This window comes from Cebidichthys violaceus, unplaced genomic scaffold (genome assembly GCF_023349555.1).
Source record: "Cebidichthys violaceus isolate CVI_PGR_0920_01 unplaced genomic scaffold, fCebVio1.0.p SCAF_19, whole genome shotgun sequence".
NCBI classification, from domain to species: domain Eukaryota; kingdom Metazoa; phylum Chordata; class Actinopteri; order Perciformes; family Stichaeidae; genus Cebidichthys; species Cebidichthys violaceus.
In genome coordinates this window covers 4308258-4369205 of record NW_027176361.1, presented here as the reverse complement: position 1 = coordinate 4369205, position 60948 = coordinate 4308258, and the positions used below count along the sequence as shown (strand labels likewise).

Genomic DNA, 60948 nt, shown 5'->3' with positions numbered 1-60948 from the left:
AAATAGGCATGAAGAAAATGTGCTTATTTACATCTCATTGATTTGTCATTAAAATGTTCATCCTGTATCAGTAAGCAAAATGTTAATATCTGGCATATTAATATAAAACACGCCGTGTTATTAAAGTAAACATTTATTTGACCTCCATGCATGTCAGCTTTTGATCAAATTAATCAGTAGTCAAGTACATTTACACATGGATAAGGGTTTTACCAGAAAGATAATATACATTTAATATCGCATGCTGCTTGTAACATGTAAAATACTCTCTGTAGCTCGCCTAATATGTTCAAATGCGTACATTTAATTGCGAAACATGTGTGCAGTAAACTGGTCTGACTGTTTGCAGTAAGACGAGAAGCACCTGCCAGTAGCTGGTGCCAAACACCAGACTATTGGCCAGATGGCGCTGTGCAGCTCAACCAATGAAATGCCGTAAATCCAAATTTATAACAGACCACTTCGATGGAAACACATTTTGAAGCAGCTGCAATGTGAATTTGTCTGTGAGATTCGAGCATCGTCAGGAAAGCAGCCAAGCACGATATAAAAACGGTTTTATATCTTCTGCCACTCCTCCTCTTCGTATTCATTTGGTTCCATGTTAATAGACAAACAGTCATCAATAAAAGGTTTAATGTCTGATTATACATTAATATTAACGCTGAGCTCGTACTATACCTCCTGGTAAGGGATGCTGCAGGTCTATGCAGCTGCACAAAAGCCTTAGTGACCGAGTCTCACTGCAGTTTCCAGGAAGACAAGCTCAGACCGGCCAAGTGCACGCTAGTAAACACATGGCAGAGAGCCCGAGTAAACCAGTGACTTCTGAAGAAAGTAGCACATTTAAACAGGGTCAACTAATAAATGATGCTGTATCTTTATAGATTATATATAGGGTGCAATAGCAGTGATGCATATACATATTTGTGCATCGATAATTATAATACAATAATAGAATATATGATTTTGAAATGGGCCATTTTGCATGATGAGTACTTTTACCGTTTGTACTATTTTCATGCTAATACTTGTGTAGGCTTTTACTTGAAACGGAGTATTTCACAGTAGTATTGCAACTTTTACTACAATAAAAACACCAGAGTTTACTGCCACCTAGGGAAGATATATGCATATAAATGTACTTCACACATTGTTTATTGTACTATAATTATGACCAAATATTGGTCATAATAATCTACCGCTGTAAGAGAAGAGAAGCTCATGTTGAGATATTGAGATATATTTTTACAATAGATATTGTATTTTTTGTTGTTGTAGTACAACAAATACTACGGGCATTGTGGCACAGTAAATGTGCCCCTATTAAAGACTCGACTTTAATTGTTGTGAAGGATATTAACACACTGGCATGTGCCCTACTGCACTGTTTACAGCTTCTCACCAGCCACACCGTCAGCCTCGTGTTTTCGGAGAGGGCAAGCAGTGCAACTGACGTCACCATCTGAGAGCACGTTGAATTGTGCATGTCGAGGCTTTGCCGCAGCCGTAAGTACAAAGCAAATGCGCAGCAGAAATAGCACCCGTGTGGATTTGTGCACGGGGAAAGACAAGATGATGCAAATTTATTTTCTACTTGGCTTTAGCTCAGAATAATTGTAGACTGGTTTCAAATACAGTTGGCTCGCCGATTACCGTTGGAACCGAATTATTTTAGAATTTGTACACCTACGATTTGAAAGAATCAACGGAACTTTCTACTGTGGATATAACTTTCAGGGAATTATATGAGAAAGATGGAAATAGGAGAAAAAATAAAGAAAACCAAACTATATTAAAGATCTAACATTAAAAAACATCTCAACTCAATATGAGCTTCTTCTGGAGCTTCCAGCATCTCACAGTCGATCAGAGTTAGACAAACTATATATATAAAGGACAAAGTATTGAATAGTGATTATAATTTGGTAAAAACAACACAACTTCAGGTATTCCCTCTTGAGCTTTTTTGCCTTCTTTGTTCACTTAGAAAACAACTACTAAGTGACACTTGAGTTAAATTGATTTTATTTTTTCATCAAACATCATGTTCAAGAATTAAATTTCATAACAGTGAAAAAACAAACACTACTATTATTATTTATAATGATGATTATTATTATTATCATTATCAGCAGAAACAGCAGCTTGTTCAACTAATAATTTAAAAATGAGAAGTAACTATTTAAAAGTAGTCATCAGGGTTGATTTATAATAATTATACCTCAGTGTATGACAAAATAACACCACTGAAACTGTAACGTATGCCGAATAAGGACTACAGCAAAATACGTTTATTTACCGACTTTGTTAACTCCCAACACAAAATCTAATTGCGATGGCATTACCCTTATTACGGTTCACCAAGTAGGCCACATCAAGTGTGGGCACGGTCTACGCCCTCTCATGTATGTTTAGAAGGGACCTCAGGACCATACACACGGCAACGTGATTTCCAGAGCCCCGTGCCGCTAGCCCTGCCTCTCAGCCAATCAGAACGCGTCGGGGCGGGCTAAAGGCGGGGCCATTTACTCCCGCTGTCCAATCACGGCGGTTGATTCCACTTGCCAGACCAAGCAATGGCACGTGTGCCCCTGCGTGTAAACTAGTGTTGGGGGGGAGAGCGAAAAAAATTCTAGAGCAAATGCAGATGATCGCCAAGCAAAGGCAGTCGTCGCTACCGGGATTTGTACTTCGTTTGGACTTTCAAGAACCTCACGGTGGAATATCGAAGCAGTTGTTGTCGTTTTTAAAGCACATCTAAGGTAAGCTAGTTGTCTTTTGCTGTAGCTTTGTAGCTAGCATGCTAGCTGTCACTTCGGGCTGTTAGTGCCCAAACGGCTGAAATCCCTTAATTTGACTGCTTCATATTTTAAGCTATTATGACTTATTACAATTCACAGTGAAACCAACAGCTTTGAGTTTGTGTAGTTAAATCTAACGTAGTTAATGCTCTCGTTTAACCCTTTCGGTGCCGCTTCGTGTAGTATCAGGGCTGCTAAATGTTCCACTGTGCATGCTCATGATGACATGAGACAAACGTGTTAGAGGCTTAAAACGTGTAGTTATAGACCTGCCATGAAAAACAGACCACTTGCACATTCAATCCTTCATATTCTTGCAGGTATCACACCCTATTTTAGTGCCCGAGTGCACATAAAACATCCCAAAAGTTGACAAAAGCATGTGCCAGATAGGGTTGTAAACAGAAGATTTGAAAAAAACAGGACGTACCCTTCCTTCACCTAATGTTTGACTCGATCATAGGTCACACAGAAGGTTGTGGGTGGGCACCATAAAGACCCTTTCATCAAATCAAACGTAGCAGTTTTGCCACAAGTGAGCCTCATTAATTGTGCATGGATGACTGAAGAGGTGAGATGGCAAGCAGTGGCAGAGGTGGTGCAATCCGCATTAAAACTAGATGATCACACACACACACACACACACACACACACACACACACACACACACACACACACATGTGGGGGACAAGTAAACAGCGTATAGCTTCCACCACTATGATACTCTTAATATGAGAAGGAATCGCCAGCAGTACCTAGTTTGGACTCGAATCTTCAATGGCCACAATAATTCTCTGTTCCACTGTGAACTGAACTAAATACTTTGGTATCAGAGGGAGTGTGTGTGTGTGTCCCACTGGTGGCCCTTGAACATGACAGGGGTGGTATTCTGCCTGTTGTTGTTGTTGTTGTTGTTGTTGTTAATGTCTAATTTTCAATCCCAGGTGTGGTGGTGACTGTTAAACTTAAGTTTTAAACACACATGTTTACAGCTGATTGCTCTCCAAAGTTATTGCTGGAAGGCTATATTATTTGTTTAACTTGTGACAAAGCTGGATCATGTTGTTCACACCAGATATGTAGTTTAGGGACTTACAACTGGATCTTTTATGTGTTTTGTTTAATCCAAAACAATGAACAATTGCCATGAATGACCGAATGAGCTTACTTGTTTGATACAGTGACACAAAGAACGTTGGCATATATATTGCATGAAAGGCCTGGTCTGAGGGACACAACCTCCTCCCACTGCAGAGATTGCACCATGTTGTACTCAGGCTTGTTTTTCTGAGGCATACAATAAGCCTCTCCTTCAACTAGAGAGTACCTTTTTAGAGTAATGGCATTTGTAATATAAGAGGAGGCGTAAAATATATTATTTTTTCTTTTATCATGGTAGACATGATATACCTTAAGTTAAACAAGAGTAAAGGAAATCCAATATATATTTATATTTGTTTATAATAAAGTAATGACTTTGTGTATTGTCACGTAGTCGTACTACTTTAAGAAGTCATGTGGGCATTTATTTTGTTCTCCCCACACATGCGAAGCGCGTGCCTCGCCTTCTCATAAATGTGCCTTATGTACAGTGTCCAATCACTGATCGTGAATCAGCTCCACCTTGCATATTCAGGAGACGGCTCGGGGCGGCCTCTGCAGGGTGCTGCTCTCTCATTGGTCCAGCGAGCCGACCAATCGGCGGCCGGCAGGGCTCGCTGAAAGCACCGCTGCGGACACGTGCCATGTGCACACAGAGGAAAAACAAAGCGAACAGAGAGCTATGGGGCAATACAGTGAGCAATTATGACTCGGAAGCCCGGAAGGAAATAAAACTATACTATTTATCTCTTAAGGTGACTGATTATTATCGATATGTGATAATGGTGGAGCGGGAAAGGGGCGGGTTCTCTCAGACAAGCGGAGAAGTTCGCACATGTTCAAACACGGAGCTACGCCACGCCTTCCTGCAGCCTCCATCTGTACGATGCAGCAGAAAGTTAATGCCCTTGTGTTAATAATGGGAAATATATTTGTAAGAACGTTTCTGTAGATCTGGCATATAAAGGGTACAATATGTAATGCGAGGGGCTTATTATCAAATCCAGTAACATTGACTGCAACTAGACAACTTGTGTTTGTTTTCATTGTCAATTAACAATTAATAAATCAATTGTTTGATCCATAGTGAAACATGACAATTTTTCCACAGACATAGATATATAGCTTGTTATAACCCCCAAATATTCCAATTACAATGGCTGAAGACCAAGAAACTAACAAAACTTACGATCACATTTGGTGCAGACTGTCAATCTGCTCGGTGATTAATTGACCGATCGTTAACAGTTTCAGATTATAAAACCAGCATGCATGCATTCGCCATTTATTATATCATAACTGACTAAGCCCTTGTTGTGGTTGTTAGTCATGTTATTCAAATACCCTGGCACATCAGGTTGACACTTGTTCCTCATCACCATCATAGTGAGCAGATTGTCAATCACTGGCAATACAGTGACTGTTTTGCTGACCAGCTCAAGTGAATGAGTGTTTTTTTTTTTTTTTTTAGTCAGCCCCAAAACATTGTTTTTTCTTCCTGTAAGGGTTAATGTGATGTTGACAGTTTACTCATTCTTAATTTATACCACGGTGCTAGTTCCCACCAACTGTGTGCTTTCCTCTGATGAAGTTATCACAACTTGAAGCCAACGTGTTTCTTACTTTTATTAGTGACTAAACCGGCAGTTATTTTCTATATTAATCTCTTCATGTTTTAATCTATAAAATGTCAGAAGTCCAAGTCCATAAAACCAAAGATATTCAACTTTTGAATAGGGAAAATTTGACATTTGTGCTTTAAAAGAATGACATGTGCTTGTTTGTGCATATGTTCAGAGAGATCGCAAGCTTGTGGGTAAAAACAGCGAGTTACAGTTATGCTGCATACACCAAAATAGACACAATCTTGCATAAACGGCGGTCTTACTGAGTGCATTTCCTGTAAATAATGTGAGTATAGTGCATTGTTACCTCACCGTCGTGGGTTCAAACCTGACCGAGCTATTTCAGGCATGACAGTGGGGAGTCTGCATGGCCGCCTTTTGTCTGCATGAGTTTCCTCCCACGGCCCGAACACATGTTAGCTGATCTGGAAGCACTACGTTTTGGGTCGGTGGGAATTTGCGCATTGACGTGTGTGAAATTAAAAAGGATTGACCAATGGGGGCTGGCCTCCGTCTTCTTCCGTTTGCGTCTGCAGGTCTTAAAGGATTATGGGGCGTGTACCTTGCCCAAGGAGTAATTAGCGGTGGACTTTTACTTGCGTAGGTGCTGGCCTAATACTTTTTAGGGATTGACGAGCAATCCCTAATTTGGAACAACCGTCTGATGGAGAGCTTTGTTAAATCCTCCTGCCGTTCCAATTGTTTTGACTGGACTAAAGCTAAGGCGACTAAAAAACGTCCCATGTAATTTTCGGCATTAGTGCATGTTCACTTGTTCTATGTTATTATGCATGCATACGCACTTGTTGCATGCCAATCGGAGTAGGAGATTATTGTCATTCCGTGCTCAAGATGGAGTGATAATTTAATCCAGATAAAGTGGGTAAAAGGCTAACAGCTGGGCGCTACTAAAACAACCACAACCACAAACATGACTGACAAACATTCAGTCCGCACCACAAGGCCAGCAGCGCATTACATGGCCATGTTTGACACTTCCTTAGAGGCCAACACGATAAACCGATGATAAGAGTTCCTTTTTGTGTCTTTCCATAGCCGTGTAGTCCTTAAGAGATACTTAACAGGCGAATGTTTTGTAATCATGTGAGCTAATATTGTTCTTTCTTTTTCTGTCGTTGCAGGTGGCCTTTAGCACCTAGAGCATCACGTCTCTGAAGAGGCGAGAAAACCAGACAGAGTGTTACAGATACAGAGAGAGCTGTTTTTCTCACAATCTCTCATCCCATCTGTTGGAGCACTTGTGCCAAGGCTGTTTCATAAGCCGAAAATCATCTCTTGTCTTTGAGCGAGGCCTTTAGGAAGGCAATTTTTTACTTGCAATATAAAAAAAAAAAATCCGCACCTTAGAAGACCCTGACAGAAGGGCTCACAGCCCAAAACGTTCAGATTTGACCACTTTTCCTTTGCTGAAAAAGCAATGAATTTCTCTCCTCGTTCTTTTAACTACCAGCCAATAACCATGATTCACCTGTGTATACATAGTAGTCCCACTTAAATTCAAGTTTTTCCTGTTTTCACCTTGGCTGACACCTTTTTAATAAAGCTGTCCCAGCCTCATCCTACTCTAGTATGAGTTATGACGACTCTAAATCAATGCCCAGCAGCAGCAGCAGTGCTCGGGGGCGAGTGGCGAGGGCCGATGATAAAGACAGTGACCAGGAAGCGGACTCAAACTCTCTGAAAACCAGCAGCGGTCCGCCCGGCGCCAATGTCGCCACTCACGAGCAGGAAAGTGGGAACGGAGGCGGCTCCGTTGGCGGCTCGTCTCCCAGCGTGGGGTCGGGGTCCAGAGGCCGAAGGGGGCCCAACTCCGACGACATGGACGGGCTCTCCAGCGGGAACGACTCTGGGGAGAGGGAGAGCGAGGGCGGGATGGAGAGAGACCGCGGGTCACGCGGGCGCCAGTCCGTGCGCAGCTCCCACAGCTCGTCAAACGGCAAGGACTCTGGCATGATGCTGGAAACCACAGAGAGCAACAAGAGGTGAGAGAAGAAGAAGTTGAGAGGCACACGCTGTCCTATGCTATGCTAACAGTACACCCGAGTGTAAAATGGCCATTCACCGTTCAAACTGTCCCTTCTTTCCCCAGCTCCAACTCCCAGAGTCTCTCGCCTCCCAGCAGCTCCCTGGCCTACAGCCTGCTGTCGACCAGCTCGGAGCACGACCCCCCCTCCACCTCTGGCTGCAGCAGCAACCAGTCGGCGAGGGTCCAGACCCAGAAAGACCTGATGAAGGCCATCAAGGAGCTGAAGCTCCGCCTGCCAACAGAGCGCAAGGCCAAGGGCCACACCAGCACTCTGAACGCACTCAAATACGCTCTTCAGTGTGTGAAACAAGTCAGAGGTGAGGGAGATGTTTTTGTTTCTATCTTCTTAAAAGTTGTCTCTTTACCTGTACACACTCCCTGACCGGTTTATGTTTCCCGCTTCCAGCCAACAAGGAGTACTATCATCAGTGGAGCGTAGAGGAGTGTCATGACTGCAGCCTGGACTTGTCTGCCTTCACAATTGAGGAGCTCGACAACATCACTTCAGAATACACCCTCAAAAACACTGTAGGTTTATACAGTTATGTAGTAACTAATTAGTTTTGCTAATGAAAACCATGAGGATCAAGCTCTTCTACAGTACTTAATCCAAACCGTCATCCTCATCGTTTTCTTTCTGCTTTCAGGACACTTTCTCCATGGGCGTGTCATTCTTGTCGGGAAAGGTCGTGTACGTGTCGCCCCAAGGCTCGTCCCTGCTGCGCTGTAAGCCGGAGCGTCTCCAAGGGACCATGTTTTCGGAGCTTTTGGCCCCGCAGGACGTCAGCACTTTCTACAGCGGCACGGCGCCCTGCCGCCTGCCAAACTGGGCCTCCTGCATCGGGTCTGGTGAGTCGAGGCGAAGTGAAATTGGGAAAGGGTTAGAAAAAAAGGGGGAGATTTCAAGACAGTGTTTCATAGGCGGTGAAATTTCGAGAGCATGCGATTTCTGACTCTTCGTCCAACCCTCCTTCCTCTCAGCTTCTCCTCCAGCCGACTGCACTCAGGAGAAATCCATGTTCTGTCGCATCAGCGCCGACCAGGCGCAGGGCGGCGAGATGCGCTACTACCCCTTCCGCCTCACGCCCTACCAGCTCACCATCAGAGACTCGGATGACGCCGAGCCACAGCCCTGCTGCTTGCTCATCGCGGAGAGGGTCCACTCTGGATACGAAGGTATTTGTCCTTTTTACTACTTATCTGTATTTATGTGAGCGAAGGGACACACACACACACACACACACGACACGAAGCTTCCTGGGCCGAAACACAACAGAGTAGTATTTGGTAATACGAAGCTCCTCTGCGTGGTTATTATTGTGGCTACGCAGCAGTGGTAGTGTAATGTCACAGTAACCCAGGCATCACAACCACAGCAGGTTTCTGATAATCGAGCTTCAGCTTAACCGGGTCAAAAAATAATCAAATTTGAGATCAAGATCAGAATGTTCAGAACGTCAACATGCTATGTTCCAACAGAGGAACTCGGCACATGATGATAATCTCTTTGTATATTGTAAAAACACACACACACATACACACACACACACACACACACACAAGACTTTCCTTGAAATGATCTGTGTGGGGGAGGAGAAGAAAATGAAAGAGTTTGCTTTGGAATACCGTGTTCCTCTGAATATGAACTACATCGTAGACGTCCTCGTGATAGGACAGGTTTAAGAATAGCAAATAAACCTTTTGTCACATGTACTTCGCTTGTCTGTCCTCAAAACATGCTTTTCATCTGTTGTGTGTGTGTCTTCTGTGCCCCTCAGCTCCTCGTATCCCTGCAGACAAGAGGATCTTCACCACCAGTCACACTCCCAGCTGCCTCTTCCAGGAAGTTGACGAGAGGTCAGTTTTTTTTTTAACTCTCTCTGGCCTTTATCCGTTTGCTGCTCTAGGACAGTAAAAAAAAAAAAAACATGCTATTCCTGTCTCACATGTATATGTAAATGTGTACATTGTGTTTGCAGGGCAGTGCCGTTGTTGGGCTACCTGCCTCAGGACTTGGTGGGAACCCCTACCCTCCTCATCATCCACCCTGAAGACAGGCCCCTAATGGTGGCTATACATGAGAAGAGTGAGTATATCTACTGGCAAATGGGCTTTTACTGTGTCGATTTCTACAGGAATCATTTGTTCTGTATTATATTTTGTTCCGTCTCATTTTCTCATACACGTCTGCACCGTTCTCTCTCTTCAGTCTTTCAGTTTGCCGGGCAGCCGTTCGACCACACCCCCTTGAGGATGTGCGCCCGCAATGGGGAATATCTGACCATCGACACCAGCTGGTCTTCCTTTGTCAATCCCTGGAGCCGGAAGGTGGCATTCATCGTAGGACGCCACAAAGTCAGAACGTAAGATTACTTATCTGCTCACAGAAACGCAATGAGAGGACATGTAGTGCTCATGTACAGTTTGAGTTCTTTGTCCCGTGCTGAGTGGTGCTCTAACGCTATCCCCCCCGTCCCCGTCTCCAGGAGCCCTCTGAATGAAGACGTGTTCACGACAGCGCAGTGCTGCGAGACTCGGGCCACCACGCCCGACGTCGTCCAGCTGAGCGAGAAGATCCACCGGCTCCTGGTGCAGCCGGTGCACTGCGGCAGCTCTCAGGGCTACAGCTCGCTCGGGTCCAGCGGCTCGCGAGGCTCTCGCCGTTCGCACCAACAGCACCTCGGGGCCTCGGGCGCCTCGTCCAGCGACAGCATCGGCCCCGCCATGAACAAAGTCGCCGCCGCGGTCGTTTTACACAAACCTGTGAGTCTGAGAAACCACCCAACCTGAAGATAAACATAGCAGCTGCGATCCACCTAAATACAATATATCACAATGTTGTTATTCACAGCCATGTTTAACGAGTTCGATGCTGTCATTTTTCCAGATGACTTTCCAGCAGATCTGTAAAGATGTCCACATGGTCAAGACTAGTGGACAGCAGGTTTTCATCGAGTCCCGTAACCGCCCAGCGCCCAGGAAAAACACAAGCACAGGTAAAATAAAAGGACGGTTAGATGATATAGTATAAAAGAAGTAAAATTCATCTCTGGTAAGAAAGAGTTGTTTTCTTAACTAGTAATATAAAAAAAAACGGGCATCGAAATAATTAGTTAACTTCCTGTTCCTCTCTTTTCTTCACCCAGGCACAACAAGCATCAAAGCAATCAACAGTGACCCAATCAGAAGTTTGATAGCCGACATGGCAAAACCACCCAAAGCTTTGGTCCCGGCTCCGCTTATCCCGAAGGAGCCGCCTACCGGCTACTCCTACCAGCAGATCAACTGTCTGGACAGCATCATAAGGTGTGCGCGCAAGCCCAAAGCTAGCCTTCCTTCACATTTTGGTGGTTATTCCGTCACTAATCCATCAATTTCGCTGACTCTACGCAGGTACTTGGACAGCTGTAACATTCCTAACACGGTCAAAAGGAAGTGTGGCTCCTACACTGCCTCCTCCACGTCTGACGAGGACAAACAGCAGGAGGCCAGCAACAACACAGGTTCGTTTTGATCATTAACTGCAGCTGGTTTGGTTCTTTTTTTTGTAGGTAATTCGTTTTTCTCGGAAGTTAGCCTTACAAATATCTCTAATCCACTTATTTAAGTTTCCTTTTTTTTGGTCAGTGTGTATTTACCAACAAAAATACTGATAGAAAAATCTTATTCTTGTTGTTGAATATGGATTTTTTTTTATTTTATTTACTATGCAGCATCCTTGATTTGTGTCATGACCACTTAATAGATTGCCAATACGCATGCTTTGTTCATGTATCTGTGTGTGTTTTGTCTGGACGGTGCGCAATCATTGACAGAACCTTGTTGGGCTTGTTTTCTCTGCAGGTGGTTCAGTTAACCTTGTAAGTGAACCACCTCCTCTGCCTCCCCTGACCATGGCCACAAAGGCAGAGAGTGTAGCCTCAGTCACGTCGCAGTGTAGCTTCAGCAGCACCATCGTGCATGTGGGAGACAAGAAGCCTCCTGAGTCAGGTGGGAATCCTCAACACTCACACTCTCTGAACCCTGACGTTTGTCACTCGAAATGACGAGACACGAGGTCCTTGCATGTCTTACGTTTGATTTGAAAGCCTTTTAATATTCTTGAGGTTTGTTTTTTATTTTTATTTGGAGCCGTATGTTTTTATGTTGACCAGTAACAACTCTGATACAGCTTTCTTATTTTATTTCCCTTTTCTTGCTTGTTTTGCAAATAAACTGACCAAAAAGTGTTTTTATTACTTTTAAAGTCTTAAAAATTATTTTCGCAGAACCCTGCAGCCGCATGATAAAGCTGCAGGTAATCTGATTTATGCCTTCTTTCTTTCTCATCTTGGTTCATCCCGGAAATCTCCTCTTCTGGATTTCTGCGTGTCGCCTCTTTTTTTCTGTTTTCTTTTCTCGCTTTACCCCAAAATGTTCTCCAGTGTCCGCTGTCTTTCTTTTGTCCTTTTTAGCCTATGTAACCTTTGTGTTAAATACAAAAATGTAAAGTAACAGCTAACATCAGCCATCATAAGCTGGTCCTAATAGACCAAGAGAGGCTGTAGCAACAAAATCCATGATTGTGTCGAATTGAGCAAGAGTGCATTTCCTGTAATTAACTTTTCATTTGTCAGAAGAAGAACGTGCCATTTCTTCTTTCAACACTCACCCTGTCTCACTTCACTGCTTTAACAGACCTCCATGCTTTTTCCTTTACCACAGACATCATCATGGAGGAGGCTCCTACAACTCTTGCTCCTCTTACAACTACACCAACTCCTCCCACAGCAACACCTCCCGCTCAGGCGGCAATCGCCTTCCCCTCTCTACCTTCCCCTCCCCCCCAAGCCGCTCAGCCAGAGAGGGACAGTCGGAGAAGTGGAAGTGTGGGAGGAGGAGGAGGAGGAGGGGGCTGCATGGGTCTCACAAAGGAGGTGCTATCCGCCCACACCCAGCAGGAGGAGCAGGTGTTCCTTGACCGCTTTAAGGACCTCAGCAAGCTGCGTGTTTTCGATCAGGTGGCATCTTCGACTCTGCACTGTCAGACCCCAGCTGCCAACCCCCTGTCACGAGGTAGGCGCTCACGCACCCACGGTCATGTATTCACGTTACATATTCGTACGCGTCACCGGTCGATTGTCCAAATAGCAGACATTCAGTGTCTCCTCTTTCCCCAGGAGTGCGTTGTTCCCGGGATTACCCCACCGCGGGAAGCAGCACCAGTCACAGACGCGGTCGTGGCGGTAAAAGACTCAAACACCAGGAGTCGTCGGACCAGCACAGCTCTCTGGGGCTCGACTCCAGGACCAGCACAGCTCCCATGCCCCTCAACATCCCCATCGGACCCCCGACGAACTCGTCCTCCTGGCCGTCTGTAGTCTCTCAGGCCAGCATTCCCGCCGCTCCTTTTGCTCCCGGGATGCTTCCGATCTACCCCGTTTACCCACCGCTCGCTCAGCCCATATCCGTCCCAGATCCATCGCGTTTCCCCGCCACCCAGATAGTGCCGCCCATGATGGCCCTCGTTCTCCCCAACTACATGTTCCCCCAGATGGCAGCGCCCATCTCTCAGCCAGGCCCCGTCCCCGTCCCCTTCTTTAATCCTAACTTCACGTACCCCGCCGCCACCCAAGGCGCCATCCCCACCATCGTTTCAACCCCCTTACCGATTCCGGCCACCTGCGCCCCGTCTCGTAGCAGCACCCCACAGTCCTACAGTCAGACGCCTGCTGACCACGAGGGCGCAGAGTCCCCCCTCTTCCAGTCCAGATGCTCCTCGCCTCTCAACCTTTTGCAGCTGGAGGAATCACCGAGCAACCGCTTAGAGGTCACCACGGCCCTGGTAGCAACACAGCAAGCCACGCCTTCTGTGCAGGGCTCAGCCAATCAGAGGATGTCTGAGGAAGCCTCCAAGGAGAATGAGAACGTAAGTCCACAGACGTTCAGGATAGGATGTTAAGCTTTGAAAACCACCAATATGGCATTTAATATGGAATGTATTTTAAAAACGTTTTTTTTCCCTCCGTTAGGGTGAAGCTAATGAGTCCAACAACGATGCCATGTCCACCTCCAGCGACCTGCTGGATATGTTGTTACAGGAAGACGCCCGCTCAGGCACCGGCTCAGCCGCCTCTGGTTCAGGGTCATCAGGCACGAGGTCCTCTGGTTCAGGGTCCGGCTCAAACGGCTGCAGCTCCTCTGGCACCAGCGGCATGAGTAAGTAGTCCGACAGTGACTTAGTGACACACTTAAGAGTCACACTGCCTCTTTGACAGAGTCCTTCCCAGATAATTGACGTCGGAAGACAATTTTCTGGGAGAGATATCTTTGAAGTACATCCTTTCCTTCATAGAAACTGAAACGTAATGTTAAATGTTACTTTCCCCTGTTGTCGTACTCCCAATTAATTCTCAATTTTCACTTCCTTGTCCATCCAGGCAGCAGCCAGGGCAGCCACACCAGCAAGTACTTCGGCAGCATCGACTCGTCAGAGAACGATCATTCCCGCAAACAGCCAGCAGGGGGCAGCAGTAGTGCCGGAGGAGACGGCGCCGAGGAGCAGTTCATCAAGTGTGTCCTGCAGGACCCCATCTGGCTGCTGATGGCCAACACCGACGACAAGGTTATGATGACCTACCAGCTGCCCGTCAGGTACGACAAACATGTGACCACACGACACTGCAGCCTGTTAAAATCAGTTTCAGACATGCTGGAACTTTATAGACTCAATGTCAGACTTTTCAGTGACCCTTCCCCCCCCCCCCCTGTGTCTCACAACAGAGACATGGAGACCGTGCTGCGAGAGGACCGCGAGGCCTTGAGGAGCATGCAGAAACAGCAGCCGCGCTTCACCGAGGACCAGAAGAGGGAGCTGAGCCAGGTGCACCCCTGGATCCGCACGGGACGCCTGCCCCGAGCCATCAACATCTCTGTAAGTACGCTCAGCCCTGAGCTTTGAACGGTTAAGAGCAGGAGTTATTATCAAGCAACAACACAAAGAGGGGGGAAAGGAAATCATGTGTTTTGTTTCTGGTTTCTTTCAGGGCTGTACAGGATGCAAGTCTCCGCCCCCCGCCGCCGCTCCGTTCGATGTGGAGATCCACGAGATGGAGATGTGCAGTGTGCTGAAAGCTCAGGAGGAGGGCGCCAGAGAGGGCAAGACGAGTCTACCGGAGACGGCCATGGATGAAGCTCACCCAGAGGACGAGGAAGATGTAGAAGAAGAGAAAGGAACACAAGACATGACCTCAGAAGATGTGAAAGAAAAGTCAGACATGACTCACTAAGCAGATGGCCAAAGATAAAGAACACTATCACGGACGTTTCTACGCCGATAGGCAGAAAATGTTCACCTTCCAGCACTTCCTGTGCCCAAGACAGTTTTACACAAGGTGTAACATGGTTAAAGTGGGATTTGCTGGGAGCAAAAAAAAAAGGTGCATATTGATCGAGACAACTTCCATTTGTTGTTTGACAGGTCAGCCAGGACACTTGGCCCGGTTCATTCTTCATGAAGTCCGACTTTGACGGCCGCACGCCAGGCATGTTGTACCACTGCATACTGAATGCCTTGGACGCACCTCACTTTCCTTGTTCTTGTAGTTCTTGGCATATTGATCGAAGTTGTAAGATAATCGAAGAGGACTAAGGTGAATGTGTTCGACGAAGACGCCTTTACGTAAAGATGGATGTGCTTCACCACAGTGTCCTCCGTCACGTTAGGGTTGAGCTCGCAGGGGGAAAAGAAGGGAGTTTATCTTTCTTGTCGTTGAATGTTTCCAAGGTTGTGTGGGATCCTGCTTTCTTTGTAAAAAAATGTTTTGCCCTAATTAAAGAAGCAGAAACTGTCACCATATAGACAAACTGTACAGTGGAAACCAGGTTATTTTGTAAACAATGTGTATATTTTTATACTTTCACCTCAAATAGAGAGAGGATATATGCCCAAAAGAGTGTCTACTGAAAAATGTGAAAATCCAGGATCGAAATAGTGTCCGCAATGAAAGAAGAAGAAGAAGAAGAAAAAAACAAGCACTTCAATCTTTGAAACAAAGTTTCTCGGGACCCAGCAATCTTTGCTTGAGAGAGATGTACAGTGAATCGTGGGGCAACGTGGCAATCGCCAGGAGACTTAATGTGGACTTGAAAGGTTTGCTCCTTGGCCGGGCATTAGTTTGTCTCCCTCACAGGGTGAAATGACCAATGATTCTCTCACAGACAGTATTTCCCAAACTGCCAGCCGCGTTGCCAGTGCTCGCTCACGTTGGCGAGTGGATTTGAAAGAGGAGGAAGTAACTCTCTAAGAAGAGTGTTTGTTTACTATCTTTCTTCCCCTCTGTCCCTCTCTCTCTCTCTCTCTTTCTCTCTCTTCCTCTCTGTGGCACTGTTCTGGTCATGTGATATCCTTTGCTTTATGGCGTCAGTGGTGTCAGTTTCTAAATATTTTTGTGAAATTCTTTGTACAAAAAAATGACAATAAAATGACTTCAAAATTATTTAAATGCAATTCAGATTTTTTTTTTTGTTCCACCCTCCGCAGTTAGTTTTATGATTACATCTATTTGCAGTCTATTTTCGTCGGTGGTCGTTTTGCATTTTTGCAGTTGGTCTGGATACTCAGAAGTGTCCGGAATGAACTGGAAGCAGAGAGCCGATCAGGGCAGCTGCTTTTTTTTCCTCACCGAACCACAGTCTCCTTCTATTCAGCTGTGGTTTCCACCCAGAGTGGCCACCACAGCTTAAAAAAGACAAAGGCAGGCCCTCGTTCAGACAAACACAAAGCTGACTTCAATGCACACCATCATTATAACAATGACGACATTCATCGTAATGTATGTGGGTCATTTTGGGAGAGAGCTGATGTTAATAAAAGTTTTTATTTTAAGTAGAATTGCACATATTTCAAGTGTGCTTTCTGTTTCATTCTTTCCTGTATTTAAGCTTCACCGTCTAATTTGTTTCCACCACCGTGAAATCCTTGGAAAGGAATTTAATCCACATAGTAGCCTTCACTTGCAGTGTAAATTGTGCGTGTGTGCCCAAAAAACACGAGTCTACAGCCATGCTTGCAGTTCTGTGAGGCGGAGCTTGAAGCTAAATGCTAACAAGCAGCCGCTGATGTTGAGCAGCTTATAAGCACAAAACACGAAGCACAACTGAGGCCAAGTAGAGTATTTGGTTTGTGATTGCAGAACTAGAATATTAGATGGATTAAAATGTTTGATTGTTGAGTTAACAGCTCAAAATATATACAATGATGGGGACAAAGAACAATAGGCTACAAAACTTAGTTCACAGAGGGAAAGAAAAAAGCTGTAATACACTTTGCTCATTGTCAAGGCCATGGTCAAGCCCTACACCCCAGCCCGACCACTTGGCTCTGCTGCCTCGGGGCGATCGGTCGCCCCGTCGCTCAGAGGTCCTGGCGGCCGATCGACTCGGTCACGGCTGTTTTCTGTCCTGGCCCCACAGTGGTGGAATGAACTCCCCACTGACGTCAGGACAGCGGAGTCGCTGCCCATCTTTTATCAGGCTGAAGACCCACCTCTACAGGAAGTGCTACCCTGAGCCTTCCACTTAGCGCTTATTGTTTTCATACTAGCTTGTTGCACTTATTGTATTCGTATTACTTATAGCACTAACTGTTTTTCTTGTTTCTGTACTTTGGCTCTGAGTTATGCTCTGCTTCATGCTCTTAGATGCCTGTTTAGAAAAGGAAATGTACTTATGACTTCTGGTGACTAGTAGTTCTTTTGATTACCAATGTTGATGCACTTATTGTAAGTCGCTTTGGATAAAAGCGTCTGCTAAATGACTGTAATGTAATGTAATGTAATGTCAACTTCATGGAGACACTAAAGGGAAGAAAAGTGGAGTCCATCAGAGTCCACACAAATTTTACCACTGGACCATTTGGGCATTATTTCCCTCCAGTCCTTTTATTTCTTCCTCTCCTCCACGTACAATTACGAAGCAGAGTCCTATAGCCCAGGGGATCACTCTGGGGACCATGAATGTCCGTAGAAAATCTTGTGCCAATCCATCTAGACTATGTTGAGATATATAAGTGAAAACATTGACCTGCTGGTGGCTCAAGAGGAAAAGTTGAGGGATCCCTAAAATCATTAGGATTCATCCTCGGGGGACCATGAATGTCTGTGCGCATTTGTGCGACAACAGATCCAGTGGTTGTTGGGATATTTCGGTCTGGACCAAAGTGGCTGACCAACCGACCAACTGCAGAACGACATTGCCAAACACAGATGCCTTGCTGCTATAGCTGGTGGTGCATTCAATAGGTCATTATACACACACACACACACACACACACACACACACACCTGCAGAAACGCACACATTTTCCATATATTCCATTACCCTACCTGTTAAACAACAACAACACAGAGCTGGAACATAAGCACACTGTACTTTCAACTGTACATACATTGCTTTTGGCCATGAGTCAGTGTAATTCATGTTAACCTGTATCAAACAGCCTTCTGTCCTCTCAATATTACATTAATTCGCCTTTTCCTTTCTTCTCCTTCCCTCCATAACACACCTTCTCCTCGCCCATCATGTCCACTTCCCTCCTCTCCCTCCTCCCCCCTTTTAAAACCTTGCGTCTCTCCACACCCTCCTCTCTGATTCTCCCTCCCTCTTCTTCTTCTCCTCTCTCGTCTTGTCCTAACCTCGTAAGGACAGCAGGATGGAGGACAGGGTGTGGACTGTGTGCCTTCTTGTCATTATGACCCTGGGATGGACCGAAGCTCAGAGTGAGATCAACTACACCAGGTAAGTGACATATTTTTAGATATATTTTAAATGTCTTCAGGTACGTGTGCCAACTATATGGCCATCAATGTCCCTCTTGTGCATGCGTTTTGTGCACATGTGGCATGCCGTTTTCAAGCCCACATCGGTCTAGATTAACTACCGTGTGGGATTTTTTTTCCCTCTTGGTTGCAGTATGATGATTAAATAAAAGTGCAGTAGAAATAGAAGGTTGCAGTGTTGGAAGATGTGGTTGGCGTCACGTAAACACACAAAACAACAGCATGCTGCAACTGATTCAGTTGACAAATCTGACTTTCATCCCCTAAATCCACAGTTTTGGCTCAGAAAATGTTGAATTTAATTTTTGGAAATGCTTGTTGAACACGTTGTTTGCACTACTATCACTACTTCCACACACATACAGGGCGTAAATTGAACACGAGGGACAAACAAATGCCTGTGGGCTGTCCAGCTCCAAAGAGGGTCAGAAGGGAGGGACACCACTGTTGGTTTGTTTTTGGCCAAATGTGGCATTACAGTACCAAAAGACACAACATATGCCTGAAGATTATGACAGAAAAGAAAAAGTGACCGTTAAATCGGTAGATGTTGTCTTCCCAATCTATAAAGATGATTCATTTTGGCCTCTTTTTCTCCAAGAAACAAGCACAATAACAACAAAAATGGAGCCACTGAGCCAAGTTTGATGATCAAACGCAGCCGATTTTAAAAAAGGAGACAAGCTGACAAGAGCAGCCAACATCTAAATTAACGAGTCTGCTGCAAAATTAAAAGCTGAGGCTTGCCCTGCTTTGATCTGGGTTTCACCAAACTTCATGTGTGAGCGGGCTGTGTTGAAAGTGCCATGTCTGCTCAAAGTAAAATACCTGTTACGTCTACCGACAACCTTCTTGTGGTACAGTCAGTGTGTGGAGAAAGCTCACTTTACATAAACAGTATATTGAAAGTCTTCCTGGCTTGACCAACTTTTTAAGAAGAAAAAAAACACAAATCAGGAGAGTTCATTGGGAACCTCCCCGGAGTCAGAGAACAGAGACAGACTGTGCCACTGTGGTTTTCAGCGTGTATGTAAAAGTGTGTGTGCGCTCTGCTTCAACACTCTTAAAGCCGTGTTTTCTTCCAGTGCATTACATCAAGTTAAAAGTAGTTGATGGTGGTTGTGTGATACTCTTTTTAGGCCCATCTTCCACTGTGGAGGCCACCTGGTCACAGACTCCGGCATCGTGGCCAGTGAAGGATTCCCCAGTCCCTACAAGCCCAACAGTAAATGCACCTGGTACATCACTGTGAGTCACTTTTAAAAAAAAATCACTACACCGTTAAGCCAAACTCAACGTGTCCCAACATGGCTGCTGTCATTTGAGTCAGGTCATGCATCATAAAGCTACACAGGTGATCATTATTGGCTGATTAGACCTCCTCTCAGGGCCGCGAGTGGAGTGCTTGATTGACAGCTCCCCTGTTAGCAACAAATTACACCTTTAATATTCTTATTAGTGTATGGAGTCTGTGGTCACCTTCAACCAACTGAAATGAGTGAAAACACCTGTGTTGGTGTGCAATTACAGGATAATGGTAAAATATTGTGTAATAGTCACTAGAGGTGAGCAAACCAACTCTAAGCTTCACACACAATCAAATAATACAGCAGCCACCCAGCTAGCCGCCCAAAACCTATTTATGCTTTCTCAGCCTGAGCTGGAACGTACCATCTGCCCAGGTACACAGGGTGAGCTGGACTGATACAAAGCTCTCAAAAGCATGAAATCAATTTGATTTTTCTGTAACTGCTGACAATTAAAACTTATTTTTGGGCACACAAACATTCAGTGAACATAACAGAAAAGTATTTACTGAAGAACAAATGTACCCCTTCTACCACAACTTGGAAGTGCCCTGTAACTTACTGTAGACCTAATGATACACACCTGTTTTCACTCTCACTAATTACCCGATGATTTGCACCAACAGGATAAGCAGGACAACAACAACAAAAAAATATCCTCTCAACCCTTTTCACAGATCAGAAAAGATTAATTCAAACATTTGACTTTAAATTAAATATTGAACACATACACAAAGCTATCCGTGTTGGGAATTAAGGTCTGGTGAAGCAGCTTTTTTTTAAACCCATGACTCCATGTATATCATGGCTGCACCATAACACCCCATTAAGTTAAATGCTTGCCATAATTTGTGGTCAGTTGGGCTAAAACTGCAACTTTTTTTCTAGCAGTCTTTCCTCAAAGCATCACCTGTCGCCCCCCCCCCTCCCCCCCAGGTCCCAGAGGGTCACGTGGTGATGCTGTCTTTCCGCCTCTTCGACATGGAGGCTGACCCCACCTGTCGTTACGACTACCTGGACGTCTACAACGGTCACACCCGCTTGGTGCAGAAGCTGGGTCGTTTCTGTGGGACGTTCCGGCCCGGCGCCCTCATCGCCACCTCCAACACCATGATGTTAGAGATGGTGTCAGACGAATCCACTGGAGGAAGAGGCTTTCTCGCTTCCTTCAGCGCAGGGAAGCCCCATGTGGAAGGTGGGGACAAGTAACCCCAAAAACATAGACCGATGCACTACTACTATGAAGCTACACGGTTTTATCGAGTGATTTATGGTCGTCTCAGCTGGTGTTCTCACAGATTTATATTGTCTGTGAAACTATATTCTGGTGATTTGTTTATGCTCAGAGTAACACACTCATCTCTGGAAAAATCTGCTAGGTTTATGAAAACAATTCAGGATACCCCCCCAAAAAAATCCCAAATTACATTATCAAGTTAAAAATAGTTCACAGATGCACCTGCAGCATATATGCTTGTATCACAGGACAAAAAAAATCATCCTTTCTTTATTTGAAAAAGGTTAAAGTCTGGTTTCTTTCTTATTCCCATAGAGAACCAGTTCTGTGGAGGACGTCTGATTAAATCGCAGGGCTCTGTGAAGACTCCCAACTGGCCCAACTCTAATTACCCAGCAGGCATCAGCTGCTCCTGGCACATCTCCGTAGAACCAAGCAATGTAAGCCAATCGTATTGTATTTCTTATTAGTTGTGTACCTAAAACATCCCTTTTTAAAGAGTGACATCTCAGAATTTTAACATAAATCCCATGAATTTAAGTTTGTTTATTTAGTTAGAAAAGAAAGAAATTTAAATGTTATTAATTTTCCTGCAGTGATACCCTTACATTAGTGTTCTTCAGGTGGCGTGAAATTCTGGTGAGAAGTAATGTCTAACGAGAATCAGCGCTAATGTTGGCAGGCTAGGCTAAGTAGCTCGGCTAGTTAGCCTCCACTTTCCGAGTGGAATACAAACTTAGAACGACGACGGTTCCTCACAAATACTGAATGTTGTTATGGAGCAAACGTCTTAAATCACTAATTTGCTACTTTGATTGGTTATTTAAGAGCACGATGAGTTCTCCTAAATGTTGTATGTTGTGAAAAGGACAGAAGGCTTGAATTGGGTTAATAGCAAATGGTGAACGTTTTGTTGGAAAAGGGTAAAAAATGCCTTTTAAAAAAGTGTTATCCTCATTAGAGTAGTAGACAAATACCAACAATATTATCGTTATATTTTAGATGGACTTACACAAAAAGTGAGGGGTTAGGTGTGTTGCATAAGGCAAGTTAATGCAGGAGGAGAAGGAGAAATGAAAATAGCAGTTAAGGGGCCCGTCACAAGGAAACGTTAAACCTCCGGTCCCTGGTGCAGCGTACGTGTGTGTTTGTGAGTGTGTGACAGCGTCCCTGTGACGAAGCTCAAATGAAAGGCTTCATTGAGTGCCTGAAGGTGTGCTCGCATGTGCCAAGAGATTGAAAGTAAGGAAAGAGGGACGGAAGCGAGAGCGAGGGAGAGAGTAAATGCTCTTCTGTATTTCAGAAGTCTGGCCCTTCTCCTCCACGACCACCACTACCAACTGTACTGTATGTCTGCACTGTGCTGGATTCATGAAAGCTAGTCGGGAATATAGCAGCTCACATAATTAATTCCCAGTCATAAATTTCATAGTTTGTACTGGCATGCGTAATGTGTTCATTTCCACCTCTTGCCCAGGTGATCGAGGTGAAGTTTGTGAAGCTGGACTTGGAGCCCGACACGTACTGTCGCTACGACTACGTGGCTTTGTTTAACGGGGGAGAGAGGGATAACTCACGGCGGATTGGGAGATTCTGCGGAGACAGGTCCCCAGGGTGAGATTACTGATCAGAAATGGGTGATGAAAGAGGCATGGCTTGCAGCTGTGCTCTGCCGCCGTTTTCCCTTTTGCTAATCCTCCGCCTGTCCTTTTTCCTCTCTAATTTTGTCGTCCCTTACGTAGAATAATAGTGACAAATGGGAACGAGCTTCTTGTCCAGTTCGTCTCAGACCTCAGCGTGACCTCAGATGGCTTCATGGCCCACTACTCCAGCGTGCCCCGTGGGTCTCGGGCGCCCACGGCTGGGGGGGACTTCATCTATGGACCTCAGACAACCTCGACGCCACAAAGAACAGTCGTGAAGCCAAGCAGACCCACCAATCCAACCCCCAAACCAAGGCCTGGTCCTAAACCCACCCCGAAACCAGCCAAAAAACCACTGGTGAAGATACCGCTGAAACCTCCACCACGCAAACCTATCGTCAAGCCTGCAGTCAAGCCCTCGGCTAAACCCAAACCGGCTAAACCCACACCCAAAGCACCTGTGAAAAAGACCACACTTAAACCTGGATTTAAACCTAGAGCTAAACCTACACCCAAACCTAAGATTATCAAGCCAACGCTAAAACCAATTATCAAGGCTAAACCCACACGTAAGCCTGCACTGAAGACCAAACCTACCTTAAAACCCGGTATCAAACGAGTAAAGCCAACCTCTAAGAGCGGAGTTAAACCGAAAGCCAAACCGAAGATTAAGCCTAAAGTAACACTTAAACCTGGAGTAAGCAAGACGGTCACAAAGAAGCCTTTCGTTAGCAACAAACGTGAGTGGAAGTAATTGATTTTTAAGTTAACGATCTGCACTTTGCTTTTATGTATGTATATGTGCACACCTGCATCGAGCAGCAATTTAATGTGCTTATCACGCGTTTCTTGTTTTCTTTAGCTTTACCTCTGAACCCACTGTGTACACAAGCCTGTAAGAGGACAGGAACTCTCCAATCTAGCTTCTGCCCTCATGACTTTGGTGAGTCACGTCAGCTACCCACATGAATTCAATATTTTGATTACATTTTTTAAGTTTAACAATAATTGGTGCATAATTTGTAAAATAAATACCATGCAAACCCTGTTCTCTTTCTTTGCATTTTGTTTTTTCTCTCTTATATTTCTCTCTCTTTCAGTGATTACGGGTAAGATTACATCTTTGACCACTGGTCCGAGGGGCTCAGCAACAGTTGAGGTGTCCATAATCAAGGCCTATAAGGCGGGAAGGCTGAACGTCACCAAATCAGGGCCCATCATGTCAGTCACACTGACCTCCACCTGCAAGAGATGCCCCGGGCTAATCAAAGGTACAACTATCTGTATTTACAGCCTTTGTCTGTCTCTGCATATTACAAACACAAAACATTTGTACTGACTGAAATGTGTCCATGGCATCAACTGTGAAATACTAATAGTTGACATGAATATCTTACTATCTTACTAATAACACCAAATGTTGATCAGAAATCAATTACATCACAAATTCTTGAAAACAAACTAATAATATATAATCTTTAGTATTATAAAAAGGTAAGAATAAAAGGAAAATTATGCAATATCAAATAACAATAGATAAATAAAGTCTAACATTTATTTCCTCTGGCTTCATTTTGGCTAATGAACTACAAAATAGCACAAACTCTCATTGTATGCAGACAATGTGATTCTTTATTTAACCGATATATCCTCGTCATTAAAGCCAGAAATGAAAGCATATAGTTAAGTGTTTTATTACAAATCAATTAGATGCAATTGTGACTTTGTTTAAATCCTTTTGGAATTAATTATTGTAACACATAATGACCATTACAGAAAGAGTATATTATTTTATTCAAACAATATGTGTCAGTTAATTTAATCCATGGATGAGCATCACCCGGTATTTGACAAATTCTGACACATTTTTTCTCTTGTTCAGGCCGTAACTACGTGTTGATGGGAAAAGTTGACGCACAGGGCAACGGCCTTCTCAGCCCCTCCAGCTTCACTCTCCTCTATAAGCCCATCCACACCAAAGCACTGGCCAACCTCTCTCGCAAACCGTGCTGACATTTCAGCCCAACCCACCAATCGGATAGACAGCCCTGACTATCTCTCTGAAAACATGTAACTTAAATATTATGAGTATCATCCAAACCTTATTTTTTACATAATGCAATGCTGTTGTGAACGTTATTTTAAAGAAGAGTAAACATACATCATTATATGTTGTATTTTGTATGTAAATTATAATATTTCTGTGATAAAAGATTCACATCAATTAAACATGTGATTCTGGTGCTGACGTATCCTGGGTGACTGGAATAATGAGCAGGTGAGCAGGTGTGTGCGGGGATCGTTTGGCTGCAGCTGGCAGGAACACATTTAGGGTAGCTACTGGACAGTTGGAGAATGAAAGCCTAAGATACAGCTTAGCATGAGAAAGGAACTCGTGGATGAATTGACTAAAGGATTGCACAGCTTTTGCAGCCACTAAGCCTGCACAAATTAGACAAGCTGTGTAATTCTCAAAGCACAGGAAAAGGGTTAAATACTTGGTAATCCTGTACTATTTGCACATATTCAAGGTAAATATGCATACATTTGACACAAAGTTGCTATATTTGCTACATGGACAACTGCAATCAGAGCAAATAAAGGGCAAATTGCACTCGGTTGCAAAACTTTATGGTCGTGTTTGTGCAGTAATATCATTAGTGCAATATCCTTTGTGAATCGGACCTTGATAGGAGACACATAGTGGTTGCGAGTGATGTTCAATTAATGTTCTTGTTAATGTCAGCAACTGCAATCCAATCTTTGTGAATTTGCCCAAGAGTGCACAAAAGTAATTTAGTTTGAGGTTGCCAGTGTGATAGTCCTCCACTTGCAGGAGGCTAAGCTAAAGGTGGACTATTTACATAAAAAAAAAAAAAAGTTACATTTCATGTTTAGGGACAAATCTATCTATCTATCTATCTATCTATCTATCTATCTATCTATCTATCTATCTATCTATCTATCTATCTATCTATCTATCTATCTATCTATCTATCTATATATATATATATATATATATATGAAGAACAATTTTCCAATGCAATGTTTCACAGCAGTTTTCCTAATTTCCTATGCCCGTTCCCAGAAGGGCCTTTAGAATTTAAAAAAAAGAATAAAACAGGGTTTTAGAATATTTAGCAAATTTATAAAAAATGAAATATCACATTACCTCTGCTCAGACATTTTAAATAGTAGCTCAGGTGCCTCCCATCATCTTTGAGATGTTTGTACATCTTGATTAGAGTCCACCTGTGTTAAATCAGTTAATTGGACATGATTTGAAAAGGAACACACCTGTCAAGGTCTCGCAGATGACAATTATGTATTTTTTCATGTTCTTCTTCCAACTTTTAAAAACTTAAACTTTCTGCAACCTTCTTCAAGCCTCTAGGTAAGGAAGAAAATATAACTCAAAACAATCTTTTTTTGAGGAGTCTTTCTCACCAAATAAGGTTGAGAACTATTGTGTTAATTAACTAAAGCTTGAATCTGTGTCCCAATGTTGTGAGGATTTCTGCATGTAGAGGACATCTAGTGGCTTGTTAATGTTATTGCAGTGCATGAAGAGAAAGCTTAGGTTTTGTGGGTTCTCCCTGAACAGCAATGAACAAACAGCTATTTATTCAGTCGTGTGCAAAATTGATGTTTCAGCTCACAACTACCAGTGATGGACCAGCACAAGCCGAGGAATAGGCTCAGGCATTTAGTTAATTTACTCAAGTACTGTACTTAAGTACAATTTTGAGGTACTTTACTTGAGTGTCACTGTTATGCTACGCCATACTTATATTCCAGTACACTTTTGAGGATAATATTGTACTCCACTACATTTATTTGATAGCCAGTTTAGATTAGTAATACAAAATATAAATCAACTAATAAATTATTGGGCTGTCCAGTAGCACATAAAGTAGTTGAAATCAGCCCCATCTTCAGATTGTGTTTATTCAAACCATAGTTCTTATATGGCTGCTTGTGTTAAGGCAGCATAACACACTGATGCAACAGGAAGTTATGCATGTTTTGTTAAATGGGAAAAGTGAGTTTGTAAAATAAACTGTAATGCCCTAAAACCCATAGAGCTCTTGCGGTACTCATAGTATTTTGTTGTCTGACAGATTTTCAGAAAACTTGTAACTTTACACAAAGAGCAAAGACTTTATTCCCAGAAGTCAAACATTTTACATAATAAAATACAGTTGTGAAAAGTTATGAATTTTGGAGTAAACATAACATATTAAGGTTTATAATGTATTATATATGTAAAAACGAATATTTCTGGACTAAAAGATGCATATAAAATAAACCTTGTGATGCTGGTGCTTTAAGGATCTCCTTTTCCAGAATTTAAAAAAAATCTGTTCGCAAAATGTACATCAAGTGCACATGACAACGCAGATTAATTTCTATCATGTTTACTGTCATTACATACCAACAACTCTGTGTGCTGTTTTGTTGTCTCTTAACCAGCAGCACACTGAAGGCATGTGCAGCAGCTACTGAGAATGCTGAAACCTAGCAGGATGTAGAACAAGTTGTTGGTCCAGAAAGCAAACAGGTAGAGGGTCTTGTTGCAGTAGGTGTCCATGGATCCTGTGTTGTTGTAGTTGGGTTCATAGATGGAGTAAATCCACACATTTCCTTGAGAAAAAGAAACCAAAGAGAAGCGTTACTCTCCACAGAAGTGACACATTTTCTGTGGTGTTGAGGTGTGTTTCTGGCCACCCGGTCCAATATATAGTCTTCTTTTAGCTCCGCTTTGGTCTCCACCAATTCCAGAGAGAAATATCTAGAACTTTAGCTAAATGCTCCGCTACGTTCAGAAGCTAGTCGATAACCTTGTTGTTTGGTGCTAGGCAGGTAGCGTAGAGTGGGTTTGTCAAAGTTGTTCGGCCTGAAAAGGCTTGTTGCATCTGAAAATAACGCTGATGAGTGAAATATTTAATTTGCAGAAAACAAAACCAAAATAATAAGCTGAAAAACACTAAAACACCATGGTTACATTGTTTATAGAAAAATATACTATTTACAACAGCTTTAATCAACTGCTATGCATTCAGAAAACATTCAGCTCACAGTTACCTAATGTACTCTATCTAAAGCTGTGTTCATTCATTTTTCGGTCACTTAAAGCCAGAAGAACTCCACGACAAATGATTGCCGTATAATCTTGTGGTGGCTATCATGTTAGCAGACACTACACTAGCATTCCAGGCTGAGACACTCAATGAACTGATCATTCATATCAAATAGTTATACAGTTTGATTATGCAGAGAAGACTGTAAAACTAAAACAAAGAGCTGAAGGAAGCTAAAAAAATAGCACTGATTGTGCATTGGTTAGACTACCACTTCATTCTTTAAGCTTACCAGCAATGAACCAGCAGAAAATGAAGAGAGAGACGAAGAAGCTCAAGGTTTTGACGAGATTCCCGAAGCTGGCAGAGCAGGGCAGGAAGGAGAGCATATTCGTGAGCAGGGAGAAGACTCCCATTACCAGCAGATAGATTGGGATGTAGGGCTGCCTTGGGCAGTCCTTTTGGTACACTGCGCCTGTAGGACACATGGTGCATCACTTCACCAGCCTTGTCTACTTTGAATTATTGCAATTCACAATTAAAACAATTACTTCAAAATGTGTTTTTGATTCACTTACCTACTACTAGCTGAGCAATAGGTAGGATACTCATAATAACTTGAGCACATACTGAGGGAAGACAGGACGGGATACGTTATGTACATGATGAGGTTAATCTAATATGAACACAAAGGTGCATGACTTTTCCTCTCACCTATTATTGCCGCTGGAGGTCTGCGGATGTGTCGACGTTCTTCACTCTCTGACATTGTGTGTTATGATAAATCTAAGAGGGTCAACGGGAAGAGAGACAAACACACCAGCTGTACTGTGTAACAGTCTGTATACTGCCAGGAATATTCACAAGAAGTGCTTTTCATTCACACTATAGTGGTGAAATAGCTCCAGTATCGAACTCACCGTAGCCTACATTCCTAAAAAATAAACGGCAGGTTTTATGACGTTGCACTTCTTTTAACTGCAAGAATAGTTAGCATACATCTAATACAGTGACAAAACAAGCTCAAAATAGAACAGGGTTGTTGTTCCATGAAACAAATGTACCAAAACTGTTATTTATGTTAACAGTAATAAATGAATCAAATGGTCATTTCATACCTTTCTGTGAGTAAGAGTATCTCCTCTCTGACGGCCAGAGGAGGACAGCTGTGACATTTGAAGGTTAGAGACAGTTCACTTGAGGAGTGGAAGAGTCCACGGGACTCAACTTCCTGGTTCACCCTCTTTTTTTTTTTCTTGATGCTTGTACTCACTTCCTTTTCGGTCTGTTAATGAGAGGAAGTCATACTTTAAACTCCAAAGCATCAGCATTTATCTTTAGATCATATCTCTTTTCACAATGGTCTTATCCAACCACTTAAATCTTTTTGGGTTAGGTACCTGAACAGAATTCTTTTATTTTAACTTTTTTGTTGCTTGCAATTAAAATAAGTTGAGTCAGAGCCCCCCAGGGAGATATGTGGTATGTAGGAATATATCACGTTCTTCCTGTATACAGTAACATCATCCAAATGTGTAGTTTTTGTGTGAATCCAGACCTGATTGCTCAACTGCATGACTCAAGAACGCAGAGCAGTGGGAGATCAAAATAAGTTTAAAAGGGCAATTTCCAAGGTGCAAAGTGAACAAAACAAAACAAAGAAATCAAATAGGCAAAACAAAGAGGTGGAGGCAATAGAAGAGGTGCTGCTGTGACATCTGGATGAAAAAGTCCATTTGCACTCTTTATCTACGGAGTAGAAGAACCTGCTCATCAGCAGCTTTAACCAGTCTTACTTGGATGTTTCATTTTCTTCATCACGGTTCCCATATTTCCAAGCTGACAGACAAAAAATTAAGACGATATCATGATTTTCCCGTGTGATTATTTGGCCAGAACAGTTTTTTTCTTTTAAAAAGCCATTTTCATTTTTAAGAATGACTTCCTCTTGTCTGCATCTTGTTTGCAGACTAAAAACATTCTGTGGTTGTTTGGTCTGAAATCACTCATTAGGAGAAATGCATTTCCTATATTTAAAGAGTTTCCATTTTACACATTTGTTTCTCTTTTAATAGATTTTTTTTCAGGTTACAAAATACAACATCTCTTTGGTTGAATCATGGTAAATATACTGTATGTAATCTTAATCATGTTATATAATTTATAGCAATGAAAGTTTACTTTAAGTTAAGCGTTGTGATTCAATGTTACATAATGGAAATCAAAAGCATAAAAAAATAAAATAAAAAAAAAGATGGTTCCCTCTGGAAACATACCACTGCATCAGGCATCATAAAGTATCTTATATGGGCTTATACTGGATAAGAAACCATTGTCTTTTAAAGTACATGGTGGGAAAGATGTGGTATTTGATTGTTTGTTTTATAAAGTTCCATCCTGACACAAGTTATCAAAAAAGTAACAAGGCAAAAACCAGACATTTTATAATTGTATCCTGTTCTCTGTATCAAGTTTAAGCCCAAATCCTGGTTGAACATGTAAACAATACATCTCGTGTGTCTTTTGGACTGGAAGTGAGAGGGGATTCCTACAAACAGAGTGCATTGCAGCTTCTGCAGGAGATAGAAAAAAGGCTCTTTAAAGACATTATTAGTGATCAGTGGTAAAAAAAAAAAATCGACAGCATCTTGGAGTTAAGTGTGTTTCGAAATGAGGCTGTCGAAACAAAGGCTGCGCGACGAGAAGTGCCTCTCGGAGACATGGTAGGCGTTAAAATGAAACTCATTAGTCTTGTGTCGCACTCTATCAACCAATCAACAGCCTCATTAGACGCGTCCCGTCCCCTCGTCGGTTTGTTTCGTCTCTAGACGTCGTCGTCCGCGTCGGCTCGGCCACACAGGCAAAAGCAGAAGAGGACACAGAAGCCGCCGACCAGGGACAGACCCAGCAGGATGTAGACTAAGGTGGTGGTCCAGAAGGCGAACAGGTAGAGCGTCCTGTCGCAGTACGGGCCCGCACTTGTTGCGTTCCTGATGTAGTTGGGCTCGTAAATAGAGTATATCCACACATTACCTATAGGCAAGAAAGAGAAGAGAATAGATATGCTGTTTCTCTATTTAATCCCATTCAATTCATTCATTTTTTGATGTGCTGATAGTAGAGAGATCAATGGTTCATGGCACCACCCAGGGGCCACAGCAGTGTCTAATATGCATCACATGTATCAAAAGATGTAGAATGAACGTCATTGGACTGGTTTCTCAAGCTGGGACTTTTTGAGAACTGAAGGACTGCGTTTCCTTTAAACGTCCTCATTTCCAGTTTTAAACTCCCTTCAGATGTCCACCTTAGAGGTCTGTGTGCAGCCGTGTCCATTCTAAAAAGGCAGTGGGGCTCTCTAGAAGACATAGATGGACATCTAATGGCCAACACGCGTTACTACAACTTGCACTTGTCTTTGGTCGTCGCGCTTCCCTCCCGTGAGCTCTTTTCGTCAGCCCGCCGCTGTTTAAACTCACCAGCTATGAACCAGCAGAAGAGGAACAAAGACGTCAACGAGTTCCAGGTCGTGCAGAATTGACTGAGCAGGTTGGGGGTGCCGTCTTCGGGGGTTCTGGTGCAGGGCAGGCAGGAGAGCACCGACAGCACCAGTCCAAAGACCCCCACCACGATCAGATAGATGGGGATGTAGTGCTGCCGCGGACAGTCATCCAGATGTATTGCACCTGATGGACACGTGGTCGATGACAGGAGATTAGTTCAATTCTGGCTTTCAACATGTTTAAAATATAAGGTTTCAGTGAAACAAATGACACAAATAAAATGTCTGTAAATGTGATTCGCTCACTCACCGATGACAATCTGAGCAACGGGAATGATACAAAATATCAACTTCGAACATGCTGAGAGAAGAAAGAACACATTGAGATGAAAGCGTGGACACCTGCAGCCTCCATTCTGCACATTATTAAAAACTAAATGAAACTATAACAGGGACGTGTATGGTTCAGTTGATCTCACCTAGTATCGGGGTTGGGGGTTGAGGACGGCTGCGGATGCGTCGCATAAGGCCGCTGCTTGACATTATGAGGAATTTGGACGCTCGCCTACAGAGGAAGATCAAGAACTGAGACAGAAGTGCAGACTCAAGGTGCTCACATTGCTCTGCATGCTGAAACAACCTTTTATTCAAAGTGATCTTTTATCGGCCAGAAGACGAGAAGAAAACAAAGGTTTTCAGAATGTTAACATTAGGGGACGAGATGTTGCTCCCATCAAAAGGGAACATCACTGTTTTACAGTAGAGTTCAGATTATCCTTTTATCTAAAAGTTGCAATTAACAGTTGATTAGTCAATTACTCAATTATGCACACAAAACAACCAGCAACTTTTTTTGGATAATCAATTTAAATGTTTGATACATTTTTCAAGCAAAAGTGCCAAAAATGAGCATACATGTTTGGCCGTGGGACTTTATACAAAACAATTTATTTATTAAGAAACTTATCAGCATAATCATCAGCAATGAAAGTAGTTGTCAGTTGCAACAATCTCAGTAGACCGTTGATGGCATGCAGTGACATTGTGTGATATAAGATTCAGCACAGTACTGGGTTTGAAGGAAATTTCAAATCGACCAGCATTTTAAATGGCTAGATTATGAATTGTTTCTTAAATTCTCACGATGAGTAATCTGAATTAGACGTGTAAAATCAGTGGAGTTTCCCTTTAAACATTTAGGGAAACTACTCAAAGAAGTGTCCTAGATTTTACTTGTGTTACATTTATTTTGAAGACCAGGGACGATGCACAGACCCCTCATACGAGCAAGTGGCTGCTCATTAGAGTGATCGAATCTTGGGTCAGGTCAGTTCATTTAGCCACAAGTCAGCCCAGCCTGAATTCAATTTAGTTTTCATGCAACTCCTAATTCTGAAAAATATGATTACACAAGATGTAGTGACATGAACAGGGGGCGGGGAGTGGGTGGGGGTTTTAAACTTTGTGTCATTTCCCCTTCAATGTCTCTGACTGGTCAGCTGAACATTTATTCTGTGAACTCTACTCCAGCACTGTACAACAGAAATAGATTTCAAGATTAGCAATGCTGTTTACGCCAAATTCCTCCCCTGTTATGTCACTTAAAAAATGTTTTCCTCTTCTAGGTGAAGAAACGTGAAAAGTCATCCTCCACATTTGTTATGGACAACAATTAGATACAAAATAGAACGTAGACGCTACAGTATGATTTTATTTTTTCAACTACAGTCAACAAGTTTTTCATTTAATGTAATTTAAGTCCTGGGACTACTTTGTAAAAGCTTCCTTCAGCCCATCGTTGTCTGCACTCGCCTAACGTTTAACATTATCAAACAAAGAAAGATGTTCTCCCTTCACCTTAAAATGGTCCTAAATCGATACAGTACTGTTTTATTAATTAAGTGGTACACGACATGAAGCATCGGCCTTTTTGGGGGGCCTTAATTTGGACTCTGGTCCCTGAGGGCGAGATGCAACAAGTTCCTCAAAAGGTTCCTTCCTGAGGAAGGTTCCTGCGTTTCAAAAAGAGGCTCATCATGATTTTCCCAAATGATGAGCAGATTTTTAGGGCATTCTATTATTTCAAAATGTTTTAAAATAGTGCCTAAAGTGAATAAATCGCCCCTGGACATGAATTGCACACAGTTTGCATTCAAGACGCAGTTTTACGTTCACACAGTACTCGTGTGTACAGCCAAGAGGTTTGACTGCATTCCCAACAAAGCAGGTTTGACCAACAATCTACAACAAGAAACAACCTGTGCGCCACTCCACACTTGTCTGACCACAGACAAGTGTGGAGATGAAACATTGATTGGTTTGTCATTGATTTGTGATTTATGAATGCCATGTCAACATTGTTTTTAAATATTTGGCAGGTCAATACAACTCTGAGCCCTTTGTTTTTTCAGGTCGTCAAACCTGAAACGATAACGTAAGCGGCCTCGCCTTTTATTTCACGCAAACGTTAACCGTTCTCCACCCCACCCCGGTAACACACCGACATCAAGTCAACTTCTGGAGTCTGATCGCGAGTTTAAACAGCAAATGTAACCGCAAAACAAAAAAGAAAGTGTGTAAGTAGTAACGCAATGCGGTGAAAAGTCCCTGTTTGTCGTTTTATTCTCCGACACTTACCTTTGCTTGAGTCGGGAGTTTACCTTCCTCTCTGTGTGTGCGCTGCTGTGACAGCCGCGCCTCGTGAGATACCAAACCTCCACCTCTCGGGAGCGCGCATGCCCAGAGCGGCGTTCACGCGGTCAGCTGATGTGCTCTTACACTAAATAAGCCAAACATTTTAGGCTTAACCCATAACAATATATCATTTTTGCAACTCATTATAGGTTTTATGTGTAAAACTGAAAAGTATTACATAATAAGATAATCAAGTAACGCAGAAGAACTTCAATTGTACTTTAACGTTGAGAGTGAACATACTTCGTTACTTTCCAACCCTGATATTTCTTTACAAACATGGGTCTGTCTTCCACATGTAAGTTATATTGTTGATAAAAATGTGGATGTTTAAAGCAGTGATTACCAACCGGAGGACAAGATAACTAAAGAATCCAGCATAAATAAATACACATGTCTGTTAGACCAAACTATTTCAGACTTTTATCTAAGGTTTTTCTTTTTTATTTAATGAAATGTTGCATATATTCCTCTTTGAGAGGCATCTAAAAGCTCTTTAAATTAAAACGATTTATTTGTATTATTTAACTGCTCAAGTTTTCATTTCCACATTAAGGCTATTTCCTGTGATGAGGTGTCACACATAAACTACATGCTAAAAAGGTTGGGAACTATACATACAAAGCTTATAGTTTTCCATTTCTGTACTCCTGCAGTTAAAATGAGAAGAGTGTTTCACAGCTGTGGTACATCTGAGCCCTTGAGGACGTTTTAGTGTTTATTCAGTGAAATAGTGTTTAAACTCGCCCAGGCCCCCGGCCCGGTGGCTGCTCCATGTTGTTTCTTAGCACAACATTTTGTTTATATTTGTGGATTTCTTTGTTTAGTGTTTATTTTTTAAATGAAACACTGAATAAATCCTCTCTTCTAGTCATTTGTCTTTGTTTCATAAAATAGTTACAGGCTACTTTAAATCTAATTCTGCTCTAATAATAGTAATTGTTGTATACATACAGTATATGTATGCAAAATTGTTAATTGTCATGCACCAGCTGGTGTTTTGCTTGAAATCGGGACAGTTTATGGTCCTGGATGTGTTGACAGCGTTGAGGAGCTGGTACTGCAAAATGCCGTTTTCAAGGCATTTGCTAATCATGTTATTGTGATGGACTTCTTTAGGAATGAAGAGATTCATTTTTTTTTATTAAGAATGGCAAAAGAAATATCTAACCTGTAAAAGTAATACAGTGGAATGCAGATAGATGAATAAATCTAAATAAAGTATCACAGAATATTTGTACAAAAGTACAAAATATGAAGCCTTGTAAAAACTGTAGCTGTTAAAAACTTGATTTAGGGCAACATAAAGCACAGGTAATGTTACGTTAAGATCACTTTAAAAAGCAGCACTTAAATAAGGATAATCAAACACTGCCAAATGAGAGCAGATAAAGGCTGAAGGAGCCTTTTATCTTAGCTTTACAGTTTGCATTAACAGAGGTGTGGCCACATACAGTAGCGGCTGCACAGTTGGTATGATCTTCCTGAATGTTGTCAGCTGCAGTAATGTTACAGTTTATCGCCGTAATCTCCATATCGTCAAAGTTAGAAAATATGAAAACATATTTTGTAAATGTTGTGCTATTTTCTGTATGTGAGTCGTATTAAATAATAACTCAAAATATCTCAAAATGCAACATGTCCGTCTTTGATTCTTTGGCTTTTTGCAATGAAAAGTTCAAAGCTAACGGTTGAATTTTTATGTATTTTAAGACGATCACCCTCACAAGGGTGCACATTGTCCGACTACTGATTTCAGTCTTGTCTAATTGTAAAAAGATATGAGGCCATCTGAGGTCAGCAACATTGAATGAAGAGACTCTCTGGGCTGAATGTGAAAGTGTTCCTCAAATAGGTATTTCAAATGTGAAGTCTATAAAATGATTTCCATCATTTAAATCCTGCAATATTTTATATTTAGCCATAATAAAAATGACAAAACTCGCACTGTGTTAATTATTTAATCATTAGAAAATGTTTTCATAACACATATGCAAATGTGATGTTGTACATTTACATTCAAGCACATGAACAAGATGAATAATTTGAAAAATCATGTGACACTTTTAATGACAGCAACAGCAAGAAGACACATGACAAAAACAACAGCAATAATATTAAATATAATAGCACACAAAGTTATTTTGGCAGCAGTTTGAAATTTCCTTTTGATATAGACTGCTGAAGTCATGACGGATGCCCACCTTCACGTCTGACCAGCAGATCACCACAGAGCATATACAGTGAATAGTGAAATACTCGACACGCCTTTGACTTCATCCGTAAAGTTTTCGCTTTTATTAGTTCGTCCATCAACTCCTTCCTTGGAGGAACGTCGGTTGCCATGCATCGATGAACGATGACGACACTGTTCGTCACAAGTCTGTGAGGCAGACGCTGGAGGACGTCTCAACGTAGACGCACCCTCGGCATCCTGAACGCGATTGGCCGCCTCGCAGATCGATCACGTGGCTCCGATTCCTCTCGGACTCTGCCGTCTGGAGTCGAGCCTCGCCGAGCACGCAGTCCCACAGCCGACCCCTGCTCCACAACTGCACACAAGACAGGGTTGACTGTGTGTGTGTGTGTGTGTGTGTGTGTGTGTGTGTGTGAGTGAGTGTGAGTGTGCGTGTGAGAGAGAAAGAGAGAGGAATATGGATTGGTCAAACCTCAATAGAGATGGGTGTGCCGGGGTATCTCCTGTAGAAAACAGCTCTGAGGTTGAACTCGGGGTTTCCCTCCGCCTTGAAAACTTGCGTCCTAATGGTGTCATTCTCACACCGCACTATGGCATAAACATCTGGAGCTGTGGATCACAACACACACACACAACACGGCAGGGTGTAAAGAAGGAGCAAGAGAAGAAGTAGGCCTGCAACCACAAACACGGTGCCCTCTCCACCTGTCTGTTTGGGAAGGCCGAGTCCTGAAGCCCTGCGGAGGTGGACTGTGGTCACCACAGCGGGTTGAGGTAGAAAACACTGGAAGACAGAGGGAGACGGCAAATCCTCCCTCAATTCCCTACACACACAAAAAAGATGGAACAAAAGGAGGATGGGCATGAGGGTTCAGTTAAATCAAAAGCAAGAAACATACTGTTCCTGTAAAAGTAAAGGAATTATTACAGTTTCTTTGTGTGGTGATTCTTTTTATTCTTAATATTTGTTCCCACTTTATATGTTTATTTGTTGCATCATTTTGTGTTCCTGGTTTTCATTTCCACAGTATAAAAATACTAGAATAATGAATCTATGTAAAATCTACATCACGCACTCTTGCAATAAGGTATACATTTTGAAATGAATGCACTGAATCGTTGCAAACTTATCTAATACCATAATCATTTCCTCTTTAATGTATGAATGTGTTCCATGTGTTGTTTCAAACATTTGGGATAAAATCATTTAGGAAGATTTCTCACAGCAGAAAAACAGTTGTGTTTGGAATACAAATTCAAAACGAACAAAAACAAGGATGTCACGTTACGTTGACGCAGCATCTTGTTGAAGCTAATTTCATGAGCATAAGAAGTTGTTTGTCACACACTAACATCTGTGACAGACCTGAGTCTGACATGGGAATGGCAGAAGAGGCGTAGCAGGAAGCGTCCTGTGACGCCCGGCAGGAAGGTGGTGGGCAGCACGACGTAGCGCCCTGGAGCCAGAGTCCCCCTCAGCGTCACACTGCGGGAGTCCATGTACACCGAGCTGGCCGCCTGCTCCACCACACACTGCACCCGGCTGCAGCGGTTCACCTCCACCTGGTGCCACGGCAAGGCAGCGGGGGAAATCATTATTTCTGTGAGATCTGAAAAAAAAGTCTTTGTTTACATTTCGGACGGTGAACCGCTCACCTTCAGCACCTCGAAGCCAATAGGCAGGTTATCTCCTCCTCCATCTTTCCTCTGTATCCTCCTGTCCGCCTGCTGCAGACAGATGAGCACCTCCTGCTCTTTGCCTCTCACCTCAAACATGAACTAGAGAGTCAGAAAGAAAAAACATGTTAAAAGAATCCATGCACTCATCATGTAGAAGAGTTTCCACTTCAGTTTTACCTGTGGATTGTGCAGGAAAGTGTCTCTGTGGTTGATGCATCCTCCACATCGACTCCTCTTATCCATCTGTGTCTCCCATCCTCCCACCTCTCCACCGTTGTCTTCCTTTGTCACCTTTTTCACAGCCTTCTCTCGCTCACACTTTCCTCCTTCCCCTCCCTTCTTCGGCTGACTCTCCCCAAGTCTGGCCTCCTTCCAGTTACCTCGCTGCTTGGTCACTCCGGGTTTGGCGTTGTTCTTCCCCAAGCTCAGCGCGTGGTTGCTGTGGAAGACGGCGGACGGAGGGGTCCCCGTAGTAGTGGGGGCACGAGCCCACTCTCCATAGCGACGCACTTCCCTCCAGTGAGAGCTCGGCCACAGCAGAGCCCTCTCCACCAGCCGGCACACCACCACGTCTGTGAAGTAGTGACAGAAATCCTCCAAATCCATCCTGAGGAACAGGAGAGGAAATTCATTTGCAGGAGAATAACAGGACATTTGTGTGAAGAATCAGCAAGATTTCAATCATGCTACATGACCACTTTTAGTCTTTCCATGCTGAGGTATGAGGTAAAATAATAAAGCATGAAAATCTACCAGAACTCCCCAACATCTCGGACAATCAGGCCCGTCTTTTCCCTCTCTGCGCGACTCATCTGTTGCCACTGCTGCGACCTGCAGGGGGCGTGCAAGGAGAATAATGCCAAAGGCAGCAGGGGAATTAAAAAGCAGAGCTGCAGGGTTCAACACACTGCAAATGACATGTGAAAAGTACAAGTAGCGTTTCAACTTCTGGAACCCTTTATAGGTCCATTTTGGCCATTTTCAGAGTTTCTCAGACTTTCATAATGCAAATGGCAGATGTCTCTTGTAAAACAATTCCGACACTATTGTAAAATGTCGGAAATTGAAATTATAAAATGTTGTAAAAACAGACCGACGCGGTTAAACTCTCCCACAGCTCCAGCAAAACGTATGATGCACTCAGCAGCAGTCGGACATGTGGCAGGGGAAGCCAGCGCAGAGTTCAAAGTACCCTCACCCCTGACTCCAGGCACCCGTCCAGTGTGTGGTCCCCCACGGGTTCCTCATGCGCACCATGAAGAGTCGGGACTTCCAGCCCGGCACCGTCTCTCCGAGCCTCACCTTCCTCACTGCTGTGATCCCGTAGGCGTGTCCTCGCACCAGGCCACAGTCCAACACCGACTCCACTGTCTCCCCCTCTGCTGGCTGAGAAATAATACATACAACAATGCATTCAACTTATCTGAGTCGCTGCATTTCTGGCACATCGTGCATCTCTTTTGCTTGAAGATACTCCGAGATACTGGGCTCTACCCGTATGGAGCAGGTGATGAGGGCTTTACGTTCATGAGCCTTAGCTAATGTCTGGAAGAACGCCCTCCTCTGATCGCTGTGCAGGCTGAGGGCCTCACGATCCATGCTGAGGGGCTCCGAAACCCCGCCGGTGAAGTCGATTAGTGCCTCTGTAGTGTTTCCTCCCTCCAGGGCCTCGTAGCAGCCGTTTAGCCTGGAGAGTAACCAGATAGATTGACTGAATGATTCATAACATTACGCTCTTCTCCCTTTCCCATGTCTCACTCCACAGGTGTTTGTTTGTGGTGGAAACTAGAGCATTTGCGCATGTTGCTAAGGTGGGTGCCGATGTGCTTCCACGGTTGATATGGCACATGGGGCTGGTAGGGCTTTAGTAGCTGGCTGAGACTAGACTGAATCCTAAAGAGGGGAGGAATCTACAATTCTAGAGTTCTTACTTGGCGTAGGCCTTTTCCAGCAGGGCGCTCCAAAACTCTCGTGGTGTGGCCGAGCGGCAGAAGAGCAGCACTCCGTCCGCGCTGACCGGCAGACGGTCGTCCACAACGACGTCCATCCAACGGCCGAGTCTCCAGAACCGGAAATGGAAGATGCCTGCGTACAGGTCGAGATGCTTCGGATTCCACTCCTGGCCCACATGGTCTGGGATCACCTGGGGAGGAGGCGAGGTGGGAGATGAGATGAAGCCGTGAGGGAAAGAAAAGAGGATTGGAAAAGAAAGAAGAAAAAGCGAAAAGGACGACAGAGGAACACAAATACTCAACCTTCTTCCACAGAGATGGCTCAGATGCTAAGCAGGAAATGGCAGCCACCATCCAGCAGTTACCCAGACTGCCTTGGTGCAAGTCACGAGTGCTGATGCCGTCAACAAACAGACGGGGGTCCTTACATATCTCCTGTGGTGTGTTTAGAGGAAAGAGACTTCAAGTTTTGGCTTATTTATAAATCAAACAGACAAGGAGAAACATTAGCATTCATTTGAAGTCATATTTTTGGTCACCTGACACATGGAAGTCTAATATTCTGTCTCCCTTTCGCTCCATTTGCTCTCCAGATATCTGGCTGCTATATGCTACAGAACGTCCGCTATAGTCGCTCACTTCTGTTATTTGGTTCTGTATAGTGTACAATGGGTTTTAAAATCCAGCTGCCTGCCGCTGCATGAAATAATGCTTATGAGAGTGGTGAGACTGAACTAAAATGAGATAAAGTTGCGGGTCAGAAAACCCCAAAATCGCTCCGTAGACCTGAGGGGAACTGCAGAGTCAGGTGGTAATTCTCTGTGTGTTTTACCCCTTTCACTTGGCACATTTGATCCACTGTTGACATATAAACATTGAGGATACAGCAGCTTTGAACAAACTTTGGTTAATGATTGCAGCAGTTAGTAGTGTCAGTGTTGCTCGAGGCCTGTGAGTGTCAGAGCACTGCTGAGGAGACAGATCCTGTCTGTGTGGATCTGTTGATCAGGGTCAGGTGACAGTGGAGGTGCCGCTGGACACACAAATACACACTCAGTGGTCCCAACTTCATTAAATGTAACTCCAGACAAGATATGAACCTTCCTTGTGATGATATCAACTTCATAACAAGTAAGAGGCCACCTAGATTAGGAAGTTAATGGGAAGTTATAGAGTGAGTCCATGCTGTTTCTGTGTGTGTGTGTGTGTGTGTGTGTGTGTGTGCGTGTGCGTGTGTGTGCGTGTGTGTGCGACAGATGTCACCCTATCATCCGACTCCCTGTTGATACACGCTTAAAATACCTGAGTGTAGCATTAGGAACACAATACCATTAACCGTTTCTCTTCTGCCCTGAATCAACAAATTAATCACCAACATGGTTTCACATTAAGAGCGCTGAAGGTTTGGCCCTCACACTGAATGAACTTCATGAACTACCGAACAAAATACACGAGCATTTCTGAATATGGAGATGAATTAGGACCAATTCATAGCATCTGTAGGTCTTCAAAAGTCTATAAAAGCATTGCGTTTCTAAAAAACTAAAATAAGGCTTTTCGCAAGTATTACAATTTTCATTTATATACGTTGTAAGTATTTTTGCACATTTTACTACTTGCAAATACAGCTATAACTTATTATGTTTAATCGGTTAATTCCTCAGTCAGTGATCGGCATGGGTCCCGGTCACATTATTGATTAATTTACTAGGAATTGTTGTATAAACAACTGGGAAGTACAAAAACAATTTATTTTATTTTATGCACATAATTGATGATTGTTGGCTTTGTTGGCCCTACTGGTTTTCAGTCATTCTTTCACCAGTATGACAGTGAGAAATGTATTACATTGCATGGTCTTTAGAAGGCTTGAATTTAATTTGGTGAAGAAATGCAAAAACTAAGATTTCTTTTTTCTTTTTTCTTTTAGAGAAAAAGCTTTGGGGATTAGACTTAATTGTATGTACATTTGTGTGACCCTTCCAAAATAATTGAAAAGACAAATGACAGAGTTTGTGACACAAATGCTCATTTTGACTCATTTTGAAGTCTTTATCACACTTCTTCACTGTATAATGGCACTTTGTTGTTTATACATGCATAATCCATTTCCTAACAAGTCCTTGCACTATTGTATTTTGGTTTTTGGCCATTGACACTGGACAATAAATAATTTAACCTTGACTTTAAACGCCCACTTCATCGGCCCCATTAAAGGCTCTTGCTGAAGCAACAATAAACACTGATACACAGCTGCACCCATCTCAACACTGGGCTAAAAACACCTGGGCTATTTAAATTGGCTGCTGCTTTTTCTGAACTCAGCTGTACACACGCACACACACACACACACACACACACATACACACACACCAATAGAGTGGTCCATCGGCATCCCACACCACTCAAGGTCTCACTGTCTGACGCCTCTCCTATAATAGAAAGTACTTTAATTAAATCTAATCTGATGGAAACGTGGCATGCTGCTCCGGCCTCTCGATTTAGATGAGGGAGGAGAGGAGATATATTTGTAAAATAACTCTTTGCTGTTGTTTGAACTGGTTTGAACTACCAACATGTGGCAATGCGGACTGGTAAAAATAATAATTCAGAAATCTATTTAATACAATTTCGGGGAAGAGCTTCTCCCTTCGCGTCAACACTCACCGTCGGCCTCTTCCAGGTCAGTCCCGGCGGGGACTCCCTCTTGTAGAAGAGGGACTGTGCGGTGGCGGGGAACAGGGGATCCTTGAAGAGCGCGCCTCGACGCAGGCAGGACCGCCTCAGCTTGTGAAAGCTTTGACCCTGGAAATTGTTCACTCGTTCGGGCATTGCGGCTGGAGAGGAGAGGCTTTAGGACGGGTGGAAAGAAGATGAGGAATGGGACAGATGAATAGTTTATATGGAAATGAGCATGGAGCAGCATAGAGTTACACTGTCAGCATATTCAAATAAAAACAGCAATGTGTCAAAGTAAAAGACAGAGGAATTGCACCTGTAAAAAAAGAACAGGAGACAGTTATTCAAACATCAGCGTCTTTAGTCATAATGTTGTTTGTTTTACTGAAGGAACGAGAGGCTCATTTGTCAACTTGCCTTAACACTGATTATCTTTGTTTGCATAGTTAATCACAAGACAAACATTCAGTGTGCTAATATGCTGGTGAGTAACATGTTTTATGGCTGAATGAATCAACATCAGTCAGCAAAATACATAAGCTGGGTTGACTAATATTGTAAACACAGAAGTAATATATCCGTTATAGCTTTTGAATAAAAAAAACTATATTTAAATTGCCTAAAATAGTTAAACTCCACTTAAAATATGAAAGCCAGTGGACATCTAAAGGGTTACATAGCTCATAGCTGAGGTAGCTGGAGGTCCTGCAGGGTCTGTGTGTGTGTGTGTGTGTGTGTGTGTGTGTGTGTGTGTGTGTGTGTGTGTGTGTGTGTGTGTGTGTGTGTGTGTGTGTTGAGGGGATAGGGTGAGGGCAGCAGTAAGGTAATGCTGCCGTTTTAGTCATCAGTGATATGAACTGCTGGGGTCCCTGAGTCAGCAGCGTGTGTGTGTATATGAGCATCAACTGGTGTGTGTGTCGACGAGAGTATGCCAGGTGTGTGTGTGTGTGTGTGTGTGTGTGTGTGTGTGTGTGTGTGTGTGTGTGTTGATGGCAGGGTCAACTGAGGGTCTTGCTGTGCAGAGAGGGAAAACAGAGACGAAACCTTGCAGGAGCTTGGGTCTGCAGATACCTCACAGGTCAGTGTCGTCAATTATCAGCGAGGTTTTGCTTTTCCTGTATCATATTTATGCAGAGAGACGGATAAACAGGAGGAAAACATATGAAGGTAACACTCGTTCACGATCTATGATTAATTAAAGCATAAGAAATTCATGACACAAATGCAGAGACCAAATGTAAAAGAAAATCACTTAAAATCGAATAGACCATCAATTATGAATGATACGTCACAGTTAAGTAAAATATATTAATTCATATGTTATTTACATTTTTGTTTTTGCGCGTCTTAAACACATCTAGCTGCAATTGTCCAGAAATTGTTTTTCTTGGACGTCGTCATATTTGTTGGTTTAGTTTGGTTCATTTTCAGGAAACATTCATGATGTTGCCAAGACTCTATTGTGTGTACAATAAAGATATCTATTAATTAGCACTTGTTTTTGTTCATTGCTTTTCATTTTACTCGTACTGTGTATTAATTTTTAAAATGTATGTCTTTTATTTAATTTGCTGTGTGATGTTTTGGCCTGTTTGTTTTTGCTGCGCTGCAAGGAAAAGTTCCCATACGAGACAATAAAGAGTGAACTGAACATGTAAATACACGGTGCTAACACAGAGCATGCTTACAGGCCGCTTCATAGCTTGTGGAAGAAGAGAGGACTCTTTCGTTGTTTCACGAAGCTCCAGCATGAGAAGCTTTTATCCACTTAAAGCTTTTTTGTTGACTAAAGAATGATTTAACTCGCAGTTAACAATTATAAATTGATGGTTCTGTTAATTCACAACTACAACTAAAGATACAAGAAACGATTCTTTAATAACTATACATTATTTTAAAGTTCATAATACAAGTTTGACATCACACATTACTGATCTACACATCCTCTGGCAGCATCAGAAACATTAGACAATATATTATTAATATGCATATATAGACAAATATTATTGTGTATTAAAAGGGCTTTGAGTGATAGACTGTTCCAGTAATGTGGGTTTATTGCTGCCATTCAGTTTATATTTAGATTATTAGTGACCTTATTCTATCATTATTAGCAGCATTAGATTGTGATATGTCACTGGTTATACATTAGAGAGGTGTATCCCATTTTTATATTATAGACTGCAGGTAAATATCTATTACCTTAAAGTCAGACTAGAAGTTTATCCACTTGCGTTCCTGAGATGAAACTAAGCTCCTGGACCATGTCCTCCTTCGGTCACTGAGGGAATCCTAATTTATCCGATGCAATACAAAATGGCACAAATCACCAGCATTTGTCATCTCATTCTTCTTGTTCTTCTTTGTGCCAGAGTCAGCTGTTAAGAGCTGAGAGACACTTTCTCCTTCTGTCCTCTAAATCTGTCGGGAGCGTCCGACTCATTCCCTCCGGACACTTAACCCAGTGACATGTGAGAGATTTGTTTCACTGGACCTGGATGGAAACAAAATATGAAATCATAAAAAAAATATAAGAAAACTACTCTATGAATAAAGCTGCAGGGTAAAAAGTACAGCTTGATGTGAGCACTGCAAGTTCCCTGACACCATCCATTATGAGTGTGTGTGTGTGTGTGTGTGTGTGTGTGTGTGTGTGTGTGTGTGTGTGTGTGTGTGTGTGTGTGTGTGTGTGTGTGTATATAGGCCTACTTAACAGCCTCTGAGTGTGTGTGTGTGTCCATGTGCATACAGCCTTGACTTACAGCGCAGGGTGACACTGCTGTAACTGTATCCCCCTCCACACAGACAATAGACAGACAGTCACCTCGCTAAGACAACACACAATTATAGCCATGGAAGCCAGTAACACACCACAGTTACTGCAGTTACTCTTGAGTTTCAGACACTTAAGATGAACACTTTATCCTCTGACGCCTGTGTGAAAACTGTTCTGCAGCTGGAGAACATAAACAAATATTTTTGAAGGAGTGTGTGTGTGCGTGTGCGTGTGCGTGTGCGTGTGTGTGTGCATATGTGTGTCACTCACTTCTGGTTGGTGAGTGAGCTTCTTCTTTTCCTTCCCTCGTATCGTACAGCTTTTCTGTTCTGTCCTCATGTGGTCCACACTTCCCCTCTCTCCTATGTTTTCTGTCTTATCTTTTTGGTCTCCCCTCTTCCCTCCTCTCCCCTCCTCTCTATCTTCTCCCGCACAGACTCCTCGGGTATCTGTTGACTGTCGAGTGTGTTTCCCCTGACACCTGAGAAACCAAGAGGCACGTGCCTTCTATTTTAACCACCTCGCTGCCAAATGACAAGCTAATTATCCCCCCATTCCTGTGTGATCGACCCGCAGCAGCAACTCAGGGCTGATAAATTAGAAATCCTGTTTCAGCTGAATGCCTTTTGTGAGGAACAAAAGAAGACAATTCATCATGATTGAAAAGCAGTTGACATAGCAACATGTAAATAAAGGGAAATAGCACAATTAGTATCAAAACCTCAAATTAATAAAAGTGTCTTATTGTCCATATATTTCAAAATCTGTTTTATTTTGTTGATAAATGAGGTATTCATTTATTATTTGTTTGTTGTTGTTTTTTCATCCAGTTGTTATGACAAAATATGGAATTATTTCATATGTTCTTATTCTTGACTTAATGCCATTGGTTTTATGTTTCTGATTAAGAAAATACTTTTGAATACCCTACTTTTTATTTAAATACCGCAGCTTCTTTTCTTATATACATTATATATTATATTATATATTATAACATATTTAATAGATTATGTATTTACATAGGCTTATTACCTATATTAAGTAATGCATAGCCAATTTGTTTTACTTATTAGGTATAAACAATATAAAAATGTTGTATTCTAATGTTGAATAAATTAGTAGGCAATAGCCTGCCATCGTATGATATATATTTGCATTATATGCATTTCTACAACTATACAATGTACACATGTACTTCTTCTACATACTGACAAATAGTTTTATACTGTATATTAATAAAATATTCGTTCATACATGGCCGTATATCATTTTCGTACGAGTTCTTCACAACTATCCCAATAACTATGAACCCAGAAAATGTGTGTAAAACTACTCATAACACAATAGCAGTCATGATAAATGGGCCTGAAAACTAACTCAAATTAGAATAAATATGTTTAAACTGAACAAAATAATATGAATGAAATAAGTGAAGGTTGGAGGTAAAAAGTGCAACATAATGAAATTTATTTTCTCATTTAGTGCGAATGGCGTTTTCGTCTATCGACAATCTTCCCTGAAATCCATCCACCAGGCATCTACTAGCCGTGTCTGTTGAGATGTGCTACGCATGCGCAGTTTCAACTTGCCGAAATGCCGATGTGGCTGCCGAGATATTAAACTTTTGTCTCGCCTGAAAGTTGAAGAACAAACTGTTGCGATGAAACTTTATATCCTGGTTGTGTTTAGTGTCTTCTGTTCTGTTACAGCAGAAGAAGACGAGAGACTGCCGAACAAATGCGAAGGTAGGTACGAAGAAGCGGCACTATAGCCAGCTGTTATGACGCTATTTACGTGACGTTATGACAGCGGTATGGCACGCGTTTGCATGGTTTTGTGTCCTCGAGCGTATGCGAAAACCCTCTGACGTGTAAATAGTTTTTAAAATGGTTCAATTCCTGTGTTTCTACCGTCTGTCAGTGTGTAAGTTTTTAACGGTGGAGCTGCAGGACGCGCTGGAGAAAACCGGTCGCTCCAAAGAAGTCCTGGAGGTCGGAGAGGTGCTGGACACGGGCAAGAGAAGAAGAAAGATTAAATACAACACCTCGTAAGTCAAGTCACTTTAATAGGAAGAGGAAGACACCCTGGAGTCGAGACATTGCAAGTAAATAGCCAGTATTTAAACCTGTATTCTGACCCCAGGGAAACCCGGCTGACTGAGGCGGTGGACGACATATGTGAGCGCATCCTTCAGTATAGTGTCCACGCAGAGAGGCCCGGCAGCCTCCGATATGCCAAGGTGACGTATATCCGTTTCCCATTCATTAAATCTAGTATGTTCCACATTTAAAAGACAAATCTACCCCCAATATTTTGCTTGTTTTGTGCTCCTGTCATTGGTAATATCAAAGTTTCATCCAGCTGGTGTGTATGTTTTACAGGGTACCAGTCAGACCATGTCAACTCTGAAGAACCTGGTCCACAAAGGAGTTAAAGTGGATCTGGGTCTGCCGTTTGAGCTGTGGGACGAACCCTCTGTAGAGGTGTCAGACATGAAAAAACAGGTGTGTGTGTGTGTGTGTGTGTGTGTGTGTGTGTGTGTGTGTGTGTGTGTGTGAGACTGTTGTACATGTTAAAACGCAATCAAACTTTTCATTGTTTTAATTTGAAAGGTATTTTACGACCCTGTGTGTGTGTGTGTGTGTGTGTGTGTTCAGTGCGAGACGATGCTGGAGCGGTACGAGGACGTCGTGGAGGACTGGTACTTCCATCATCAGGACCAGAGGCTGGAGAACTTCCTCTGTAAGAACCACGTCCTCAAGACATCGGAGCAAGGTAGACGACGCGTGACCCAAAGAAAGTGTCTCATCTAAAGTTCTAGCTCCACGTATTCAAAGGCTGTTAAATACAAAGAACTCGGGTCACTCCTTCCTCTGCTGAACATGAACTGTGTCGCTCAAACCTCCATTTTGATTTGTTCTGTTTTTCTCCCTCAGAATGTATAACGGAGGCGTGGAAAGGAGACATGGGGACCAAAAGAGGGGACAAGGAGGCAGAAGGTGACAGCACACGAGAGAAGGGGACAACGCATGACGCTGGGGAGCTGTGAGGGAAATGAAAACACAGAAGGCAACAGAATAACCTCAATTTTAGCTTTTGGCTGCAAACTGCAAAGAAATGATCTATTATGACACTATTGTAGCACCAACATTTTTATGACCATTCTGGTGCCAAATCTTGTTTCTGGAGTTTATGTTTCAAACTACACTTCTTCTGTTTTATATGAATGGTGTCAGCCTTTTTAAGAACTGTTGCACCTTTTTAAACACTCAGATATTTTGGGATTAAAGTTTGAAGCCTTTGCCATTGATATGTTCGTCCTTTACAGTGTTATATTACGTGTACACGCTGTTACATCTCTCCTTATGCAAACTATATGGTACATATCAATACGTTTACTACAAATTACAGCCTTTAAATGCAATATGTACAGTTTTTCATTGTGAATAAAATGCTTTTTTTTTATAACACTTTTGGATATAAAGTTGTTTTTCTGTTCTAAAGTAACATGAAAGCAGATTGTTTTTGTGACGCTGCAGGTCGCTAATCAAGGGTGATGACTTTCAGGTGTGTTCCTCTTTGCTCATGTTGACGGCCACATTAGGAAACTTAACCAGAAGAGACGTTTTTCAAAGCACCGACCACCACAATGCCTCTCACTCCTCTGTGCTTCACACTTCCTCTCTATATTCTGTCTAGATTAGTGACACTTCAGTGCTACTCTTACCAGACCAAGCCTCTCTTCCTGTCTTTCTCGGAGCTGGCCGCCCTTGAAACAGACTCTTTGCATGAGACAAACAAACCTCACTTTGGGGATCCCGTCGGCGGTCACAACATCAAGACGTTGGTGTTGAAATGTCACGAGGACAGCATGGAGGTTGTGATGAAAGCTCATCTGTTTGACCCGGGCCGGTCTGTGGAGCCCACGCACTTGAGGCTCGGACTTGTCAGTGCCGTGCAAGATCACTGCACGGCCAGAGTGTCTGGAAACGGGGAGTACATCATCAGAGCACCTCTGACTGAGTGTGGGAGTAAAGTGACGGTCGGTGAGCTTCTTAATAATACACATTTTACATTGGTTTTACTGTGGAGTCAGCACATTTAGAAGTAAAACAGCCAGAAAACCACACTTCACTCTTAGTCATGAATCCTCCCAATGCAACAGAACCCAGCTCGTTGCTTAACGCTGCCATCTAGTGGCTTAGTATTGATGGTGCTTCGTGTGTCCTTTGTATCTGTTGTGTGTAGTTTACCCAGAGTGCTGTGCTCTACAACAACCTGCTGCTGTACTCTCCTCCTCCAGCATCACCTGGAGGCATGTTGCGAGCAGAAGAAGCTGCTATTCCAGTCCAGTGTGAATATAGAAGGTGCATTCACACAATGGTCCTGGATGCTGTGTAGAATAGCAAGCAAACTTTATTTAAACCGCAAGTACAAAGTGCTTTAAAGGGAAAGATAGAAATAAAAGACAGAACACACCTTTCAGTATAAAATCTTCAAAGTAAAAGTTATAAAATCAGTAATTTGCTATAAATTAGGCAATTTATGAGGGTAATTTCAACTCTGAATTATTCATTTTCCTACTAGTTTCTGGGATAGATATGGAAAGGATTTCTGTTGAAGCCCCTCTACCTTGCAGGAGGTACACAGTGAGCAGCCAGGCCCTGAAACTAACCTGGAAACCAACCAATCCCCCGATCTCCATCCAGTCAACACATCTGGACCTGGACTTCCACCTCAGGCTCATGACAAGTGAGTTGGATTTCAGTCGGGTCGATAATCAATCTCCTATTTACTCTAAACATGACCTATTTGGAAAATGTGAAAGAAAAGCCCACAAACAAGGCCTTAGAGCTCCTGTATTGTATGTTTTTACAACCTGTTACTATGTGGAACTGTTTTCTTATCCATACGAGCCAAATGCTCCTCTTTTAGACCTGTTTTAAAGTTATAACCTTGCTCAAATTATCCCAGAATACATCTGTGAAATGAGGTGGATTTTGTTTATGTACTCTTTGGCAAATAAAAGTAATATTTTCGTGGCTGAATCATTAAACGTACGGATATTTTTGCGGTTTTCATTCCTCAGATGACTGGAGCAGCGAGAGAAAGTCGTCCGTTTACTTCCTGGGTGAAGCGGTCAACATGGGGGCCTCTGTAGATCACCATCACCTTCCTCTGCGTCTGTATGCAGACAGCTGTGTGGCTACTCTGACCTCCGATGTGAATTCTTACCCCAGATACCCCTTCATAGACCACCACGGGTGAGTCCTTTTACGTCTTTTAATGTCTGCAGTGGTTCCTGCAATTCATTTTCCAAATGAAAACTACTTCCTTTGAACTGAATCAGGCGGCCCACATTGCATGCATGAATCTGTTCGGTTTGTGTGTACCATTCTTTAAAGAAATGCACCCAAATTACTGGTTGAATCTGATAAGGACATGCCTGCTCTTTGCAGATGTTTTACAGACTCACAGCTGGACGGCTCGAGCTCCCGTTTCCTGCCCAGAGTCCAGGACGAACTGCTCCACATTCAACTTGAACCTTTCCTCTTCCACCAGCACCACAGCCACACTGTCAGATAAGTTTCACTTATTGTTTATTTAATAATCTGCGGTTTAAAAAGAAGTGTGGCTTAAAGTGTGTGTCATACTGTCTCCTGTAGATATACATCACATGCTACCTGGAAGCAGAGCCCAGTTCAAACAAGCAGCCAGTGAAAAAGGCTTGTTGGTTTATGAGGGGAAGGTCTGTTTCACCTCTCTGTTTTATCTCTGTCCTTTCTGTCCACAATGCTGAACTTATCCAAAAGAACATAATCAAGTATGTTTTTATCCGTCAGGTGGAGGTCAGTGGATGGTGATGACGGTGTTTGTGGGAGCTGCAGCAGAGTGAAGGAGACAAATGACTTCAGTGGTGCCATGTCCAACCACAAGAGGGCGCTGAGGATCAAAACCAAGCCCAGACAAACGGGTATTGGCTCTAATACTAGTACTCAGTAGTAGTACTGAATACTCTGTATATAAAACACAGTTTGAGTCATGAAGTGACCTCTGATGTTCTGTCCTTGCAGAGCTGCACCGAACCAATTTGGGTCCACTGATATTTCTCCCGTTTAAAACACAAACATCTGTATTGAAGTGATTGAGTTAAATAAACATAAGTATCTGTGAAATATGAGGGAAAAATGAATTGTTTCATCTGCAGACTAGAGTAGGGGGGTGCTGGCACAAATTAAGCATTTCCAATATAATGTGTAATAAAGTGTTGCTGGAGCATTTTTCCTTTTTATGTTTTATTTTCAGACTCTTTCAGACCTGCAGATGCAAATATAAATATGCTTCATATATTTCGATTAGTGTCATGAAACTCAGATGGATGTTGGAATATTTGCACAATTATTATCTACTTCTAAAAATCACTGAATAAATAGCTTCCATGTAAAGATAACGGATGTTCACCACCAAAAAAAATGCTGTTTTCTGGTATTTTTAAGGGAATTCAATGGTTTTTTGGGGGTATGTTTTTTTTAGCCTCTTTTTCTCAGATGGTGGTGCTCCTCCTGTTTTGAAGCTTTTACCGGTAATCATGTGACATTACAGTCACCCATATCCAATCTTGCAGACCGTGCAGCCTGATAATCACGCCACTGTTTGGACTCATGTTGGCTGATGAAAGTCTGCAGTCTGATTGCTTTCATCATGGCGGCTTTCATCTTTGCATTGTAGCCGCTGCTAGCTGGCTGGTGAAGGCTTGAAATGTAAATGTGGAGTTCAGTTTTTTTTTTAATGCATTTCTGGTTTCTTTTTCAACGTATGGCACAACTTTAAATATCAACATCTGTCAACACCACTCATGCATTACATGCTTGACTTCTTTTGAGGATAAAACTGCCGCTGCTAGATTCCACTAGGACCATACACAACATGTGTATACTGTAATAGAGTGATGACATTGGAAGTGATTTAGGAATTTAACAAAGTTTGACCTCTGAGTGGTCAAACTTTGGACGTTTGGACAAGCTGCATTGACTCCAATTTGTTTCTCATTTAAAAGTTAAAAAAAATAATTATTTGCACTCATTTGTATTTAGGTATCTGCTTTGATTTTTGAGCTATTACATCATTTGTAAAGGTGGATAATGGACAAAAACGTACATGTTATGTACAAACAGGAGGTTGCTTTTCACTGTAAAAGGTTCTAGATTCCAAACTTGCTTCACTCTGATCTTTTCTCTTTACCTTTGATCCTTAAACGCAGCACGTTAAATTCATTTTATTGGTGAGTTTTCCTTCACAACAACAGTCTGCTCCCCTTCTCCATCCGACACCTGCCAGCACACAGTGAGGGAAGCTTGGAAAAACAAAAACATTGCATTTGGATTCATGGCAACCAGGATCATTTGCCACTCTGCTGTTTTTGCCAACCATGACTTAGAGCCTTCAGTCAAGTTTTTTTTTATATTACAGACATCTGTCTTGTTGCAATAAAACAAAATCATCATAGTTACCATCAAGAAAATACTCTTTGTAGATTTTTTGAAGAAGAACGATCCCATTTTTGTGTATTTTGTTGTGCTAACTTGTAGTGTCCAGCGGTGATCCTTGACATCGATGAGAGATCCCTGTTGCAGGTTCAGGACAGTTTGTGTCAAACGTCTGTCCATCGTTTCCTTCCTCTCCAGACTGCCGTATACATTGGAGAAGGTCAGAGGGGAGGGAACGTGAGCTCCTTGAAGATCTACTTCGACGACGGAGGGCGACCCCTGAAATGGACGGGACATGTGAGATACTTCTCCACGTTAAAAGAGGATCTTCTTACAGCCTCTCGACCTCGATATCCCGAAGTAAAGCACACGGCGAATTGTACTTTCTTTACTCTAATTGTTGACGTTTTTCAGAAGATGCTCCCGGACTAAAGGCTTGGTGGAAATATCTGCTTTTTTGTGATCCAATTTTATTGATTTTTAAGATATCCATAGGAAATTAACAAAGAAATACATTTAAAAAAAAAAATTAATTGAAAAATGTAATACAAATAAAAAATCCTACAAAATAAAATCAAAATAGATCTCCACGTAATACACTGAGGAATGTGTTATGAAAATATGTTTTTACCTAATTAATGGAAAAAAAATATATATATAAAAGAAAAATTTCAATATAATTTAAAAATGTTAAAAACTGTGATGATTATGCTTCTCCAGTATCGAGCAATGTTGGTATTGTATTGACTTTTTACCCATAGTTGTGGTTTGTTTGTAGAATGTTTGTTGTTGTAGAATATTAATATAAATATATAAATATTTTTTCTGTACCTTCATAATAAAAGTTAGTTATAAATGTAAAACAGCCCCATTTCAGATCATCAGAAAGCACATCTTTTAATTTGTGGTGCCAAACCATGCATTCGAGGTTTCTTTTGAGTGTGTCCATGGGGTGTCATTGCTCCAGTAATTGAGAAATAAATGTGGATGCAAAATAAATACATTTTCTATATGCATCACCACATTAATATCTGATTATCAAACCAAAGTACAATGCCATCTTGTTGCACTTTAAACATTTAAGCACAGATAATCCATCAAACTGACACCCTTGTTGTGAAATATGCTCTTATTCTGTCAAAGAGGCTTAAAGTTGACTTTTATAATTACACCTCTATGGTATTTTGTTTATTATGATTTGAGTCTCTTAGCACACTCTTAGCTGCAGGGTGCAAACTTTGGCAGAATGAGGCACCTGTCAAGGACCACCTGAAGTGTTTTCTTAATCAGTTTCCTCGTTTCATTTTTAGCAATCATTTCTGTTATCAATTTGTGTTATTTAAATGGTACCAACTGAGTCCCACCTCAGCTCTCTGAAATCTCTTGTGTTTATGCTCCCAAAGTGCAATATTGACGCATAAACGTGCTACTTCACCACTCAATTTACTTTATTGCACTTGTCCTGCGTCCAAGGATAGCATTTCTTAACTGCACTGTAACTACTAGACACACACACACACACACACACACACACACACACAAAGCACACACACACACACACACACACACACAAAGCACACCTGGGGAAACATTCCTCGGGGGAAGTCATCAATCAGTTTTATGGTTTTCTCTGGGAAAGTTTCCTCCTCTCCAATCAAGCGTCTTCCCTCCCTCCGCCCTCCTCCTTGATTCTCTTTCTTATATTTCCATCTGTATCAGTTTTGGTTCACATCTGAGAACGATCCACTGCAGCCAATTAACTTCAACCATTTTTCTTATTCCACTGAGGGATAATTGGAGCAAACTGGGGAGTGAGAGCTTTGCCTGGACGATACAAGATAAGACTATTACAACTGGCTTTCCTCCGTGTGCTCAATTTGCCCGCCTGTGGTAATAAAGCCAAAGGTGGAAGATCTGTGCAAGGTAGAAACAAATGTCCTCGAGCTGTTGAACTCGGTCTTAACATTATAGTTGTGTTTTTCAAGCGGAAAGAAAAAACTGCCTTGAAAGTTGAAAAAAAAAAAAGCCACTTGTCTCTAAATAAGATCAACCTGTTTCAGTTTCCCCTCAAGTGTGTTGACATTGGTTTGTTTGGTTTGTCTGATTTTCTCCAGAGCTTTTACAACAAATTCAGTGAAATTGGTTTATTTTCAGATACATGATGGCACTAAGCATGCCTTCAAGTGACTTCAGTCTAGTATCAATGATGGAAAAGGCTCTGAAAAATTCCTTCAGGAATGCAAGATGTTATGCCAAAGTGTTCAGTTATTTCAACTGAGAGACTTTTTTATGTTTTGTATTTGTCTTGACTGATTTTAAGTGGGTATTTGTTGGAACAAGCTGATGTCCCATATGTTCTTGCACCATCAGGATATCGTGACATGAATTATGTCATGTGAAACTGATTACAGTTGTCGCGTTGCTGTCCTCAGTCCTGATTACGTAGTTGTTAAATACTCAATAAATGATACAAATGGATTTAACTTTAACACTGATTGTTGCTTAATTAGTCAAACGTATATGTTGTAGTGAAATACTTATGACTTGGAATTACATTTTCAGGGTAAGAAGTGCAACCTAAATAAAACCAGAAGTACCTCGTAAAAAATCTCTACAGAGGTATTGTCAAAATGTATATGAGTATCAAATGAAAAAGTACTCAAAGCAGTTCCTTTCAGAGTTATTATTACTAATGTATTAATATGAAAGTTTAATGTCAGTTGGCTGAGATTAATTTTATTTTGTTGTTTAACCTGTAACTGTGCATCAATTACACAGTGACTGTGTAAAAGTAAAGCTAAAACACAACAATATACAAAATACTGACAAAGAAAAGTCAGGCATTGTTACTTAAGAAGTACTAATACTTAAAGTATCTAAAGTAAAAGTACTCAATTCAGAAAAATGGCCCCTGTAATGTATTTTTTTCACAAGTGAATCATGTGTTTTGAATCATAATAAAAATAGATATACTTATTTCCACTATTGCATAAATGAAGTTTCAACAGATTTTCACAATAAAGGGCCAGTATTTTAATGCGTTACATTTTGGAAGAAATAGGTTTGTTGTTGAGATCCAGTGACAACATTTCCATTAATTACTATTTAATTGTAGATTTAAAGAAACAAAACAAAACAAAAAATACGGATGAGATATTAGAAAAATTGTATGAACGTTAGACGATCTAATGAAAACGTCATGCATAACATTTTACACCTTGAAATCAAGTTTGATAGAAAATAGCGTGCTTGTTTGAGTTGGGTGAATACATTCTGCCTTGTAAAGTAGTTTGGCAGAAGCACGCTGTGCGTCCAGCAGGATGTGAGTGGCTCCTCGTGAGGTGGGAGTACTTGGCTCACTTCACTTAAATGGAGAGACGCACCACCCAGCTGATCCCGTTCATTTGTCTTCCCTCCTCCTCCTCCTCCTCCTCCTCCTCCTCCTCGTCCTCTTCCTCCAGTACCCGGTGTGTTGCCCCCTCTCGGTAGGTTTACTTCTGCTCTGCTCCTCTGCGGACGCGCTGGAGCTGGATGTCCGGACACTTGCTGCTGCGCTTCTCTTAATGATCCGGAGCAGCGAGGAGAAGGAGAATCTCTGGGACGCACATGGTGAGCCGATGTTTTTCTTCCTCTTTCCAAAGTTGTATTAGCTGTGGACTCTGCGATACTTGAGGTGTTTGTGAAGTTTTATCTGACGTTGAAGTCGCGCGTAAAGAGAAGAAATTAACGGCTGTATTTGTTTTGGCACTGAGGTCAATTATAAGACATACATTATTATTTATCTGCTAAATGTAGCTTAATTAAAAGAAAAGCATTTACCACTGCGTTGGGGTTTCTCTTCTAAATTCTAATGATCTAATAATTTACCAAGCGGACTAAGTAGCCTGACATGTTTTCTGACATCGCTCAAATTGTCCTTTTGAAATTCAGCCGATACGCGTGTATTTTATTTTATTTATTTATTTGTTATTATGTTTTTTTATAAATAAATATTTGGTTTAATTGCATTTGTTCCTCTAAATACAGGCCAAATGAATAAGTTTGCTGAAGTTTTATTTATGATTTTTAAATTGTTTCCCTCTCATGTAACTCTCCTCTCATAACATTTTTACTTTAACAACTAGGTCACAATTTCCTTATAATACCTTCATTTCATTATTGTTTTACACAAATTCTAATGTATGAAACCACTGGGCGAATCCCACTATTATTATAATATAATTGTAAGCAAATTTAAGCACATATATTAGATTTTTGTCATGTTGCTGCGGATGGAATAAAACATAACATATGAACATAACACCACAGTTTGATAAATTGGACTGGATTTAAAATTTAAAAAATGTCCTGAATGTCAAACACATACAAACACAATTCATAAGATTTTTTTTAAACATCTGAATCAAGTTGTTTGATCCAACTGGGATAACCCAACACTGTAAATATTATTGTTCCTCTCTGTGAGATAAAACTAATTGACTGCAGCCAATTTGTGCCTAACAAGTGCAATTAGCTGCACAGAGTGGAGGCAATTACGCTGCGGGCTTCACTGTTTGCTCTTGCCAAAGTAATCAGCCTAAATATGATAAACATTAATGTTTAATGAACCGTGAGCGAGTGAATCATTATTCTCGGGTCTATTAACAACGCCCGCAAAGTGCGTGTGACTGCGGGCTATTTTCCTTTTTCACGTCTGTAGTTGATTAGTTTTCCTAAAAATCCCCTTGCAGCACATGTATCCAAGAGAAAATATACCGTATTTGCTTTAATAGACGTATAAGGCCGATTGGTCCTTTTTTACTTTGTATGATATATAGGGCATACATTTCTAAGTCATGCAATTTTACAGTTGAGGGCTCGAGTGCCTATTTGAGATTTATTTTAAAACAGACTGCTGTTTATTTCCTTTTTATAATAATTTCAATAATAAGTTAGCCAACAAAAATCATGGGTGTTTTTTTTATTAGTTATTCGTTGCAGGGCTGGAGTACTGTTGTGTTGTCTTTTCCTCTTTGTTGACCCCCTGAGTGACATTTCGTGGATTCAAATGACACCAGCCAGAGGCCTTAGTTTTACTTCCATCATGCCCGAGGTTGTCGTTGGCGTGACTGCAACATGAAATCACAATGATTTCATTTCCATCTGTTTTTCAATATCAACTTGTGAAGCTGGAGCTGCTGGAGAGCGTCTTGCCAACTTGCATGAGGCTGTGAAGGGGGGGGGGGGGGGGGGGGGACAGGAAACTCACTTTTAAATATCAAGTGGGTAACATGTGTTTTTTTATTCAAAAATGAAGTAAGCAGGGCTTATGGGTCAACGCCAAGGCCGAGACACCTTCCGTGTGTGCATGGAGGTGCAGTGGGCCCCCGGGGGCCCCACTCACGCACCGGATTGGCAGTTTTGTTGGCGGTGCAAACGCGAAGGACAGAGGCCTTTAGCTAAAGATACAAGCAGCGATAATCCATTTTGTGCTGTCTGTTGCTTTCCCTTCCCGGGCCGCCCCACTAAAATTAGATTATTACACCTAAAACAGAACTCGTGGAATCCGCTCCGTGTGGAATAACACACAGATGGGCTTCCACTGTGCAGGCAGGAATGCAGTTTGAGAATACAGACCGCATACGTAGCCTTCCTCTTCTCACCCGAAAGCCCAGGGTTGTATTTCTGACCGGCTGAGGACAATTGCAAATTAACAAAGGTGTCAGTGTGGTAACATGCACCAACAGGTGCCTTGCTTCAGCTTCAAACATGTAGGCTGTAAGAGAGAGAGAGAGAGAGAGAGAGAGCTTATATAATTTATCATATTTATTTAAAGGCTCTGTGTCTTGGAGCAGAGCTGCAATGTAGAACCCTGGGAAATCTTCCCAGCTTGAGCAGCTTATATCAGCTTGATAGAAAACTGTGTCTGTGTTTATTTGTGCAAACCACTGTTTAGTCTTTTGAAACTCATCACCGAGTCGCAAAGCAATTTAACATATCTGCCTCCGTGTTGCTGGCCCGGGCTGCTCGCCCATGACGAGGAATGTTAAAACGTGTGAGACAGGCCAAATCCAGCTCATCTGCTCTCCAGAGCAGCTCCAGACCCGGACAGGCCCGCAGTTCGAAAGTGTGAACAGGCCAAGGAGAGTTGACAGGTAGCAAGAGAGAATACCACACGCAGCAGAGGTTTCCTCGCTTGAGTTACAGAGCCTCAAGTCCTCTAAATCACAATAAATGAGATTGTTGCAGCAGAACAACACTCTAAAATGCTAATTTATCCAAACACTGATAAATCTCCATGCTGCCACTCCTTGATGATCCTATTTTACTCATACGTTCTTATGTTCCCTGCCCTTTCCTTTTAGATTTTTTCCTTTAAGCCATTAAAAAGACAGCAGATGTTACACAGGAACATACATAAGCCAAAAAACAGTTATAATCAAAAAACAAATAGAGGTACGAGTCCGCGGGGCAACAGTCTGTCTGCGTCTTCTCCAATAGATCATTATTCCAGATGGAATCACATTTCCCTCTGATCAAAGGGGGGGAGGGGGGGTAGTGCCCCAATTATATATTAAGTCTGGCACCCCCCCCCCCCCCCCATTACTGCAACAAATATGTTTTACATTTTTTCAGCCCACATTTATCCCCAGAGAAGGGAGATTGTTATTATTCATCGCAGTGTTGACTGAGGAGTACTCTTGTCTTTATGTGCGTATTGTTCGTCTTTTGGAGAACCAGACCTATGGGGGAGGTTGTGGTGGTTTGTTATAGTTGTGCTTCACATTTTTTGGCACCCCTAAAATTGCATGTGGGCCCCTTCATTTGACCGCCAATACCTCAGATAACTCTGTTATATGAGTATTTGTTTGTATTTGTAATTAATCTAAATCACTAAAGGTACGATTTCACTTTGACATTCTTGTGTTTAAGAAAAGTAAGACAATAAGACATATAAACTTCCAATGGTGAATATTTTTTTTATAGGCAATAAGTATGCAAAAGAATCTTGTTATTTCAGCTTTTCCCAATCCATAAAAGAATGCATTTGTTCCTGACATTCATCAGACACATTTCATCGTAATGAAGAATAGAAGTAGAATGGCATTAGGAAATAGGGAGTGCAGAGCACGAACATGAGCGTCGCTCTGCTCTGATCGACTATGCTGTAAACATGCCCCCAGGTTGTCAGCAAGTATTTTTCCAGCCCCTTGCCAGCCAAGCATAGCTGCTTCTAAAGATCACCCGCCGGAGATGTTGATCTCATCTTACCACTATTTGGCTGTATAAGCTTTTTGAAAGACAGCGATTGCTGCCAAGTCACTTCAAAACTTTTTTTTTCCTTTAAGGGTTATATTTTATAAGTTAGACCTCAATATGAGGTTTACTGGGGAGAAAGGAAAGGGGGTGATGGCCCCTTTTAAAACACGTGCTATTTGTAGTCGGCATGCATTGACAAAAGAACTGGTGTGAATAACTCATGAACGGTACTTTACAAGGAACGCCCGCTCGTCTTCAACATGCTCCTCCGGCACTCCTGGCTGTGTGAATTTATGGAAAGCAGCAGAGAAGAAAAAAAAACGTTGAAACCATATCCGGTGGGTTACGGTGGCGGTGCCAGACAGATGATCTGGTTTCGGAAGAAGAGAGAGTCTGGATTTGGCCTAGAGGGGCGCATTAAAAACCTCAGGGGCCTCGCTCAGATTAACATCCATTTATCAAAGTGGTTGTAATGGGCCGATGTTTAATTAGTCATGTAATGTGACAAAGACAAGAGCAAGTGCATGTCATGGGAATGTTAAACAACCGCCTCCTTTATCCTTTGTGCGTTTCACTCGTCCCGACCCTGAACCCCAAACCGCCTACGCTCACTCGTCGGAGCAAATTCTTCCACCACTTCCCTGAATCCTCCGCTGACCTTTACCCTGCTCATAATCCCTATGACACCATCTTCCCTTTTTTATACAGCCAGTGCCTCGACACCAAATGAAACCAGAGTCCAAAATTAATCATCCGATCAACTTATCCTCAAGTCCTGCTTTTTTATCAGTGTGTTCAGGTTCCCGTGGCGCTTGTCTCGACTCGCCAGGAATGACCGGCCGAGGCATTCTGGACTCCAGGAATGTGGCTCGGTGGCACCGGGGGTCACAGTCAGACCGCTCATCGCTGCACCCTTAGCTTGTAGCGTTTCCTGTAGCAACACCACAAGACAGGGTCGCCTGATATGCCTGATCTTGGTTTTTGTCCTCAACCAGGTTTGGTTGATCCACTCTCTTAGCAGGTCTTTGCTTTTGAAAGGTCAGGAGAGGAGCAGCTTGTCCGAGGCAAGCTTGTCCCGCA

General features: G+C 42.3%; 6 protein-coding genes and 1 pseudogene across 9 annotated transcripts; 4 read left to right on the top strand and 3 right to left on the bottom strand.

The window, feature by feature from the left end:
- The first annotated feature begins 2633 nt into the window (after positions 1-2633).
- Positions 2634-16054, top strand: per1b (period circadian clock 1b). Its single transcript, XM_068713340.1, has 20 exons — positions 2634-2765; positions 6673-7533; positions 7641-7894; positions 7984-8105; positions 8225-8426; positions 8559-8753; positions 9356-9434; positions 9557-9663; positions 9787-9940; positions 10064-10340; positions 10465-10573; positions 10724-10883; positions 10971-11080; positions 11421-11567; positions 12282-12632; positions 12737-13485; positions 13589-13775; positions 13997-14210; positions 14340-14490; positions 14603-16054. Exons 2-20 carry the CDS (start codon positions 7121-7123, stop codon positions 14843-14845), a joined length of 4224 nt encoding a protein of 1407 aa, XP_068569441.1. The 5' UTR covers positions 2634-2765; positions 6673-7120; the 3' UTR covers positions 14846-16054.
- Positions 16055-18259: 2205 nt separating this feature from the next.
- Positions 18260-25199, top strand: pcolceb (procollagen C-endopeptidase enhancer b). The gene is made up of 9 exons (XM_068713874.1): positions 18260-18353; positions 19534-19642; positions 20638-20896; positions 21254-21378; positions 22416-22552; positions 22681-23321; positions 23444-23524; positions 23682-23852; positions 24464-25199. Exons 1-9 carry the CDS (start codon positions 18268-18270, stop codon positions 24592-24594), a joined length of 1740 nt encoding a protein of 579 aa, XP_068569975.1. The 5' UTR covers positions 18260-18267; the 3' UTR covers positions 24595-25199.
- Positions 25200-26725: 1526 nt separating this feature from the next.
- LOC137874578 (transmembrane protein 272-like) lies at positions 26726-29687 on the bottom strand. 3 transcript variants are annotated; one of them, XM_068713339.1, is made up of 6 exons: positions 28781-29687; positions 28583-28596; positions 28377-28448; positions 28241-28291; positions 27955-28137; positions 26726-27225 (listed from the first exon to the last, which is right to left on the bottom strand). In XM_068713339.1, exons 3-6 carry the CDS (start codon positions 28429-28431, stop codon positions 27047-27049), a joined length of 468 nt encoding a protein of 155 aa, XP_068569440.1. In that variant the 5' UTR covers positions 28432-28448; positions 28583-28596; positions 28781-29687; the 3' UTR covers positions 26726-27046. The 3 variants fall into 3 exon arrangements, with proteins under 3 accessions (XP_068569440.1, XP_068569439.1, XP_068569438.1); XM_068713338.1 differs by having other exon boundaries at positions 28377-28596; XM_068713337.1 differs by lacking the exon at positions 28583-28596 and having other exon boundaries at positions 26727-27225.
- Positions 29688-29779: 92 nt separating this feature from the next.
- LOC137874577 (transmembrane protein 272-like) lies at positions 29780-33883 on the bottom strand. Its single transcript, XM_068713336.1, has 5 exons — positions 33802-33883; positions 31644-31729; positions 31475-31525; positions 31142-31348; positions 29780-30695 (listed from the first exon to the last, which is right to left on the bottom strand). Exons 2-5 carry the CDS (start codon positions 31705-31707, stop codon positions 30487-30489), a joined length of 531 nt encoding a protein of 176 aa, XP_068569437.1. The 5' UTR covers positions 31708-31729; positions 33802-33883; the 3' UTR covers positions 29780-30486.
- Positions 33884-35803: 1920 nt separating this feature from the next.
- On the bottom strand, positions 35804-44525 carry si:dkey-19b23.12 (calpain 5-like). 2 transcript variants are annotated; one of them, XM_068713334.1, is made up of 12 exons: positions 42355-44523; positions 39991-40122; positions 39667-39878; positions 39230-39422; positions 38934-39121; positions 38489-38566; positions 37913-38342; positions 37712-37834; positions 37422-37618; positions 36761-36879; positions 36528-36664; positions 35804-36410 (listed from the first exon to the last, which is right to left on the bottom strand). In XM_068713334.1, exons 1-12 carry the CDS (start codon positions 42517-42519, stop codon positions 36234-36236), a joined length of 2151 nt encoding a protein of 716 aa, XP_068569435.1. In that variant the 5' UTR covers positions 42520-44523; the 3' UTR covers positions 35804-36233. The 2 variants fall into 2 exon arrangements, with proteins under 2 accessions (XP_068569435.1, XP_068569436.1); XM_068713335.1 differs by lacking the exon at positions 35804-36410 and having other exon boundaries at positions 36540-36664; positions 37409-37618; positions 42355-44525.
- A 2196-nt stretch (positions 44526-46721) lies between these two features.
- cnpy4 (canopy FGF signaling regulator 4) lies at positions 46722-48612 on the top strand. The gene is made up of 6 exons (XM_068713873.1): positions 46722-46887; positions 47063-47189; positions 47285-47381; positions 47524-47646; positions 47800-47917; positions 48079-48612. The coding sequence occupies exons 1-6, from the start codon at positions 46803-46805 to the stop codon at positions 48189-48191; spliced, it is 663 nt and encodes a 220-aa protein (XP_068569974.1). The 5' UTR covers positions 46722-46802; the 3' UTR covers positions 48192-48612.
- An 86-nt stretch (positions 48613-48698) lies between these two features.
- LOC137874899 (zona pellucida sperm-binding protein 3-like) lies at positions 48699-51383 on the top strand (annotated as a pseudogene).
- Positions 51384-60948: the final 9565 nt, after the last annotated feature.

Bases quoted from the DNA above. Each gene is read 5' to 3' on its own strand.
- si:dkey-19b23.12 (XM_068713334.1), bottom strand. From the start codon at position 42,519: ATGCCCGAACGAGTGAACAATTTCCAGGGTCAAAGCTTTCACAAGCTG. The intron at 40,123-42,354 runs GTGAGTGTTGAC...AACACACCACAG, and splicing joins TGACCTGGAAGAGGCCGACG to GAGATATGTAAGGACCCCCG. The intron at 37,619-37,711 runs GTGAGCGGTTCA...CCGTGGCACCAG, and splicing joins TTGGCTTCGAGGTGCTGAAG to GTGGAGGTGAACCGCTGCAG.
- per1b (XM_068713340.1), top strand. From the start codon at position 7,121: ATGAGTTATGACGACTCTAAATCAATGCCCAGCAGCAGCAGCAGTGCT. The intron at 8,754-9,355 runs GTATTTGTCCTT...TGTGCCCCTCAG, and splicing joins GGTCCACTCTGGATACGAAG to CTCCTCGTATCCCTGCAGAC. The intron at 12,633-12,736 runs GTAGGCGCTCAC...CTCTTTCCCCAG, and splicing joins TGCCAACCCCCTGTCACGAG to GAGTGCGTTGTTCCCGGGAT.
- LOC137874577 (XM_068713336.1), bottom strand. From the start codon at position 31,707: ATGTCAAGCAGCGGCCTTATGCGACGCATCCGCAGCCGTCCTCAACCC. The intron at 31,526-31,643 runs GTGAGATCAACT...TTCTTCTCTCAG, and splicing joins ACCCCCAACCCCGATACTAG to CATGTTCGAAGTTGATATTT. The intron at 31,349-31,474 runs GTGAGTGAGCGA...CGTGTCCATCAG, and splicing joins CGTTGCTCAGATTGTCATCG to GTGCAATACATCTGGATGAC.
- cnpy4 (XM_068713873.1), top strand. From the start codon at position 46,803: ATGAAACTTTATATCCTGGTTGTGTTTAGTGTCTTCTGTTCTGTTACA. The intron at 46,888-47,062 runs GTAGGTACGAAG...ACCGTCTGTCAG, and splicing joins ACTGCCGAACAAATGCGAAG to TGTGTAAGTTTTTAACGGTG. The intron at 47,382-47,523 runs GTGACGTATATC...TATGTTTTACAG, and splicing joins GCAGCCTCCGATATGCCAAG to GGTACCAGTCAGACCATGTC.
- LOC137874578 (XM_068713338.1), bottom strand. From the start codon at position 28,431: ATGTCAGAGAGTGAAGAACGTCGACACATCCGCAGACCTCCAGCGGCA. The intron at 28,138-28,240 runs GTAAGTGAATCA...TGTGTCCTACAG, and splicing joins TATTGCTCAGCTAGTAGTAG to GCGCAGTGTACCAAAAGGAC. The intron at 27,226-27,954 runs GTAAGCTTAAAG...CTTTTTCTCAAG, and splicing joins TTTCTGCTGGTTCATTGCTG to GAAATGTGTGGATTTACTCC.
- pcolceb (XM_068713874.1), top strand. From the start codon at position 18,268: ATGGAGGACAGGGTGTGGACTGTGTGCCTTCTTGTCATTATGACCCTG. The intron at 19,643-20,637 runs GTGAGTCACTTT...CCTCCCCCCCAG, and splicing joins AATGCACCTGGTACATCACT to GTCCCAGAGGGTCACGTGGT. The intron at 21,379-22,415 runs GTAAGCCAATCG...CCTCTTGCCCAG, and splicing joins TCTCCGTAGAACCAAGCAAT to GTGATCGAGGTGAAGTTTGT.